Raw genomic sequence first — 72,089 nt, 5'->3', positions numbered from 1 at the left:
CATCGAGGATGAGTACAGGGCCCCTTTCCATGCGCGACATGGCACTACAAACATCCCGATATTTTACAACTGTTGATGGAGCAGCCGCTCTAAGCGCTACCAAAGAGTTAAGGCCCCTATACTTCCAGTCGGAAACAGCAGCCAGAAACTGTCAATCCGGTACCCTTAACCCATCAAGGGAAGGTCAACCCAATCTAATTGCTCATGCATATATGGTACTGAAACACTCTCAAGTGCCCTGTGTCGGGAGTGGGGAAAACGGTGTTCGTTGCCCTAGACAAGAAACAAGATCTACCACTGAGTGTTTCTGTCGAATCACTGTGATAGCATCTCTGCGCCTTACAAAAAGTCAAAGAAGGAGTATGGAAGCCGGGTGATAGACAGAACCTATCTACTCCTTAAGCAGTTTAGGTTTGCAAGCCGGTGATTTGTTTGAGTCACCAGCTCTAGGAAGTTTGTCATCCAAGACTGAAGATGCCTCACTCCCCTTTTGCTTTAGTTTCAGAGTTTTCCTTCTCCTAGACGGGTTATCTGGGAAGATCTACTAGGCCTGTCAGCACTGAGAGGGTTTGCTCCGCGCCTGGGTTCTAATCCAGGTATTTCTGCGACCCCGCAGATAACATTTATTTTCACTGAACGTTTTGAATTTAGATCACACCAGTAGAAAATGTGACTGAAGATCGTACTGCACGCCAATACATATAAAATGGTTGCTTTAGAAGACTATTAAACATCCCTGACGATGATTTCACTCGTTATGCAAATAAATGTTCATAGAAAATACGAGAATAAAACCAGCAAGGTACACGTCAATTATCTGTTTGCTAAAGATGAAAACATAAAGATTACATCGATATCATATGCATCGATGTTTACGCGGTATCGGTAAAATGCGTGAAAAGAAATGTAGAGCAGTATCAACTAAGGAATAAGGATTGAGAATATCTTCAAAATGCTGTCGGAGTCATTGGATATTAAGTTTGGGAGTCTATGGTTCACTCTAGTGGCTATGATAGAAGCAGTAGTTTGTATATCGGATAAGAAGGATTTCTTTGATTTTCTTTTTTTACTAGACCTTCTATCTTCTTATGTGGTATCTAGAGTTACGTCTATAATGGAGCACGCCAGTAAAGTTTCTGAACAATATTACATAGAATGTAGGGTCCGGATTCAATATGAACTTATCCTATGATAAAAGGAGCCAATGGGATAGATAATGTATTAAACTATTGTAATCGAAAGCTCACGAAAGAATGCTGTTGTGGTACACAACCATGCATCACTATATAGTCTTCCAAATTATAGATAGACCAAGTCGTATCGACTCCCGGTGTGGCCTGTGTACTGTCGTGGCACGCCATTTTTGCGGTATCTACTACGACTGTTATTTTCAGTATGTTATGTTTTGTTCCAACACAAATTTCTTTTTCTAGCCCGAATTTTCTCAATGCCCATTCCGCTTCAAAACAACATGAGGAAAAGCAACTCAGATGATAAAAGTATACTAATATAAACTTAGCTTCGAAAACTACTAATTATTCTATAAAAATGCAAGAGAACCCATTTCAACTAACAGCAAACACAAACGAAAATTTCTCAAAAGTATACTGAAAGATTTATCTATTTTTATTTCAAAAAAGACTTTCTTTCAACTATTTTTACTCAGAAAGAAGTACACATTTTAACTGTGCAGTTGTAAACCGTGATTAGTAATATAGAGCATTTTTCTCTCCTAATTAAATGTTACTCTTGTAAAAAGAAGTCAACAAAGTAGATGACTTTAGAAAAATGATTCTAACGATTGCCTAACAACACCAACAATTTCAGACCCAACAAATGTTATAGCAACACTAACTTCAGAAACAACTGATGTTACAACAATAATCCCCCCAAAATACCATAGAAAACTGAAGGAAAAATGAATTCAGCTATTTATAAATGCAAAACGTATACATAAATTATGAATTACGTCTCAAAAGTTAAACCAATTGGCAGTAACACTGTGATCTCGGAAAAACGATATGGCACAACATTGAGATGTTTATCTACGTTCCTGTTCAAGACCACACATTGATGCATTCTTTCATAGGCATGAACGCCTGTTGAACGTCGATCGCTAAAGTTGGCCTGATGTGGGAATAGTTGTTTAGCTATTAGGGAAGATAGAAACTTCGGAACACAGTAGGTCCGTAGACTACATTCTATGCAAAAAAAATATTGACCTAAAGTGAGCGGAAATCATTAATTTGCTATGAGAACTCTCCGGTCCTAATACATCAATTCTCCATAAAAGATGGTGATGTTTTTATTGAGTCTGTTGGACAATGAGGATGATCTAACGTTCACGTGATTCATAAACAATCAAAATCGCATAAGACTACGTAAGTACCCCAAATATGATTTACATCCGAAGAATAAAAGTGTGATTAGAAATTTGTAAACAACACTTCTTTTTCAGAAATTAGCTACGAACAGCTAAAGTGTTGTGGATACAGTTTATCATACCACATCCGAAACTCATTAACCCCAACAAAACCATTAAAATGTGTTATCTAGAGGACACTAGAGACGGATTACTCGTAGAGGAAAAGCCGGTCGACGTCAATTTTCGATCTTGACCCAATCTAACAAACCTTGGAATAGCTAAGGTCGGGCAAAAAGAGAAAGTTCACCGACCCACTTACTATCGACCGAATACTGAAAGATATAAACAAGCTTTTACTGGTGTAAAATAGCTTAGTTTTTGCGCTGTACAAGATATTAACTCTTCTGAACTGTATGAACAGACCGAATTCTATTCATTTTGGTTAAAAAATAAAAGTATTGTTTACTAACACCTTACTAAATCTCAATTTAATAGATACGTATTAGCATTAGTTTATACTTAATTTAACGTTGATAGTATCTTTATATTTCTTTATCGTAAATTGGCTAAAGTAAGTAGTGGTGTTTGTCTTTAAGCATTTTATACTATGCTTATTCACAAGTATTTAATCGGTAACAAAACATATTTATTTCCTGAATCTAATATATATTGCCCTTTAATTTACACAATATACTCATAGTTAGCCTCTCCGCTTTTCCATTCATACAGTTTTAATAATCGCTACTTTAAATCTTATCTCAATTTTATTTGTTTAGTAAGGTAACATTTAAGCAGACACTAATTATATTTAGTACAAATTCATTCATCCTAACTACGAGTATAGGAGCGTTGAAATACACCGATTTGAAACCAGGAGCGAGGGCTAGTATTTTCGGTGTTGATAGACAGATAGATCTCGTTTGGTCATCCATTTAGAAGAGGCGAAACTCTGATGAAACCTGTGCCATTGACTTCATATGTCGTGGCAACAAACAAATAGTGGAAGGAAGTTTTTTCTAATGATGGTCGATAACCTCTTTAGTGGAAATGACTCAAACAAATTACTGGTTTGCAAAACTAAACTGTTTAAGGAATATATAGGTACTGCCTATCACTCCATTTCCACTCTTTTTTCCTATTAGCAGATGTACGATACAAAAGGACGTATTAGAAACACGCAGTGTTTTACCTGACTACTGTAATGAACGCCGTCTCCGCATTATTTTCATTCTATTTACCTAATACTAGCAATCTTGGGGGGGATTATTTGCCATGCGTGGCCACTCGATTAGACAGGGCCAGTCTTGCCTGACAGGATTAAGGGTATCAGTTTGATAGTTGGGTTGCCTGTTCTATTCCGACTAACATAACAGGATCCCTAACTCTTGAGTAACGCTTAGCGCAGATGCTCCATCGTCAGCTGTATTATATCCGGATGTTTGTAATGTGAGGCTACGCTTGAGAATAGAGTCTGAACTCACCTCTTCTAGGTAATTCCGAAGTCACATTTCTGTGAATGAGGATTCGGCTGATTTTTTACTTGTATTGCGTGTTGGGGCTATAAACATAACCTTTGTCTAGCACCTTATACTTTAATACTGAGTCACATGAAAATATAATTTAAAACAAAACGATCAAACCAGTCGCCCACACAAACAAGAATTCATCTTTTCCTTGAGCCTTGCATTCACAAATACGCGTTGACTTAGAACTAAATTAGCCGATGTAAAATAATTTCTCCTCTCAAACTCATTAGATATATTAGTATTAAGTGAGACTAACTTACTCTCCTCTACCCCGTCTAATCACTTTTATATGACTGGTAATCGCCCACCTTGTATGCATTCAGACGGATTCATGCACGAACTTGAAAATGGAATCGATACGTGAATGAGACGACTAGATATTTATATGCTTAAGATTACCTTGACAACATAGGGTTAGTGATTTATATTTTCCGTAATGTTCTCCCGAGACAAATTGTTTTATCTTAATCACGTCTCTGCTAACAGATGCAGACCCATCCGTACATACAGCGACACTATCTGTATTTGATATCTTTTATATCCATCCCAGCAATTAGTTGGTTTCTCTAGTTACACAGGCACAGCTGGTAGCATCACACATGATATTTCTATATCCCATTACCTTACACAGACAGTAACGTTCTAGATTCGTTTCTAGACTTACTTTTGAAAACAGTTCTCGGGGATTTTGTATAAGGATTATGCTGAGATAATGGTAGACACACCTATACACTCTTTACTCCAAGTTGAAATGACATTTTCTCAAGAATAAAAGACAGGGTGAGGCAGAGCACCTTCCTTATTCTAATTCGGCGCCCTAAAGAGATGGTTGCTCCAGAAATAGTAAGGATGGACGTATTTGAGAGGTTGGGGCGTGCGTTATCTATGTTTTCTTTATTCTTCAGGAACGCCAGTAAGCATCATGGAATGGAGGAAGTTAAAACGCGGTTTCGCTGTTGAGACATTTTTTAGGCAGTCGCTCAATCGTCGCAACGCAACGTGTATTCCCTATACCTTTCAATATTGCTGTAGTAGGGTTGCTAGCCGGCAGTCGACTGATTCATGGGTAAACAACTTCAGGGAAACGGATGATGTAAAGAAAAAGAAACCTGGCCTCCCACAATCAGCAATGTCACCCCAGAACATTGGCGCGATACACAGGGACTATAACTCTTCTAAATGTGTTTATTCTGACATTTTTAAGGTGGTATTGTCTTCCATTGTGGCAAACACCTTATACCTCGTAACAACACTCATGAGAACTTTTGCTTTGGATGTTTTACAACTGAGTGTTACTAGTGTGGTTGTATTCATATATACGCATGAGCTATAACTGAAGTGTGAAGCCATTTATTTATTCATTTACATAGGAGCGTGACATGCAGGGAGTTGTTTTCTGCTTTAAACAACACCTTCACACTGTGGCACCAGTTCTATGAGAACGTGACCTATTTGAAAAGTGTCTCCCTAAGTCTATTCTTAAAATATTTTGAATATATTTAATACTATGATAATAAAACAATCCAATGATGGGGTATAATAAAACTCTTAAAATATAATTTAATGGATGAAAACGTGTATAGTTTAATTATAATCACGGTGGATTTTGTAAACGTGTTCTCACTGTAAAGGAAGCAGGAAAATCCAATTGTTTAATGGAATTTGCACTTAATGAAGCCAAAGACATTTACAGAATTTTTAAGATAATAAGTATTAAGATAATAATTATAGTGATACAAACATACAGTTTTACTTAAATAAATCTGAAAATATCTTAATGTAAAATATTACAGATATTCGCAGAGAAGCACAGGGCAGTAAAAGCCACAACAATATTAATACCGAAAGAATCGCAGATTTAATAAAATTAAGACTCTAAAACAAACAAAAGAAACTAACAGTGATGCTCTGCCCAAAATTAATAGACTCAACGCATCCATGGAGAAAGATATTATGAGGCTTCAGAAAGCTTAAAATGCAACACTCTACCACCTAAGTTGATGGGCTTAGAATGCAGTATATTCTTTATTAATGATTAGAATATATTTTAAAGGCTTTACATCATCATTGTTGGAGTATAGTTTTCAACAAATTTTGATTTAAATATAATTGGATTCTGTGGTGTATGCCATCCGATACTGTAGACGATATCACCGATGTCAGTAATATTATTGTTTTGGTGGAACTATCTTTGTTACGTACGAATGAAATAATCCATATACAATAGGGAAAAACGAGGGTCATTATCCAATAGAATTGTCGAGGTTGATCCTCTTGACTACGGGGGACTCACTTTTTTTGCTGGTGTTAATACATTTTGCGACTCTATGCCTCTGATCATTTTCCTTGCTAACAATTTAAACAGGTCTATCACCATGGCGACCGACGAACTCACGTAATTTTCCTGCGTTTATAAAACACTGGCAAAAGCATCAGTTGAGGATTCATTATAGCTATTCGAGTTACTGACAAACGATCGATTAAATAATTCACAAATGACCAACTAAGTGTTTAAATCACTGACGCAAAAACAACAAAAAATACATCGTATTCCAGCTACTAAGTACAACCGCGGCGGGAAACAAAATCTATGCTTTTGTAAAATACTGAAGACAAAACCAATGCAGCGTCTTTAACAATAATGAAATAAAAACCCAAAGAAACATAAAAAAGTGAATAATATCTTTTATTTTTAATTTCCTTTTCAATGTTTGTCAATTAAGTAAATTGTCATTAAGTTTGAACTAAAATGAAAAACATTCGTCTTTTTTTATTCGCTGTTAAAGAATTTAGAACAATTCTGGCAGCGAATATTTTCCTCATATTAAAAAAAAAAGAAATACGGATTTTTAAATCTTTTATTTCGCTCTTAATGTTACAGGATAAGGGCTGCCCTCTTTTCATGTAAGTATAAAAATAGAGAGATTTAGTTAAAATGAAAATGAAATAGAATAGACGAAATTCGAACCTCGTAAATTAGGTTTAGAAATAGATTACGAGAGAGAATTAGAAAATGGAATGTAAAACAAATCATTGTTTAGCTTAGAGATAAAATAGTTTCAAGAAAAGAATGTCCGTTGTCAATCCTGTTATGAAAAATTCAATTGAGGAATGCAACTTTACAAGATAATTTAATAAACATGTTTTTAACATATTGGAAAAATAGGTCATTGGGAAATCAGAATGTTCGGAAACGTGCAGGTCGCGCATGTTGATGGCACGTGAATTGTGGTCACGTTGGCCGGACATGCATGGATTTCTCAATATAGGAATTGAGAGTTAGTAAGTTAGAAGAAGTCAGAAGAGGGAGTCAGAGAGAGACATACTATAGTCTGGGTCCAGATATGGGAGTCGAACGTCTAGAAGCGAGACGGTACTTTTGAAACATTAGAATGTGAACCTTTGAATTCCTGAATGCAAAGCCATTGACCGGTCAAGGGAAGAATAAATGCTCATCATGTTTTTTATAACTGCCGTCTCCTGTGTCCATCATTACATGAAAAATGTATTGTCAATTTATATATATATAAGAACTATCCGAAATTCATCATCTAAAAAATATATGTTTAGAAAGTATATGTCGTTCTATTTATGTTATATAAACACTCCCGTTCATACGAACTGTCAAAGCATAAATGCCAACCTGTCAATCCATCGGCATAAATGCCAACCTATCGGTCTGTCTATCTAGATATGAAAACACCTTCTCAAAATGTATTTATATGCAATCTCTCTCATTTATAAACTCTCACTCTCTCTTTATATACACCTGTTAATGTCTCCATATCTCGCAACATGATCACACACATGAACCTCAAAGATCTCTTAATTCTATGAACACTCTTAAGACTCTTATCTTTAATAATAATACTAATAATAATAATAATAATAATAATAATAATAATAATAATAATAATAATAATAATAATAATTGCAAAATATAACATTAATTATTTCTTAAGAATGCGCTTCTGCGATTATATTTTTGATCTTCTGTCTAAAAAAGTTATTTTCCTTAAACGGAAATATTTTCCTAGTGATTATAAATTAAAATAATAAAACTGTACGGCGAAGTACAATAGTGTTTTAGTGGGAGGCAAAGCTAGTGCGGAATGTAATAATATTTCCCATCTCGGTTGTTCTTAAAGTGTTTACTGGAACATGGGTGAAAATGAGTTTGGATAGTCATTCTTCTTCTCAACCATCAAAGATGGACGTGCTTAAGGCAGCCGTTGAACCATTATCGAAATTATAAATTTAACAACAGCATAAACAACTTCAACAACGACAAAGTCCAAATTTTACCAAGACAACAATAACAGCAGCAGCAACAACAACAACAACAACAGCAACAACAACAACCAGTAAAGCATAAACACCAGCAACACATAAAGAAATGCCTTTATACGTCGTAATAACTAATGCGTGCGCATTAATAATTAATGCCAGTAATGCCGGATTTTCACAATAGCCAACATAAACACGATTGGCAATTTCTGATATGCACTAGAAGAATGAAAGTAATTTAGTATATGCTGTCCGCAGTGCTCGAACGAAAAATATTCGTCCGCTTATGCTAAATTAACAACTGCTGAGGTAATAATCTTGGCACATAAAACATCGGAACTATCTTTAGCCGATAAGGTGAACAATCCTACACATCTTTTAAGCCAGAGAAAACGATAAAAATGACTTTGCAACTCATGCGGTGACGGTGACGTATTTAAAGTATCAGATCTCAGTGTGGACAATTTAAACCTAGTCTTTGCGCAAGGATAGGCATCAAGGTGAGTGGCTGAAATCGGAAAAAATATTCTAACAAAATTAGAAAACCAACATAGTTTAATCCTATAAAAAATAACAGAAGATTATCGGAAGATAGTAATTATTGAACTGGACTCACACGCCATGGAATCCGGCGTAACAAACATAAAAAGTGTTTCCAACTTAACGAATAATAAATTGCATATACATGTGTTAAGTTAGTGTATGGCTGGATAATTTCATTCTCAGTCCCTTCAATTTGATGTATCTTTTCTTCCATGCGGTATTTCTTTTGTGGTTTTGGCTCTTCCACATATTTTACTTCAGTAGGGTCTTGTTTCCATCGTCCCTGTAGGAAAAAATTTAAAAACCAAGAAAAAACTCTCACCATTAAAGCGTTCGCGCGTGTGTGCACCATGTGGAATCAAGCTGTCGAGGGAAAAGAAAAAAATCAAGATAGCGGCGCACAAAAGTTTTATATCTAAGCGGTCTCGCACAGTGAAGCAGGATCACGTGGATCGGTTGCAAGTCAAGTTGCTCAATTGAATAAAAGGAGGCTGCAAATAGAACTGAAACGTATGATTACAAGAATCCTTGGAGACAATTGTACTAGTATCTTTGCAGAGGGTTAGATCGGAGTCCTTGGAGATGATGATATAAGCATTCTTAGAGACGCTGTATAAGTGTCCTTGCAAACGGGTTTACGAGAATCCTTGGAGATATTTTATGATAATCCTTGGAGACAATTATACAATACTCCTTAGAAAAGGTTGTATGAGTATCCTTAAAAGGTTTTATTTATCCTTAAAGACGGTTGAACGAGCATTATTGGAGTATTCTTTAGAATCCTTGAGCAAACTTGTAAGAGAATCCTTGGAGACAATTGTATAAGACTCTTTTGAGACAGGTGTATAAGAATTCCTCGACCTTTGTAAAAGAACTCTTGGAGAGAGTTGTAAGAGAATCCTCGGATACAGCTGTACGAAAATCCATGAAATGGGTTGTACGAGAATTGTTGGAGACAGTTGTACGGAATTCCATGGAGACGGCTCAATAAAAACTTTTCCAGACAGTTGTATGTATAAAAACCTTACAGACCGTTACAGGAGTAGCCTAGTAGAGTGTTGCATTAGAATTCTAGAAGATGGTGGTACAAAAAGATTTGGAAACGGTGTACGACAATCCTTAGAGACGGTTGTGCACAAATACTGTGAGAGAGTTGTACGAAAATCATTAAAGGTCTGGTAAAAGAACCTTTTAAAATGGTTATATAAGACATAACAAATCAGTGGAGACGGTTACGAGTATCCTCTGAGATAGTTGTACTTGAACGGTGCGAGACGATTACGAGATCATTTAGAGACAGTTGTACGAGAATACGTAAAGACGGTTGTACCGAAGATCTTTACAAATTGTTGTATGAAAATCCTGTAAGATATTTACACGAGAATCCTTGAAGATGTGTACAAAAATCCTTGGAAACGCTTGTAGACGGTCGTCCAAGGATGATTGGAAACGGTTGTGCGAGAATCCTTGAAGAGCATAATACAATAATCCTTAGAGACGGTTGTATGAGAATCCTTTAGGGGGGTTCTTTAAGAATCTACAGAGCCTTTTGTAAGAAACCCCTTAAAAAAGGTTACGAGTATTTTTAGAGATAGATTTATGAGAATCCTTGGAAGTGGTAGTAAAAGAATCCTTAAAGACCGTTACGAGTATTCCTGAAGACGGATGTACAAGGATCTTCGCAGACGGTTGTTCGAGGACCCTTGGAGTCAGATGAATGAGACCTTTTCAGAGACGGTTGTACGATAATCCTTGGTAACGGTTGTACAAGTATCCTTGTACGAGAATCTTTAGAGACAGTTATATAAGAATCATCGAAAACCATTGTATAAGAATCCGTTGAGACGGTTTTACGAAAATCCTAGGATATGTTGGTACGAGGATTCTTGACGACAGCTGCACGTTAATCATTGTTTACGGTTCTATAAATATGCTCAGAGACGGTTGTACAAGAATACTTTGAGACGGTTGTATGGGAATTATTAGAGACTTGTATTAAGATCATTGAAGAAGGTTATAGGAGAAGTCTTGAGGGGGGTTGCACAGGAATTATTGTAGGCCAGTTGTACGAGAATATTTGGAGACTGCTATATGAGATTTGTAGAGAGCGTTGGATGAAAATATTTGTAGTCGGTTGTGTGAGAATCTTTAAAGATTGTTCTATGAGAATGCTTGGAGACACTTGTGTAGACAAATTTGGATACGATAATGAGAATCATTGAAACGGTTCTTCGAGAATTCTTGTGATACAGTTATACAAGAATCTTTGGAGACGGTTGTATGGGAATCCTTAGCAAGAGTATTATAAGAATCATTTGAGACAATTGTATGAGAATCCATGAAGACGGTTTTGGGAATCCCTGAGGACGGTTTTACAATCATCCATAGTAAAGGTTGTACCATAGAAACAGTTATCCAAGAATCCTTTTTAACGGTTATACGACAATGCTTGGAGATGTTTGTTGGAGTACTATTTGAAACGAATGTGTGAGTCGTTTTGGAGACCGTTTTACGATAATACATGGAGATTTTTGTACGAGAGAGGGTAATATGAATTCTTTCAAACGGTTGTACGAGAATTCTTTGAGACGCTTGTACGAGAATGCTAAGAGACGGTTACGAGAATACTGAAAGGTGGTTGTATGAGAATCTGCGGTTACGGTTGCACGAAAATTCTTTAATGACGTTTTGTACAATAATTCTTTGATTCGGTTGTACAAAAATCCTTGACTACAGTCTGATGAGAATCTTTGGAGAGGGTTCTCGGAGGAAGTTTGGAGACGGTTATACGAACATCCTCTGGTAAAGATTGTATGAGAATCCTAGACGTTTGTACATGTATGTTTCTAGACAGTTGTTTGAGAATCCTGTGAAACGGCTGAACGAGAATCCTGTTAAACTGTTGTACTAGAATCTGCAGAAACGGAGAATACAAGAATCCCTAGTTCGATCGTACGAAAATCTTTGAAGACAATTGTATGATAAAAATTTTGAGACGATGTTATGAAAATCTTTGGAGAAGGTTGTACGGAAATCCTCTGAGATGGTTTTACGAGAAGCCCTGAGGAATGTTGTACAGGGATCTCTTAAAGACAGTTTTACGAGAATACTTAGAGACGGTTTTATGGGAATCTTAGCTGAAGCTTGTACCAGAATGTTCGTAGATGGTTGTCTAAGAATCCGTGGAGACGGTTCTATGAGAATCATTGGATACGGTCGTACGAAAACCATTAGATACAGTTGTACGAGAATCCTAGAAGACGCTTTTACAAAATACTTTTGGCGACAGTTGTATGGGAATCCTTTAAGACGGTTGTATTAGAATTATTTGAGATGTTTGTATGTGAATCTCTTGAGACGGTTGTACGAGAACCTTTGAAGAGTGTTGAACTAGAATTCTTGGAGAGGCTTGTACACGAATCTTATGGAGACGGTTTTACGAGAATTATTTGGGACGGTATTACGAGAATTCTTGAAGACGCATATATGAGAATCCTAGGAGATGCTTGTACGAGAGTGTTCGTAGAGGGATGTCTGAGAATCCTTGAACGCGATTTTATAAGAGTCATCGGTAATGCTTGTGCGAGAATCTTTGGAGGCAGTTGAACCAGAGTCCTTGGGACGGTTTTACGAGGATCTTGAGAGACATTTGTATGGGAATTCTTGGACACGGTTTTATTAGAATCTTTAGGGGCGTTTGTATGATAAATCTTAGAGAAAGTTTTACGAAAATATTTTAAGATGGTTGTATTAAAATTATTGGAGAAGCTTACGAAAAACCGATTGGAGATGATTATACTAGAATCTTTTTAGACGGTTCTACTACAGTCTTTGGGAGCTGCTATTGCGTTTTTTGAATCAATTTTTTGCCTTGCCAGTTTTAGTACTTATTTCCTGTTGGTGTTTCAGTGTCCGCTCGTTCTGTTTTATTTTTCCGTTATTTACATTTTGATAAAATTAAATGTCATTGTTTTTATAAGTCCTGTTTTGCATGCACTGTTTCTGTTTGTATCTGCACTCGCTTCTTTTGCAGCTATATTCTTGCTTAGACTTTCCATTATTCTCAATATTCTCCTATTCAATTTTGTCTTGCATATCGCCGTGACATCTTTTTAACTGTGATCATCTGGGTCCCCATCCTCGATTTCCATTCAGCTTTTCTCGATCCATTTACTTTCCCGGTTGTTTTTTCTATTTTTGCTTCATACTTATTGTTTTGACACTTGCGTAAATTAAATTAAGTCTGTATTTATTAGGGTGTATGGGAAGAGCCCGTTTACTTTATTATTTCTGGTTCTAAGTGGGAGATTTTGTTCTTTCTTTGTTCATAAATTACCACCCTGATAAGATTGTTTCTGAAAAGAGTATATTTGCTGATGATACCACACAGGCACGAAGGAAAAAAATTAACACATATCTAAGGAAATGGCAGGCATACTAGAGGATGCCCTCCAATCGGTCGTGGAATGGGGGCAAAAATTGATGGTCACATTCAATGCTGCTAAGACTAAGCATGTTTCCTTCAATAATTACAAGAACCTTCACTACCACCAATAGCAATGGCCAAGAACACATTACCCGAAAGTACTTCCTTTAAACTCCTCGGCCTAACGTTTACAGGGAACATGAACTGGAATAGATACATTGAGAGCATTGCCAAGACTGCTGCGAAGAAGCTGAGATCTCTCTACCGTGGTAGAAAACTCCTTACGCCTGAAAGTATCCTGCGTCCATGTATGGAGTACTGTTGTCACATTTTGGCTGGTACATATGCTACTTCTCTCTCACTCCTTGACAGGTTTCAAAAGCTTAAGCCTCTGTCCCATCGACGAAATGTTGCATCCCTCTGCCTGTTCTACAAGTACTTTATTGGTGACTGCTCTGACAAACTGCAGGCACTTGTACCCCCTGGACGTGAATGCCGCCAACAAACCTGATAAGCTGCTAAACTCCACCCCTTTACAGTAGAGATCCCTAGGTGTAAGAGAACAATAGATTCTTCCCTAGAACTGCTAGGCTTTGGAACTCCATTCCGGGATTCTGCCCTCCCAACTGTACTGATATGAAGAAGTTCAAGTGTAATGTGAACAGACATCTTGCTACTCATCTCTCTTCATAATACCCCTGCAACTTATTTCTCCGATAGTAGCCCCTACTTCAAAGTGGCACTGTCCCTTCTTTGGGGTGAAAATGTAATATTTTTTTAAGTGCTAAAATCTCAAATTTGGAAGAACTTTGGAAAAAAATAAAAGAAAAGTGGAATGCCCTTTCCCCGCAGTATTGTTGCAGTCGTATTCAATGAATTCTCTAAGATGTCTAGCTGCCAAAGTGCATCATATCTCTGCTACTAAATATTAACTAGTTCGTTGTGTTCCTGTTGTATTTGTGTTGCATTTATGTCCTAAACTTACATTTACATAATTATTTTCCATCGTGCGGACTTTCTTTTTCCTGCTAAATTTGGAGTTATTTTTTTATTGACGTGATCACTAGAATATTTCAATTAAATGTCAAATATAAACAAGTTAAATTATAGAAAAATAAAAGGGAATATAAATGAGGTATAGTTTGTTTAATTTTGCAATTTAAAAAAAAAACACGGACTTTCTTTTCGTCGCCTGTGTATAAACATATATATATATATATATATATATATATATATATATATAATTATTTTTACTATAATAATTAAACACCTACAGACACTAGTGTTTATCCTTTCGGCATTCTTCAGTGCAGGGTGTCACGATTAACACCACCCGAACAATTCGAACCCCGCACCACGAGACATCTCTGGCTCGATTAGCGGATACCGTACCCATTCGGTCATTCCATTATATCACCTTCCCCCAAGCTAAATTCTTCCCTAGAAACCAAAACCTTCAGCTGTTTTCCTTCTCCTTTCACAATTTGCATTTTTGAATTCTTGCATTTTGGAGGGGCGTATTTTTTGTAGTTACTGATACTTCGCTTGGTATTTTCCTGTTGTTTGGAGATCACTTTAGAAAGTGTCGTACAATACTTGCATTGGTAGCGCCAGGTTTTCGACGGTTTCCATATATCTTGGTCACAGTTAGTCTATATGTATTTTATGGGAAAATGTACGTCCCTTTATTATATACACCATTTTCCCAATTCTTTTTGAGATTATTCTATCTTACCTAAAATTCTTTTCTGTTCTATAGCTTTTACAGAAAATTTTATCCCCATCTGTATACGCCCTTTACTTTGCACTTTTAGTATTTTTTTAATCTTTTATTATCGGGACCAATCTGTAAAACAGAAAACGTACTTTCCTGGAAAGCATTATTTCAGCTGGTAATACATTTCCCTCATACTCTGATTTTAATATTCTTTTCTTCGGTATCGATGTTGTAATTCTTTTGCAATCCTCATTTGAAGGTAGCGACAAACCTTTCTGTTTGCTCGTTAGATCGAGATTTATATGTAAGCATTGTTATATATTCCATAGCCAGTGACTAACAGTATCTACAATCCACGATTATCAAATAATACTACCTTTTCATGTGTAATCTATATGGATGCTTGTCCAGGCTACATCTGTTTTAGACCGAGGTTGCGTCCATACGGATAGAGCTTACGCTGCTAGCCGATAACCGTCGCATGATTTGATCACTTTTTCTATGCTCTCGTCCATTTTAGGCCAGTATATATATCCGCTCATTAGAGTTTTCATTATGGAGATACCGGGATGTCCCACATGAACTCTTGCGGTATTAACTCTCTATCACTATAGATTAGCGTTTCGTTACATATCGACAACTTTTAATTCTTTTTTCTTTTTTTTTTTCGTTTTGCCACATTTGGTTTTTTATGTATTCTTCCACTTTCTTTCCATTTTTATTTATTTCTTCGAGTGTTACAAGTAGTTCTCAAACAATATTTATTTGTATGTCTGTTAGTTATTTTTTTCTTTTAGTGCTGCAATAACCGTTGTTTCCAGCGATTCCGTTTTACTTGGAATCAATCTGAACAGTCCATTTGCATATGCAATTTTGTGGGATGGTACGTGTTGCATTTTAAAATTGTTGTTGAGCAAAATAAGGCTACATCGCTGTAATCTGTTCGCGGTATGCATATTAACACCGTTTTGGGAACAGAAAATCGACAGTAATGGTTTATGGTCCATTTTCAAGCTCTGGTCAATAATAAAGATGAAACTTTATGAAAGAGACGTTCAATTTTCGTCGAAGTATGAAATTGGGAGAAATATTTTGCCAGTTGAATATAGTGTCACATCATCTCAATTCCAACTATTAACATCATCAGTTGACGAGAGGATATTCAAAGTGATTTTGAAGAATGTGAGTTATGTTTGAAGATAAATAATTCCTTAAACAAATAATGTGAAATTCGTTCTTATTTTTGGTTAATATTGTTACTGGATATGTAATGTATTTCATATAAATAGAAATATGAAGTTAGAATATTGAGTTTACTGAGAATATATATTTTACACGTTTGCAATAAAGTGGTTCACACTTTAAATTACCAGAAAGTCTAAGATTAAACATAACTTCCCAAATATTTGTGCGAATTCTACAAAAAGCAGGGAAATAAGGAACCTTAATATGCTCTTTTAGTGTACCAAATGTCACTTCTCTGTGTTATATAGCAATTTCAAAATTTAAAAAAATAATGACCTGCAATAAAGCGATACACCGGGTGTGTTTGTTATCACGTTCACCTAGCTAAACATGTATAAATAAAAAAAATGTAGGTTTGTTTTTGTTTTTTTTTGTTTCGAAGGTGGTTGCAAATTCTAGGCTTAAAGGTAATTTTTAAAAAGCTTACTCTCGTCTGACTGATAAGCACTCCCAGATTTAGGATTAGTAGTAACGTATGCCCTTTTTCCGTACTATCTTTTAAACTTAAAATTAGTGACTATTTCCGAAAGAATTGATCGCAAACTTCGATTGACTCGGTCAAAATGCAAGTAACAAAATATATTTTGAAATAACAAAACTTACAAACATTCAATCTATACAAATAAGTTATAAAGACAATTTTTAATGCGTTTGGTAATATTTGCTTTATATTTTGTTGTCCCATCCCAATTTATGGTCTGTTAGCTCTACAGTACGGTTACAAACAATACCTATTCAATATAACTGATAAGCAGTTTGTAACTGAATGGATTTGATCGCCAACTTTATTAGTAGGCGGTGTGCAAAGCGTCGTGATGTTATTTATTTGTCCAATTCCACATTCCCAACCGTGTCACACACATACATTAGGAACATTTATAAAATGTTCCTAATGTATGTGTGTGACACGGTTTTTCTCAGCCTACAGGCAACCCACCCAGGCAGGTAAGGTAGCGAAATGACGCTTATGACCCAGCGGATGTTTTAGTGATATTTATATCCATGTTTGGTGTATGGAAATGCAAAGAAAATGCAAAAAACAACGTTTTATTTACTGGATATTTTTTCCGGTATTCACCAGAGGTTATTATCTCCCTTAGTAAGTTCGATTTACTGTGTGTGTGTGTTTGTGTGACGCAGTTTATCTCAACCTACAGGCAATCCACCCAGGCAAGTAAGGTACCGAAATGAAGTTTATGGCCAAGCGGATGTGTTAATTATATTTATATCCATGTTTGATGTAGGAAAATGCAATAAAAACAAATGCAAAAAATGCAAATAAATAACGATTTACTAAATTACGTTTTATTTACTGGATATTTTTCCGGTATTCACCGGAACTTATTATCTCCCTTAGTAAGTTCGATTTACTGTCTGTGTGTGTGAGTGTGTGGGTGTGATGCGGTTTATCTCAGCCTACAGGCAACCCACCCAGGCAAGTAAGGTACCGAAATGAAGCTTATGACTCAGCGGATGTTTTATTGTTATTTATATCGATGTTTTGTGTATGGAAATGCAAAGATACATGCAAAAATAACGATTTACTAAACAACGTTTTAATGACTGGATATTTTTCCGGTCGGTACAAGGACTCAAGTTTACCCAGATGGGCAAACTTGTGTTCTTTTATAAAAAAGAAAGTAGATGATATCATTTGCTAATATAATAGGTTATTGAAGGGAGTCCGAGGTTATCAAGTATCGTGAATCAGCTTTTTTGTGTAAATAATACACTCACCATGAGGATGTTTACTTTGCCATCCTGTTTTATTATATATTTCCTTACTGACATTGGTGTTTGCCTTTTCTTTATAGTTCTCTAATGCTGTTGTTGTTGTTGTTGTTGTTGTTGTTAACGCAATCCACTGCGTAGGAATCATATATTTATTGTTGGCATTTGGTTTTCTTGATATCTTCCTTGAAAAATTATTTTATAAAAACACATCGAAAAAGACCACATGAAGTCAGTCAACGTCCCTACGTGAAAGTGTTTCTGTGGAACAAACTAGATTCCAACTTAGCCAACCCAGCTCCTCAGTACATGTGGTTAACCAGAATAATCGTCACTTACCTATTGCTGCTACTTTTCTTCATTTTATCTCACTTGGAGCTGTCTTCTGAATTGGATTTCTTCTTTAATCATGGACCAGAATCTCACATGCTCTTTGACGCATAGTATCAACTCGACTAAAGTCAAGACAGTGCCATTGAAATAATCCCCTGCTTCTTTTTGACATGGACAAGCGATAAACATCAGCTTAACAATGATGCAAGTCAAATTATTTTTTCGTTAATAGCAGTTATGGTTCTGTTAAAGATGTTGAAACTACATTGCTGTTCAGTGACAACCAGTTTTATAATACTAGTTTATACCCGCTCCTTCTGCGTTGTTGGTATATTAGTTATGTCAATTTCAATATTGACCTATTTTTATGAAAGATAAACTATATATAAATATTCATATTTATTTATATATTTATAACTAGTACGAAGAAAATATTTGCCTAAGAGAAATAAGTTAATTAATATTCGCATGGGAGAGTAAGTTACTAAGATAGATATTTTAATATTGTTTTTAATTGCAAAAAAAAACAAAAAAAAACAACAGAAATTATTGTTTTAAGCAAATACGGAATAATGCCAAATGCACTTATTCCTACTTTAGATAGGTTAGTTTTAAACCATGCCTTTTGCCTTTATGTTCATTTCTTTAAATTATAGAACATATTTCCAATTAAAAGGAATCCTTCATATTTATGTGAGATTCGAACTCAGGTATTGTCATCATAAAAACTACTGCCTTAGTAATATGTGCATTGCATGTTTGTACAATATAACCACGTTGACACATCGATTCCTGTTAAATCATCGAAGTTAAGTAACGATGAACCTGGTCAGTACTAAAATAAGTGACGATTTGATAATTCTTGATGCTCTCCCCTCCACTTATCTCGCCAGTTTCCAGATGTTCTGGACGTTTCATTGCCATTGGAAACAAGCAATACCGATCAAAGAGGTAATTGAGCAACCTTCCTTCACAATTAAGTGTGCAGCCACACTTTCCGAGGGTATCCCTTGTCTCTCGAAACTAAACTAAGGCTTATTTTTGTAAACTAAACACATGTTTCTAATTTCGTACGAACAGACAACCAAATTTATTATGAAATGTCTTTTTTAACCCAATAGACCTCGCACTGTCCGATGAGCTCCAAACACGGTCTCTTCCTCGCATTGTTGCATCTAGGATCTAGATTCTTGGTTCGCGCTAATTTTCACAGATCGTGCACTTTAACGCAAATTCTTTTAACGTAAATCGTGGTACAATGGGGAAAACGTGGCTGGTTACTTTTAATGAATCTAAAACCAAGATTTTATCTTTATATCATCAACGCTCTGAACCCCATCTGACATGAATTGAAATAGATGGCTCTCATCTTGGTGAGGCTCCATGTTTTGACAAACTTCTTGACCTTTACTCCTGATAGAAAATGGAACACGTACATCAAATTTGTTGCCAAGGTTGCTGGAAAAATGCTGGTAGATATCTCATTGCTGATGTAATTCTCTGTCTACATAAAAGTTAAGGACGTCCAGGGATGGAGTAATGTTGCCCCATCTTGGCAGGAGCTGCTATAATATACTTACCATGCCTTGACAGAGTTAAAATGTGTAGTTTAGCGTAGGATGATTTTTTCCTTTCTCTGCAGCGTCCTACACACCGAAGAGACGTTGTCTTTCCCTACTGTATAATTATTTTCATGGCAAGTGCTCATCTGAGCTTCTATTTATGATATTTTTTGCCCAACTTTCATTAAAAACACTCGTCTAGTTGAAGCCACTGTCAATAATGTTCCTCATACTTTATCACCTGATTACAATTTAGTAGTCTTCAAGTCCAAAGTAAACGAATTCTTGATGACCCACCTCTTAAGTAATACAATTTACGAAATTTCAACTACTAACGATTACTACGATATTATTCCATTGACTACTGTACACTTAATAACCCTTATCCTCGAGTTCCCTCCAGACCTTGATAAGTGGTGACTCTCATATAAAAAATAGATAAACCATACGACAAGCAGAAAAAATTTACTTTCAGTATAAAGATAACTAGATGCTAAAAGATTTTATACTGTAATAGTTTGTTTTCTGGAGTGGTACCAAGTTTTTGTAACAGCAGAATAATTTTTCAGACCATGACTGATATATTTTAGAAAAAAATATTTTCATATCTTCTAAAATACGCTTAAAAACTCAGGCAGTTTTGTGGTTCATATAAAAATTCTGATAGAGAGTTTGAAATTCCTACATTTTTTTTTTGCTACTTGCCTCATTGTTGCGTTTGCAGGGCGAACTGCATGATTTTTGTGAGTTCAGTTATTTGTTCATATATTAAACATTTAAGCACAGAATAAAACAACAACAAAAAATAAGTGTACAAAAGAAAAGTGCTGAATAAATTTAATGAATTTGTTTAAAAATGAGTAAGCCGCTGGAATCCATATTAAATAGAGAAGTAGTCAATCACCTCAGCAGAAATAACCTTCTTAGTGACATGCAATATGGTTTCCGTTCTACTAGATCTACAGTGGATGTGCTAACAGTTATACAACAGGATTAGTGAATCTTTCGACAAAGGCTTCCTTTCTTGGGCAATCGCTCTTGACATATGAAAGGCCTTCGATAAGGTATGGCATAAACGCCTCTTTCACAAGTTTTCCAGCTACGGTATCACTGGAAATATTTTCTCAATTATAACATCATTTCCCTCTGATAGGCTCATAAGAGTAGTGGTTTATGGGCAGAAATCTGAGATCCATATTATTAATGTTGGGTCCCTCAGGGGTCCATCCTGGGACCAACTCTCTTCCTGATCTACATCAATCTTCCAAAACACATACTTAAATCATTCTATTTTGATGACATGACCATCTATGGCAACTCATCAAAGGCCGTAAATGACAAATTTCTCTCCGATTTTCTCTCTTCTGATCTTGAGCGCGTGGTACCGTGGGGGAAGAGATTGCTGGTTACTTTTAATGCATCTAAAACCAAGCTCCAATCTTTACATCATCAACGCTCTGATCCCCATCTGGCATCAATTGAACTGGATGGCTCTCGTCTTCGGGAGGCTCAACGTTTTGACAAACTTCTGGGTTTGACGTTTACTCCTGATCTGAAATAGAATACGTACATCAGGTATGTTGCAAAGGTAGCTGGGAAAATGGTGGGATGCTTCTACCGCTCCAGAAAATATCTCACCCCTGATGCAATTCTATATCTATATAAAATTTAAGTACGCCCAAGGATGGTGTACTGCTGCCACATCTGGGCAGGAGCTGCTAAAAACAGCCTATCCTTCCTTAACAGAGTACAAATAGACTTCGTGGTTTAGTGGGGGGGTACTTTTTTCATTTCCCTCCAACCTTTATTCCACAGAATTCCTGTCAGACTATGGCTACCAACACCCTAACTAGGTTCTTTTATATTGTGCTTTAACGTATGTTCTATGTCTTGTCTCGGTACTGATAATTTTCCCAGACTTAGACCGTTGGAGTGTTGCGTAGTTGTTGTGTTCTGTTTCTAGGAGAACTGGCCAATCGTTTCTTTAAGGATTTTTAGGGCCTGCACAACGAATGTCTAAGATGTCGAAATAACCGAATATTAATAATTTTTGAACTTTTTCGCGAGCTGCGGAAAGCACAAAAGTAAATATACTTTTGAAGGTATTATTTAATTGCTCCACTTATATCATGTACCACTCTGTTGGATCCCGTCAGTACATGTGTGAAAAGGGCCTTGCGTTTTGTATCGTCGAGCTTATCTCGGAAATATATTTGCACTACAATCTTCTTAAAATCGTTGAATTATTTAATTAAATGGACCGATATTACTCAACATAAACTTTTGCCTCGATGAAGACTTGCTCCCTATCTTCAAGGTAGCATGGTGCTGCTAACAATGTTTTGCCCTTTGTTTTTCAAAAGTATTTTTATTATATTTCTGTGGCATATGTGCGTCTTCTATCTAAGCTAAGGGGTATTATAAATTTAATTTGCTTGAACTAATTTTGTTTCGCAACCGTATATGCTCCTTAGTACTTTACTTTGAACAGCTGTCCCGTCAAGAGTATGAATAATACATTTTCCTTACATTCCTTGCATTATCTTTTTACCGCTTTCTGATCTTATCCAGCTTGCATAGTTTTGTACCTATTTCCTGAGTGCTGAACAACTCCTGCGCTTCGGATAAAGTTCGTCGAATTTTAATAACATATTGTTTGCCACTAACCAAACTTTTTTAAAAAGTAATTTATGGGCCTCCATAAGATATATCTAAACACTAGTGTGAAATTTCTGAATACTAATAATTCTTAAACTGCTTCGCGAGCTGCGAAAAACACAAAAGAAATCCTTCAGTCCCGTCCATTCTTACGTAAGCATGGTTTTCAAGGTTTTGATAAATCGCTACATCGCTTCCTTGAACTAACAGTGCTATGCACATGATGTTATATGTTGTATCTTTAACTCTAAACTGTCCTATTACTAGTTTGAAAATCATTGATATAAAGTTTGAACCCTGGTCGCTCTGTATTATCCTTGGAAGCACCGCATCAGTAAAATAAAATTCAAGGGCGTCAGCTCCTTTTTTCCTAGAGATATTACATAAAAGAATCGCTACCGGAAATCTCGTAGATCAATGCATCGTTGTCCCCTGATTTAATTTTTCATAAAAATAACACATTATCGACGATCACGCGACTGAACTGTTTCTCTCCTGCAGTTATTGTTAAGAAAAGTCTTGGGTAATAGTCTTGTTGAACTTTTCAGTTTCCTGACATATTCGTAGGATTTACAGAACTATTTAACTTTGCCCATGATTTCTGGCCGGTAAAATTTGGCTTAGCTTCCTGTGTGTCGTATTTATTCTACGTGGCCTTAAATTAATGCATTGATTTGCATATGAATGAATCTTCGCCCGTCCAAAAAACGTAATAATGACTAGACGAGATAGCACTCGAGTTCCTGGAACCGAACTGAACAAGTCGCAATGTAGAAAATCGTACAAATGCTGGGGATATAATTTTTATTACAAGCTATTTCGGCATAAGTTATAAATTTGATATGGTTGGGAGAGACGTGGGACGTGTGAACATTGAAAGCCTCGAGAAATGAAAAGATTAAAATGATTCGCGTCGAACATTGTGTTTGTTTACACAGTGGTCACCACTTATCAAGGCCCGGAAGCGACTCAGGGATAAGTGTTATTGCAAGTACATTACGTTAGTGTGGAGATTTGATGAAGTATTTACTAAAGGGGGCGGTTCATTAGGAATTTGTTTACGTGTGACTTGAACACATCCAAGTTGTAGTCCGGTGGGAAGCAGGCAGACGGAACAGAGTTCCACAGGCGTGCTGTTCTAAGAAAGAAGCTTTGTTCATGGAATCAACATTTTGATTTAGGCACAAATAAAGAGTGGGGGAAATTTTTCACAGTGGATTCGGCTAGACGGGTGTTTTTCGTGAAAGATTGGCGAGGGGGCCCAGAGATTGGAGTTCAGACGAGCATCTGCCATGGAAATAACGATTAAACAAGGATAGACTCGCAACGTCTCTTCTGTGGGAGAGGGGTTGCAGGGTAGAGAAAAGGGCATCCCCACTAAGCCACGAAATCTATTTTGTACTCTGTCAAGGCAGGATAGGCTGTTTTTAGCAGCCGCTGCCCAGATATGGCAGCAGTAATCCATCCTTGGACGTACTTGGCTTTTATATTGATAGAGAATTGCATCAGTAGTGAGATATCTTCTGGAGCGGTAGAAGGATCCCACCATCTTTCTAGCGACCTTGGCAACAGACTGGATATATGTGTTCCATTTCAGATCAGGAGTAAAGGTCAAACCCAGAAGCTTGTCAAAACACTGGGCCTCTCCCAGACGAGAACCATCCATTCCAATTGATGCCAGATGGGGATCAGAGCATTGATGATGTAAGGATAGGAGTTTGGTTTTAGATGCATTAAAGGTAACCAGCCAGGTCTTCCCCCACTGAACCACGCGCTCGGGATCTGAGGAGAGAGAATCAGAGAGAACTTTGTCATTTACAGCCTTTGATGTGTTGCCATAGATGGTCGTGTCATCAGCATAGATGTCAACAAATGATTTAAGTATGTGTTTAGGGAGGTCATTGATGTAGATCAGGAAGAGAGTTAGGCCCAGGATTGACCACTGAGGGACTCCAGCATTAAAACTGCAGGCCTCCGATTTCTGTCCATCTACCACTACTCTTATGAGCCTATCGGAGAGAAATGATTTAATGATTGAGTAAACATGTCCAATTATACCGTAGCTGGAAATCTTGTGAAGTAGACCCTTGTGCCATACCTTGTCGAAGGCCTTTGATATGTCAAGAGTAATTGCCCTAGAAAATAAGCCTTTGTCAAGAGATTCACTAATCCTGTGAGATATAACCGTCAGCACATCTGCGGTAGATCTTGCAGAACGGAAACCATATTGTGTGTCACTAAGAAGGTTGTGTCTGCTGAGGTGGTTGACTATTTCTGTATGTAATATGGATTCCAGCAACTTACTCAGGACACACAGGAGACTTATTGGTCTGTACTGAGAGGGATATGATTTATCACCTGAATTCTTAAGTACAGGGCAAACTGATGAGGTCTTCCAGGGAGTCGGAAAGCACTTCTCCTTAAGGCAGCGCTTAAACAGTTTCGTAACTATGGAGCAAGTTCTGGTTGAAGCTTTTTTAACACTATAATTGGGATGCCGACAAGGCCAGTTGCTTTACTGGAATCAAGGTTCTTGATTAGCTTGGCGACCTTATGCACGGATATTTGCATGTTACCTAGCGTGTTCTGTGTTATAGGAGGAAATATGGGGAGTTGATAGCATTCGTCCCATAGGGTAGAATTAGCTGCAAAGTTCTTTGCAAATAGTTTGGCCTTGTCTGATGCTGACGAGATGACCTCTGGTCCATTGATAATGGTTGGGATAGAATGAACACTTCTGTTCAGGATCCTATTTGTTATTCGCCAAAATTGGTGGGAACCAAGCCGCTGATCAGCTACCTTGGATGTAAAAGACTGGGCATATAGCTCTCTTGCATTTTTTTATTACTCTTTTACGGTGGTTGCTGGCGTTCCTGAAAGCAGCTTTAGTCTCAGTGCATCTATTATACTGATAGCTATGGAAAAAGTGATTTCTGTGCGCGATAGCAGCAGCACATTCTGGGGAGAACCATGGCTGGCTGTTAGGTTTTGGTTGTAATTTTTTAGATGGTATGAATTGGTCTATACCTACAATAAACCATTCAGTAAGATCTGATACTGTAGAGGACACATCCTTTTTACACATGGAGTGCAGATGTAAATCAGAGGTGTCAAATTGAAAGCGTTCAGAAATAGAAATATTGATATCGTAGAGAAAAGACAGGATTAGAATGCGTCCTCTCGACGTTTCTGAAAATTGAAAACGTCGTTAGATAGAAAGATTGAAATATGATTCGAATTGTTGTCGTATAATGTGCAAGTTGACTCGGCTGATTTGTTTGTGTTTTAGAGGCTATTAAAACCTAACGTTGGACTTTACTTGACTTCCCAAACTGTGGCGTGTTTAGCACGAAAGAGGAGACGTGGTTATTACGAAAGTGGAGACTTGGTTAGCGATGTAGTGTCTAGCGGCGTCCGAGTGTCTAGTAGTGTCTAGTGGTGTTCGAAGGTCTAGTGTTTACAAGCGGTGTTCGAAAGGCTAATAGTGTCTAGCGGTGCTTGAAATTGATGTAAGTGCCGATCTGGTCACGGAGTTATTAGATGTAGTTTGATATGCATTGCTTTGCATATCAATGAAACTTCGCCCCCCTCTGTAATGGAAATAATGGCTTATCGAGCTCTCAACATCCTTTACTATGGATATGTACTAGGCCTGGCAAATGGACGCTCGAGAGTTTTACAGAGAACTATTTATTAACGTATGCGCCTTATCCGCAGTTGTCGCACCGTGGAACAGCTCGTTAAAACTTCTTAGGAACGAAAAATGTGAAACATATTGAGAACTGAATGGAGGTTCATCTCCAAATTGTACATCTCGTATACAAAAAAATCTAACCTTAAATGCTGCTTAGTTAAAACAGAAATCGGCATCTTCTATATTATCATGTAGCAATCCTACTCGATATCTGTTTTTGTTTGCGAACAAAAAGCGGAAAAGCTTAAGCGGGTAAACAATAACTTTTTGGCGTTTCCTGAATTTGCAAATAGATTTGAGACGAGACCGATCATTTACTGAAAAAAATAAGAAAGAAACAGTTAGTGAAAAAAAAGTGAGAATAGAATTATGTCTTACTAAAGTCTACTTTCGAGCACTATATTAACTGCAAAACTGAGGAACACAAAGGAGATTCGAGTGAATAAAAACAAAATGTCACAAGAACTCTGGGAGGTGACTGACGAACAATTGAATGATAAGAAGTTTTAAGCTATGGTGATAGATCTACACGATCTATGTGAAAAACTTATGATAAATGTGGCAGTTTGCAAGGGAACTGATTCATAATTTACAGTTCAGAGGGTTTATATCCCTAAAACTTTACAGATAGATTACTCATATCTTGCTCGCCCATTGTGCTAATAGAATATTTTCTTTTATGAAAGTTATTTCATGGAATAGTGTTGCTAAACGCATGGAGATCTAACTGAGTGGCAATTTCATACCAGTAGAGTGCAAAAGAGATCAGGTTATTAGTAAACTTTACCTATTTGTGTGTCTTCTTTTAATGTATTATTGAAAGGGTTCCATATAAGGTTTTAACAGAACTGATGGTAGAAACTGGACAAAAGTTGAAGACACCGTGCAGGTGTTATAATTGTTATATTCACGGAAAGGTATTGGTTAAAAAGACCCAATAATGACTGTCAAACAGGTATAGTCTTGGTTTTGCTTTTGAAGAGATTTTTTTTTTCCAAAATGTAGATTTTTGCAATATGACATAATTCTTAATGGGACATCTCCATTATTGCAGAAAAATGTTATATAATTCAAGCTGTAAAGGGAAAAAAATAATTGACCCCGTTACAAAAAGTGTGTTTTTTTCATTCGATTCATCCCAGAATAATATCAAACCACAATTGCTTAACAAACCGTGACGCTGCTGCTGCTTATGATCTGTGACCACACAAACAGATTGCAATGCCAATAGAATATTACAAACATCGTATTCTACTCCATCTGATATTAATAGTAAGTAATTTTTATCAATGTTTACACCTTATTTATTCTGACATTTTACATATAAATTCATGTTTAGAATTGTAATTTGTGAATTATAATTCTTTTAATATATTTATATGCATACATGTATATATATATATATATATATATATATATATATATATAAATATATATAAATGTGCATGCTAAACAAACAGAATGCATTCTATAGTTGCACAAAATAATAAAAAACCGCATTAGTCTTTTTGTCCAATACAGCCATTTGCATGTTCCTGAGTCATTTTTCTCTTTTATCTTTTTTTCCAAATTCTTAAATACACACACAGACTTAAACACACACAGTCACACACACAAATATATATATGTATATATATGTATACATACATATGTGTGTACGTAAGTGTGTGTAAATATACACACACACACATATATATATATATATATATATATATATATGAGAAACAAAATTACAACTGTACGTTGAACTTTACAATCAAAATTTATTGTTCGACTGCACACTCAAAAAAAAAAACAATTTACAAAATCCTTATTCCGCGAAGTTTCAAAGAATGCTATTCTCATTATTCTTCTCATCAGAGGACATAAAGAAATCAGCAAATTATATTAATAACATTGCTAGACTTTGCTAGTTAAGGCATTAAGTGAAACCGCAATTTATTGTAGGTATATATTGCCAAATACAAACCTGAAAAAATATTGGATATGTAAAAAAACTAATATAAAATAAACCGTGCATAATAATTCAGATTGAATGAAATCCCTCTCGATTTGATCCAAAATGCAAAATAGTTCGTTATATATAATATATTCCAAAATGTGTACAGCGTGACGATGCATATAATCCGATTTGAAAAATTTCAAAACAACTGAAATAATGAAAATTGTTTTTCTTTTCCGGGCAGTGCCGTAGTCTTAAGAGAAGTATGTCCCTAGTCAAAAGGGACCTAATAGTAAAAAGCGAGACATCCAATTTCTTAATTAGAAAAAAAGTGATTTCAAGCGGGGAAAAAATCCGTTAAAGCTCGTGACCGAAAATTGTGACCGGAAATTGTCTAGACAGAATGAAACAGATATTTCTATGAATGATGATAAAGATGTAAAAAAAAAAAAAAAAAAAATAATAATAATAATAATAATAATAATAATAATAATTCTAAAATTAGTAAATCAATGATCATGGGTAATAATAATAATAATAATAATAATAATAATAATAATAATAATAATAATAAAAAAAATAATAATAATAATTGTAACAGATTTAGTAATAAGTATAAAAAATTAGTAATAATAAAACTAATAAACATGTCCGTAATAATAATATTTATAATAGCAGCAACAGAGATTATGATACGAATGAGTATGTCAATCATATAGCGATATTGATAAAAGTAAATATACACATATACACACATATATATATGTATGATGATTGCAACGTCTTGTCAGACGAGTGCCACTCCCTCAGACATTTAAAATCCATGAGGCCAAATACCTCAGGGAGTATCTATACAAAAATGATGTTACAGAGTCTTAGCTTTGTACGACAGCTAAGTCTCTCGCTCTGTTCAAAATGTTGAGATCCAGCAACAAGCAAGAGCAAGATAGCCAGCAACAAATTAAACTGCAGACCAGAATAATGCGGATACTGGTCTCCCGCTTTATTGTTTTTTAAATCAGAGATTTGCTTCTCCTAGAAAGGTTGCCTTCACCACGGCTTACGGGGCCCCTCTCCACACCAATACACATATACACACACACAAATATACACGGTGCTAATTGGCCGTTGACCCAGAAAAAGAGTTCATTCGCCCTTTGGAAGGTCTTGTTTTTAATCCTTCAGGGAGACTAGCCGCCTTCCTCACCAAACAAGTCTGGTGGGGGAACCAGTTTAGTCGCCGGTGACCCGACCATGAGGCAGGTAGTACTGGGTTACATGGTACCAGTAGCATATGACATGACCTGACAGAAAATGTGTATGTATATATATATATATATATATATATATATATATATATATATATATATATATACACATACACATACTCAAACATATATACATACATATACATATACACATAACAGACGCAAATACTTACCCGCATTTATATATACATAAGTACACCCATAAACATACAAGTACATAATTTAAAAATTGCAATACATATTTCTATTTTGTTTCATTAACATATTGTCTCAACAAATTAACGCATTTATATTTATACATATGCATCTATCTACCTATCTATCGATCTATCTATCTATCTATATATATATATATATATATATATATATATATATATGTCTGTATGTATGTGTGTTTGTGTGTTTCTGTGTTTGAGTGTGTTTGTGTGTATTTATTCCATGAATATTAGTTCCACTTAAAATAAAAAAAATAAAACATCGGTGGCAGTTTTAAAAATAATTTTTGTTTCAGAAAACTGGAAAATAATAAAAAAAAGAGAAAAAATGACTCATGAACATGGAAAAAAGCCTAATGTCGGTTTTATATTATTTATGGAACGGTGGAATGAATTCTGTATTTTTTTTGTAATAATTAGTACATTAATAATTGTATTTATTTTGTTTCTTTGTCTTTTATTTTACGAGTGTGGTTATAATGATGGCAGAAAATGATGAGCGTTTCCAAAACACACACACACACACACACACACACACACACACACACACATATATATATATATATATATGCCTGAGAGTCCGGCGTTGTCCGGGTGTTTGAAAGTTTATGTTGAGTAAAGAAAATGTGGTCAATCTTTTTAATTGACCACTATTATGCCGCCTTAACATTTATTCTTTTGGCTCAAACTAAGTTATTAATTATATCCATGCACAAAGGAACTTATATGTAAAATTTAAAGTGTTTAGACACAAAATTGTCGGAGAAATATGGTACAGTTCTCAAAGGTCAAATCGTTGAACTGTGACCCTTAACAGCCAATTTCTGCTCGAAACTCGATAAAAAAAATTACCCAAATCTCAGTGCTCTGTATATCAAATTTCGAGTCTGTACTTTAAATTTATAGATACTAACATGAGTGCCCGACCGTGCCCAGGTATTTGGAGGTGTGTGTTGAGCAAAAGAAATGTGGTAGTAGGAAGACAGGATCAGACCCGTACCGCAAAGGAGGAATAGAACGGGAAAAACGTGACGTCTTTGCTGGTCCGACCACAGTCAAACCGGAAGAGACGCAGGTTTAAATTAAGGCTAGATCATCGAAAAGAGGGGATGACTTTCGAAAATATCGGCGAAAAAAAGCGACCCCTCCCTGTAATAAGTGCCCAGTTAAGGGTAAGGAATTAATGTTTTTAGCGAAGTATTCGGTATTTGTCGTCTGAACGGTCGTGTTTCAAAACGATACTTATCTTGTAAAAATTCGTTGCCTCTGTCGAAAATTTTAGAAGGACATGCAAATATACATGTATACATTTATATATTGCAGCTCACACTTTCGACGCAAATAGATTAACAAGGTTACCCTATCTCTGAATACCCTTTATGTAAAATTTCAAATATTTAGACCAGAAATTGTTTGAGTAATTTTGTAGTGACCGCATGGGTCAATTTATTTTAAAGTTTGACCCATATTATTACCCCTTAACATTTATTGTTTTGGGCTCAAATTAAGTTATTAAGTTAGATCCATGTCCAAGGAACCTATAGATAAAATTTCAAGTGTTTATACCTAAAATTGGCGGAGGAGTTTGGTAGAGTTCGTTGAACTTTGACCCTTAACAGCCAAATTTCTGGCCGAAAACAGATTCCAAAGATCCAAATCTCAGTACCCTGTATATCAAATTTCAAGTTGTAGACTTAAAATTGACAGAGTTATTGTGTAGGGAAATGAACACAGACAGACACACAGACAGACACTTTAACTTCGAACCCATACCGCGAAGGACGAAAAGAACGGGGAAAACGTGACATATTTGCTGTTACGACCACCGTCAAACCGGATGTGACTTATGTTTAAATTAAGGCTAGACAATCAAAAGGAGAGGGTGACTTTCATAAATCTGGGCGAAAAAGCGACCCCTTTATAGAAAAGTACCCAGTTGAAGGTGAATATATTAATGTTTTTAGCCAATTTTCCGATATGTGTCGTCTGAAAGGTCGAACTTTAAAACGAAAGTTTTAGAAAGGCATGCAAACATAAATACATACATACATTTATATATTGGTAACTAATAATTTTCGATCCAAACCGATTAAAAGGCTTGGCCTATCTCTGAATACCCTTTGTGTAAAGTTTCAAATGTTTAGACCAGAAATTGTCTGAGTAATTTGGTAGAGACAGCAGAGGTCAATTTTTTTAAACTTTGCCTTTTATCATAACCCCTTCAGATTTATTATTTTGCGCTGAAATAAAGTTATTAAGTTAGATCAATGTTCAAGGAACCTATATCTAAAATTTCAAGTATTTATACCCAAAATTGTCGGAGGAGTTTGGGAGAGTTCTCAAAGGTCAAATCGTTGAACTTTGACTTCTTACCAGCTAAATTTCTGGCCGTATATAGATCACAAAGAGTTTCCCAAATCTCAGTACCCTGCATATCTGTAGATTGAAAATTGACAGAGTTGTTGCGTAGGGAAATGTACACAGACACACACAGACACACAGACACACAGATACTCAGCCACGTTCACCTTTGTATATATGCTAGCATTTCACTCCGGCGTTGCCCGAGTGTTTGGATCTGTGTGTTGAGCAAAAAAAAAAAAAAGATTATAGTGCTTCGAAGTAGTTTATATCGCTAAAATGCCAATAAAAAAATCATAACTTTATTCGATAAAAAAATGGGAATTGGTGGTCCGCGCATCTATTAAGTATCCGAATGGAGATACTGATGTTATGAGTTCGACCCTGACTTGTGCTGACGTAGGCAAAAACAAGAAACATGCGTGTCTAGGCTATACTTTTATGCACGTAAAAATATTTAGTAATAATAATAATAATAATAATAATAATATATACATACAAATATATATATATATATATATATATATATATATATATATATATATATATATATATATATATATAAAGAGCGTTGCTTACTTGCCGGACAATGGCAGGAAAAGATCGAAAATATAGCATAAAAACAATATAGAATAGTGCAAAACCAGTTGTAAATCGTATCGTAAATGAAAGATGACATCAATCTACGTTTCTATCGAAGAATTGAGATCATGAAACAACGGGAGAAATAGTATATATTCTCTATTGCAATTTCTAAAGCACAAATCATAATACAATAGAAGAAAAGTATAAACATTAGTGAACAGTAGTTCCAATCCACAGTAAAATATTTCCTTTCTTGTTTCATAATCTCAATTCAGAATTGTGTGTATAGAATATATCCGATATTTTTTTTCTGCGTTGTCCCTGATTTATGCAACACATCTAACGAAGTCTGATTGATGGAAATTTAGAATTGTAGAGGGAAAACAAAACAATGGAAGTTGTTTGCTTCCTAAATTGTAAAAAACGCTTATTTTCTTTATTGTTTCATTGCGAAGTGTGCTCTTTCATTTTTATACATTTAAATTATGCAAATGCTTAGGTAATTGTTATACCGGCCTTCCTTGGACAGAAGAATTTACACCGATTAGCACTATAAATAGTAATTCCAACAACAGTGAGATGCGACTTCACTTCAAATGTTACTATATTTGTGCATGATTGTTAATACACTTATTCCTTAACCGAACCTCGACTTGATTGTTCTTATTTTCACTGTTGTTCCACGGCACAGCGGATTGGCGACAAGGAATTGAACTACCGTCACTGCAGAGAATCAACAGAAGTGATTGAAATAAAGATTAGTAAAGTCTTTATGGGAGAACACCTTCGTAATTTCAACAGATATTTGGATACGCAAGGATTAACAGCGAATTAATTACTACAATAGTAATTTGGCGACGAGAAAAATACTTGCTACCAAAACCTGCAGCGAAAATCGCGAATGTTGTTATTTATTTAATAATTGAACACACTTACCAGTTGGTTTAGAAAGGAAAAAAGGTTCATTTTCTCTTCACAATAAGCCATTTTTCCTACGGTAAGAATGTTCTGCAAAGTAAAATGTCCAAAACCAACTAGCAAATACAGTGTAAGCTTAACGTTATTTCGATAACATCTGGGATTTGAAAAAAAAATGCTTGACTTTGTCAAGAGAAAAAGAGACAGACCGTGAAATATAATTATTCGCGTACGTCATTTGTGTTTAGCAAACACGTTTAAAATCAAGGCATTTTTTGCAAAAGGCAAAGGAGGTAAAAAAAAAAAACCCTAAAAGTTTCGCATACGAATTCCTCGGATATTTAAAGCGACAGATTTTATTTTTGCTACGTAAAAACGCGTGCAAGTAAAAAAAAAAAATGTTAAACAAATGATATTTCGCTGGATTGTTTCTAGTAAGACTAGAAATATAGCGTTCCATAAATTAAGTTACAAAAGGACTGCTAAACTGTTGTTCTTCAAACAAAAGAATTGGGAAAAAGAACTTGGTTTATTTATTTATTTATTTATTTATTTTTTTACTAAGGAATAGTTCTTTAATACAAGCGTAAATTGTAAACTGAATTCGTATTATGTATGCGAAATTCAAAGATTCACTTTTAGAATTGTTCCAATTCCAGGCAGCGCAATATCTCACGTTGCAAAAGCAGCACATTTAACAAGTAGAAAGAGAAGAAATATTTAAACAATCATTTGAAGAAAAAATGCTTCAACAGAAACACATCGAGGAAATATTAAACACAGGAGGAACGAATAAAAATTCTGGAGGCGACACAGTTCCCTAAAGTGGACGATAATCATAACGCATTCTCTCAAACAGCTGTGTGGGCCGCTATTGAAAATTACAATTTTAATCCTATTAATTAATTACTATGTCACTTTCGTCCAGATCTATAGACGATATGAGGATATTTTTATATCGGATTGTGGTACCTGGTCAGAGGCGAAAAAAAATTAGACTTTTGCTAAGGAAATTGGAAACAGCCGAGCATACAAAGTTCGTGAATTTTATTCTCCCCCCAAAAAACAGTGAGTTGAGCTTCCAAGAAACAATTACGCTACTTACACAACTGTTTTCTGCAAAAACTTCTCTTTTCCATAGGCGATAGAAATGTTTTAATTTTACTAGAATAGTGGAAGACGACTACATTACTTATGAAAGTATAGTGAACAAGCATTGCGACGATTTTAAACTGTAGGAATTATCATCAGATAATTAAAATGTTTCATATTTGTGCAAGGGCTGGTCTTAAGTAAAGACGCTGAAATCAGGCGTCGTGTTTTAAATAAACTCGAAAACGAACCGAATTTAAAACTACAAGTCTTAGCGGGAGACTGTAAACCGTTTATTGCGGTGAAACAAGACGGTTGTGACATAGAGGAAAGCGGAGTGTCGCATATAAAAAGGTCCATCAAAATTAAAACTTCGACTTCAAAAAATAACCAGAGAAATAAACATGTTGGACCATGTTGGTGTTGAAATAAACATTGGTACAATGAGTGTCCCTACAAGTTCAAACGATGTGTAAACTGGCACCAGAAAGGGCATAAAGCATCGCATTGTAGAAAAAAATCTGGTAGAAAGACACCCATTAAACTTACGAAAATTGAACCTGAGGAACAAAATATCCGAAATATGTACATGCAAAAATGTTTAAAAAGAAAATGAGGCTACAGCTTGATAGTGGGTCTGACATTTCTATTATTAATGTACAGCCATGTTAGAGGCTTGGGAGTCCCACTATGATTAACTCACATAAAACGGGCGAGAAGCGTCAGTGGCGAAACAATTACCTTCGAAGGAGAATTATTGACGAATATTTTTTTCCAGAACAGGGCCGAAAAAGCAAGAATTTTTGTCATGCGAAAATCAAACAACCTCTTTGGAACTGATCTGTTCGAAAGGTTTTGTATCTGCCTTTAAGCTCATTTTGCCAAAAAGTTCAGGATTCGAATGTGGAGGCAGACGGGTTATCGAGATTAATACCTAAGCAGACAGAACCATTAGAGGATATGGTCATAGCAGCCATTCAAGCGGAAGTTGAAGTAAAAAATACGTTATGTGACACAATTAGAGAACTTCCAGTAACGCTTGATGAGATTAAGAGTAAGGTAGAGGAGGGCGAATTTATTATACGCACGAAAGAAGGAATCAACAATAATGAAGAAATGTATTTAATTTGCGGTAACATCCTGTTATATAGCGGCAGTGTCGTAATTCCTGCGGCATTACAGTAAAAAATGCTCAAGTAATTCCATGTAGGGCATCCAGGTATATCAAGAATGAAAAGCCTTAGGCGCTCTTTCTTTTATTGACCAAACATGGATAAGGATATAGACAGAAACATCAGGGAGTGTAGAGGATGCGCATTAGCTATGAAAGCTCCTCCTACTCAATTTGGATCGTGGGCAAAACCGGGCCGATCTTGGTCTAGGATTTCTTTAGATTTTGCAGGACCACTAGATGGGTCTTACTATCTCATTGTTGTAGACAGCCTATCTAAATGACCGGAAGTATTAAAATGTAAGAATCCCACATCCGAGGTAACTATCACTTCCTGTATTAACTAATCGCTGGGTTTGGAGTAGTATACTGCATTGTTACAGACAAGAGAACGTAATTTACGTCTACCGAATTTAAACATTTTTGCGGGGATCATCTAATCGTGCATATAAGCTTTCCGCAATACCACCCAAAAAGTAATGGAGAAGCAGAGATATTTGTTGACACATTCAAGAGAGCTCTGAAAAAAGCTAGTGGGTCGCCGAAGGATTAGTCAATCAAACAGTTTATACAAGTCTACAGAGTCACTTTTAATGCATACATCGAAATGTCGAAAACACCTGCTGAGGTTATGTTTGGACGGAAGGTTAGATCGATTTTTCAGGAGTTGTTACCAAACCAGGGTAGGCCAAAGCTCAATAAGCCGATTACAAAAAGACAGTAGAAAGTTGAAAGAGCCTTCTACAAAATTAACAAAAATAATAAGACTTACTGGGAGTCCGGCATTGTTGAGAAACAAATAGGCAACATGGTCTACATGATTAAGGGTCTAGACTTCGTGCACAAATGTCACACAAACTAAATTCGGAAAAGATACTCGAACAGTGAGGTGACCAGACAACGCGAGGAGGACCTCATGGACACAGTGTTTGATACTTTTCAGGTTCCCATACCAGAGACAGCTCCGGAAAACAGAAGATCAAATGGAAAACGGAAATCAACAGAATTGATTAGGGTGAACCCAAAACAAAAACGTTATTAATCTCAGACGGGATATTTTCAAAGGGGATGTTATACCGGCCTTCCTTGAACAGAGAAATTTACACCGATTAGCACTATAAATGGCGCTAGTAATTCCAACACCGGTGAGAGAGATGCGACTGCAGTTCAACTGTTAGCCGAGTGCCCAGCAAATATACACGCTTTCTTATCTTTGTACTTTATTTTTAATACACTTGTTTCTTAACCGAACCTGAACTTGATTGTTCTTATTTTCACTGTTTTCCCACGAAACACCAGTAATCATTCCTACATTTTTAAACTGTAATAAGTACGATACAGTGAATCAGTGAAATAATCGGAAGTTGTTGACATCTGGGAGTATAAACACGTTATTGATTAACACCAAATAGAGATAAAGATTCGCTTTCAAATAAAATACACACCAAAATATTTTTCTAATGAGAAAACAATACTTGATCACTTATTTTAACGAGTTTTTCTTATAAATAATTGTAGTTAAACGCCGACGAATCAAATAGACTGATTAAACCACAATATGCACCTATAATCGTATTCAAGACTATAATGCGTTACTACTTAGATTGATGGGTTTTATTTTAAATTGTTTTCTTATAAATAAACGTACTTTTACACTTTCGAATTAAATAGACTGATTTAAACATAATAAACGATTGGTAACTATTACCAAAACCCAAAAATAAATTAATTTATATACGTACAGATCATATATTGTGGTTTAATTCATTTTAACATGTTTTCATATTAATAGCTGTAATTTAGCCCATTGAGTTAAGGAAACTGATTTACATATAAATATACAACAGATAATCCAAAACCAAAAGCAAGAATGAATTACTATTCTACTTAGACGGATTCGACTTTGTGTTTTTACTTATTTTAACGTGTTTTTTACAACTGCGTGTAATTTAACCCATCGAGTTAAAAATAATGATTTCAAAATAAATATACAATATACAAAAATAGTTAAAGGTGAGAATATATTACTTTTCTATAACTACACTCATATTATAGCCATATTTAGTGCTTTTAGTTGTACTCCTGAAGCCTTTTGACTTCTCTTTTCACTGTTCACTTAAAATATTTTTCTCTTCTAGGGAGGATAAGGCACATGGTTTTAATATTACTATTAGATACCTACTCACATTTAATTAATCCATGCAGTAGTGCTCCGGGGGTCTGATGAATTTTATTTTTACACTCATAAGTTACAAAATATCTTATGACAAAAAATGACAATATTATCTAAAAATCAATTTTCATTTATAACAGTTTTCTCTAGAGTTAAGGAGCCAACCGCTAATCTAGTATATATATATATATATATATATATATATATATATATATATATATATATATATATAATTTCGTATATGTGTATACGCATATATATATATATATACTTAAACAAACGTTGTTAAATACAACAGAGAGCTTCCGTTTAATTAAACTTTTTATGTTTTCATTTTTTCTGATGATCCTTTTAGTGTGTCGATGAAAAGAATGAATATAAGTCCCTTGTATTGATAAATTTGGCTGCAGTGGTATTTTTTGTTTTTCCAAGTAGACATCGTCACAATTAAAAACAGATAAAAGGAATATAATTCTAGTACTCAATTAACAATACTAGCACAAATACACTTCAAATCATTCTCGACGGCCGCACAAAATAAGAAATAAATCAAGAACAACAATCACGAACATATTTAGGACATAATCAACACATCCATCATTGTCATTAATGCCACTTTCGGTAATTATCACCGCCCCCAAATTATAGAAGAGTATAAACCTGGATATTTATTCGAAACTGGCAATATACATAGAATTTATGACTAATTATACTACAAGGTATGATCGCAATGTATTCCCTTACTGACTCAGTAAATACAGCCTCAAATCCTTTCGTCAATACTAATAGAAATCATAAAAGCAAAACACACTGATGAAAAAAAAAATCATCGCCTGCGTCGACGGCGAAAATCTCTTCACAAGCATACCTGTAAAATAAATCATAGATATAATCTTTAACACTATATGCAAGTACCTTCGACGTTCACAAAACATAACATGTTATTCATAGTTTGTATTACCGAGTTACCTTTTTTAAGATTAGAATGCTACTGTCTAAACCGATACACATAGTTTTCGGACCAGCTTTCATTGAATTCTCCATGAGTGACATCGAAAACTTGACATTAAATAACTGTAGTAAACATCTATATATGTACGGTATATCGACGATATACTAATTCTATCTGATAACAAAGAGCAAATATTAACACTTAAGGACCGTAACAATATAGCCATCATAAGAACCGTTCTTAACTTAGGAGTATTGGTAGCAGAAAGCTTGATATGGATTCCTTAATAATCAGGTTTGAAACCGAGGGTACCGATGCCTTTTCTAAATTTCTGTAGGCTAAACATAAATAATACGCTCTTATTTTCGGATTTTCCTTATAATAGAGCACTCTGCTGGAATCTTTTTTCGAAAAAAAAAATTGTATATATACACGTACATATATATATATATATATATATATATATATATATATTGTATATATATATACTTCAGAATAAAATTATATCACAATCAACTGATATGGAAACCTGTGATTATAATTTTTACAAAATATTATAGCCAGTAATATTATATAAGTAGTATCCCACCTAAATAAAAAAATTGCTCGATATACAAGTTAGATTTATATATATATATATATATATATATATATATATATATATATATATATATATATATATATAAAGTTTATTTAAGTATTATTATTAGTAGTATTATGATATTTTTCAGTAAATTATTATCATTAGTATTATAATGTTTATAACACGTGTTATTAGTACGCCTAGATTTAGTTTTGCACATTACTTCCAAAGAGTTATAGTTCTAAATTTTCAGTTTAATATTGAAATATGAATATTATCAATACATATAAATTTAGCAAGAATAGTAATGTATATATTAGATAAGATTATTTTGAGTTGACTTGATTTAAATTAATGTAAGCGGTAATTTCTATTTGACATGCGTTATATTTGATTTGCTTTCTTTTTCTTTCCTGTATATATCTAGACTTACTTTTGCGTTCTGACCTATTTTTGCAACCTGTCACTTTATTTTATACAGGTTTATTGACTTCATCTTCTTAGTTCATCTTCCTCGCCCCCTCTTTTTCTCCACCCTCTATTTCATCATTATTACTTTCTATTTTCTATCGCTCCTTATTCCTAGATCAACTTCCTTCACTTCCTTTTTATTTATCTCATCTTCTCTTATATTCGCTGTTTTATTACGCGTAAGCATTTCTTTTCTTTTATATTCTTTGTTTTACTTTATTTTATTGTATTATTTTATTTATTTATTTTATCCTTTTCATTTTTCATTTTAATTTTATTCTTAATTTTAATTTTTTATTTTTTACATTTTTAAATTTAAAATTTTTCTTTTTTTCTTTTCTTGGTTTTTCTTTTTCCATTTTTTTCATTTTACCTATCAGTTCAGTTTTCATTATTTTGTGTGGCATGTCTACTGAAAGCGGTTTTATTTTTATTTTATTAACAATTTGAAGTTATTTTGGAGTTGAATTTGAAGCTAACTTTCTATAACTATAAACATATTGAATATATCAAATTATATGTTCAATAACAAACCGATCCACCGGACCTATATAATTTTTTTTACCGAGCCCATTATATAAACAAAGAAAATTCCTCCAGGGAATGCCTACTTCGTGCCATTATTTGTGATATGGCTTACTCAAAATACAGCTTGGATAATCTTACCACACTGCTATCAAAGGCATTCGCTTCGGATTTTACCATGCAACTTGAATGTAATTTTTATATCCTTTCCATTAAATTATCTTACTCTATGACATTTAAATATTTAAACAGCTTTTAATTGTGATTTTCCATGTTTCACTGACTTTAGCTAATAAGGTGTAAACCATTATTACTATTTGCTAATATTTTCTCCTCTGAAGAGATGATAGACATCAAAATCCTATAGGATAAGGGGTTATAATATTTACAAATGTATTGTTTGTCTTACATAGAATAATAAAAAAATCTTTTGATTAGAAATTTAAACATTTCACGTCATGAATTTTTAAGTATGTTGAATGACTAAATTAGTTTATATATCTGTATTTCACTAACCAAATAAGTCATAATTTTAGAGTACACATTTTTTAAAGAAATTATTTATGTCGCCGAATACTTATATTTTCCTTCATCTTACGAACATTTTTCACCAAATAAACAAAATTATAATTATATGTTTTCCCGGTTCATTTTTCAGAAAACTTTGTTTCATTATAAAAAGATAAACGCATTGATATAAACAAAAAAATTGGAAAAGGATTAAAACACGTATAAAATTAGAGGCAGAACTTATGGTAAATTCGATAAACTACGACTACGTTGCGCCCTGTCTCTAGCCTAACGTGCTCTGATAAACAAATTGCACTTGTGTCCTCTCGGCGTTAAAAATCTACGTATCTAGGATTCTTCCTAGTTTAAATCCATATATCTTGGAAAGCTTTATACTCAATAGATTTCTCCTTTGCCAACTAGACATTTGTATTCTTTCTTTTTTTTTCTTCCATGCCTGTATTAATTTTCCATAGATTAACTGCATTGTTAACAGATATCTCGCTACTCAAGTGTCCAGATTTGTCTATTAAACAGAGTTCGAAATAGCAGCTCCTACGCGCAAGTTTTTATATACCTGTCCAGGCATAACGTTGATCGATTTTCCAGCTGCAATTTGGAACCAACAATAGATCGTCTTGTCTTAAGTCACAGCTAAAAGCAAAGTTAAAACGTTTCAGTTGATGAAGTATGTTAATCTTTACTTACGGTGTATTGAAATTTGTTTTGAATACGTTATAGAATTTTTTTAAAGTATAAATATATATATATATATATATATATATATATATATATATATATATATATATATATATATATATATATATATAACGGAGGAACATAGACACCAATAGAAACGGTTTATTTTAATAAACATATAATTTATAGGACAAACTAACAAATAAATTGTCACACATTTAATTACTAAAACTTGTTTAACATTCCCTTTGCTGTTTGAAATACCATGCCCTTTCTAGGCATTGACCAGTTGACGAATATCGTTTAGAGGAATGTCTTGCTATGTCTGACGCAATAATACTTAAAAGTGCAGGCTTAGTAAATGACTTCCTTCTCCTTTTGTGAAGGTTTCGGTATATTATGCCCAAAAGGTTTTCAATTGGGTTACCATCCGGGTTCTTACTTGGTCGTGGAAGTTTCGTAATCCCATGTTGTCTCAACCAATGATGCAGCGTGGCAAAGAGCGCCATCTTTTATTAATAGGCAGTTAACTTGGTCTATTTTACAACTTTAGAATATTGGTAATATTGAAACATAATTCGCAAAATTAATGTTACCCTCGCATTCCACCCCGCCTTAGCGACCATCACACCAAATTGTACCGTATACCATAACCGAGAAACCTCCATCTTTCAGCCTTGGTTGCAGTCTGTTTAAGTCAAACTCTTGCTAAGGGACCTTCCATACTCATACCTTTCCACTGTTGAGTAATAATGCAAATCGTTATTCATCAGAGAAAATGGTCTGTTCGCTATCTCAGGGTCCCAATCTTTCCTGCGTTTGATATTCGAAGGACAAAGAAAAAACATTCCTTCTCGGAGCACTACTATTGTAGCATAGCTTGTGAAGATACCTGACCCCTGATCTCAGAATGACATCACATTTTGTTTCAATATCAGAGACTCCTCTTCAACATTTCTCTTATCAAGATGCAAGGTTATTATTACGTCCCGGTCCGAGCTGGGTGAGGTTTTGTGCACTTTTAGCCTTCTCTTTTGAATTGTACAATTTTATTAACAGTAGAATAGGCATTGAAAGATGCCCTGCTATTTTGCGCTGATTATGACCGCCTTCATGTGTACGTACGATTTACCCTCACAGCCACGGTGATAGGTCTGATAATCCTTTGATTCATGTCCTGCTTCAATGTTGTTAGATGCAATTTTAATTAGATACTCTAAGTAATTTCAGCACCAAATATATCGGTAATTATAAATAAGCAAGCATTAATCCTAGGAAACTATGAATCTTAGTACCTAATCTTCTTTGTCATGCTTGTGTATATATATTCGTATATTTTATTGTTAATTCATTGTACATAAGCTGTTTTTCTACTTTTCTACAAGCATTTTTGGCCAATATTCGTATTCATACACTTTATTTTATTGATATTTGTTTTTTTGTAATTGACATTTTTATAATGCTTCCAATATTTTAAGATCAAGTTTGTTTATAGTGCATTCCAGAATAGACGTGTCGTCTGTAATGTTTTTCTAAATTGATCCAGGGAGACGAATCAGATGTTTAACAATAGGACTATCCTCACAAGAATGCATAGTTAACCTCATTTCTAAAGTATTGGTAAAAAAACGACCTTTAATCCTGATCTGAAATGGAACACGTACATCAAATCTGTTGCCAATGTCGCTGAAAAATGTTTGGATCCTTCTGTAGATCCAGTAGATATCTCACTGCTGATGCAAGTCTCTATCTATATAAGAGCCGAGTACGTCCAAGGATGGTGTACTGTTGCCACATCTTGGCAGGAGCTGCTAGAAAGGACCTGTTCTGCCTTGATAGAGTTCAAAAAAGACTTCGTAGCTTCGTAGGAGCTGTGATCTTCTCTTCCCTACAACCTCTAGCTTAGGGAAGAGATGTTGTGAGTTTGTCTCTGCTTTATCATTATTTTCATGTCAAGTGCTCGACTGAGCTGCAATCTATTGTTCCCCAATCGCCAAACTTTCACGAGATAAACTAGTCTAGCTGAAAACACTATCAAACCCCCTCACTCTTTATCTGTGCCTAAACCTAAACGTAGATTCCATGAACTAAGCTTCTTTCTTAGAAGTGCACGCCTGTGGAATTGTCTTCCGTTTTCCTGCTTTCCAGCTTACTACAATCTAATTGTCTTCAATCCTACGTAAACAATCCTTGATGAGCCGTTCCACTTAAGTTAACAAATTTACGGAATTTCTATTACAAACGATTACTACATTGTACAATTGACTACTGTACTCTCATAACCCTTATCCTCGATTGGCGTCTTGGCCTTGATAAGTGATGATGTCCATGTAAAAAAATATGTATCTCCTCTCACTTTCACAGACTCAGTATTCCGATGTTTATTTGAATTGATATACCAATGCTTCTATGAAACGACTCAGTGAGTTATAAGTGATGAGATTCGAGGTTTTAACTTTATTGTAGATAATGATTCGTTTCATTATTTATTGGAGTCCATAGTTTAATTAATACTATTTTTAATAACTTTTCCGTATTCCGTTTCCGATAAAAAAATAAGGCTAAATTCGTTTTCCTAGGACATTCTTTTGAATTCTGCACACAGTGATTAGTCGCTGCAAAATAGATCTATGTTTATTATGCTGTAGTGATCGTTGTACTAGGATGAATTGTCATGAAGAAATAGCACTTTTTCCTATTCATTCATTGTTTTGCGGGTTCTTCGGTTCCTCGCGAGTTATTTTGTGTAGAATTATCACAATGGGTCTGTTGAGACGCTGATGTTTTAAAAGCAAATATCTCTTCAACAGTTTGCATTTTGGAGACGGAATTCTTTTCGATATAATCGCTGCTATATTAATTTTAGTAGTTCTCTTTTAGATTCAAATTTTAATAACTACATTTTATATCAGTATTTAATTTGTATTTTTATTTTTTGATTGTTTTATATAACAATTAGCGTTTCTTGTCCATAATGTTGTTTATTATATTTATCAAGTTGATCTTAAATAAAGCATATACTCAACCAATATGTTTTCTTTACAGAACCCCCGTTCTTTCTCGCAATTCCTTAAAACGTCACTAGCTGACTTTCGGACCCCCCTGCTTTTTATATCGCAATTTCTTAAAACGTCATTAGCTGAAGTTCAGAATATAATCACACGTTTCTTTTAATGGTTAATTTAAAAACAGCTTTCATTTTGGAAACGGAAATTCTTTCGAGATAAGTCGCTGCTATATTAATTTTACTTTTCATCTTTTTAGATTCAAATGTTAATAACTACATTTTATATCAGTATTTAATTTATATTTTTATTTTCTGATTGTTTTATTTAATAATTAACGTTTCTCATCATAAATGGTTATTTTACCTACCTTCTAAATTGCATTAATAGATTAGGCAAGTGTATGCATTTTCAGTTCGTGAGAGGGGAATCTATCACCATACTTTCCCTTAAACTCGCCAATTGGACTATTATCAAGTATAATACTTAATAGAATATTTTTCTTTTTACTTTTTTCCTTTTTCTTTTTTTTAATGAAGAGAAGCGAACGCTTTGTGGATGCGTTATCGGCAGGTCCCGTTACTCGCGCTTCTCTTTATTTATTCCTCAGTCCTCATTTTTCAATGAGTGATTTTTCTGACAAAGGGAGAAGAAAAAGCTGTATTCTAGGTTGGCAGTATTTTGCGCAAACAGTTGCCAGAGATGTGGAAAATTTTCTGTTTCTCTGTCTACCCTTGTAGCCATACCATTAGTAATGGTGCTGGAGGTAAACATTTTATCTGGGCTTACGTTATCCGCCTGATAGTTAGGGACCCGAACCTTAGATTAACCACTAAGAAGGCTGCCCTCTCAGCAGGTGCAAAGTACTGGAGCTGCTATATGGCCATTTGGTGAATGGAATCTGGACCATACAGTAGTTTCTGGTAGGGCCTCTCGATGCCATACTAGTGGGTAATTGTTACGGCGTTACCTTATCATGCTCTACAAAAAAACAACTTCGTTTCTTTTTCTCTCTTAGTCTCTCTTAGTTTCCCTCTTTGTCCTGCTCTAAGCAAGTCTGGCGACCGAATCCACACATTCCTTATCCCCATCATGACAAGTTTCAAGAAACAATATACGATTAAACAAGGATCTCCAACTTCCAACGGAGATATTTACTATCATGTTCCCTTCTCCAACATCAGGGGTGTACGTTCTATCCTTCCAGAGGTTGAAACCAAATTACTGGAGAATAAACCAGAGCTATTATTTCTAAACGAAACTGGCACTGGACAGACTATTCCCCTAGATGAGTTCGTAATTAAAGGATACTTTAACTTAACTTCCAAATCTGACCCCAGGATCGCCATGTGCATGAAATATATGCCTATATTAAAGTTGGCTCTCCATGTGGTAGGGTAATTTCTAGAGAAGGTCCTAACTTACCCTATATGTGCGTCCGAGCTGCACTTGCTCACACTACTGCATTTATATTTACTCTCTATTGCTCCCACAACAGCGGAGTTACTATCTTTAAAAGCATATCTGAGAAAATTGATCACATCCTATCTGCTTATCCTTAAGCTAACATTCACGCATGTGGAGACTTCAATGTTCACAATGTGGAATCATTGACCCACTCAAACCAGACCAATGATGGGACGGTTCTATCATGATTTCTCCATCGCTTATGAGCTCACTCAGATTGTACACGAACCCACCCGTGTGCCCGTCACTGACAGCCAGTATGCGAGTCTCATAGACCTTTTTCTCACAGCTTTTTCCGACCACTCAATTGTATCAGTTAAGATAAAAATCAAATGTAATAAGTCCTTAGCCGTACCTCTCCACCGTACAGTATATCGATACACTATGACTGACTGGGATAGCTTCCGTACATTTATATCGGATCTACCTCTGCGTTCCATGTTTAAAAAAGGATTTGTCCTCTATAGTATCAGACCTGACGGAATGGTTAATTGTAGGTATAGAACATTTCATACTCTCGAAAAAGTTCTAGCAAAAGCCTAACAGCTAGCCATCGTTCTCTCCAGAATATTCTGTGCAGTTGCGCACAGAAATCACTTTTTCCATTGCTTCCAACGTATATGTATGGAGACTAAAGCCGCTTTCAGGACTGCCAGCAACCATTGTAAGAAAGTGATAAAGAACGCTAGAGAGGTGTATACTCAGTCCGTCAAGTCAAAAGTAGCTGAGCATCGGCTTGGTTCTCACCAGTTTTGACAAATAGCAGACAGAATCCTGACCAAAATCGTGTGCTCTATCCCAACTATAATCAATGGACCTGAGGTAATCTCGTCAGCATAAGACAATGTCAAACTCTTTGCCAAGAACTTTTCAACTAATTCTACCCTTGGCGACCTTGATCCAGTAAGGCAACTGACCCTGACGGTATTTCTATTATAGTACTCAAGAATCTTCAACCAGAACACGCGCCCATAGTTACAAAACTGTTTAACCGTTGTCTTAAGGAGAATTGCTTCCCATCACCCTGGAAAATCTCATCAATATGCCCCGTATTTAAAAATTCAGGTGGTCGCTTATCCCCCTTTCAGTTTCCTGCGCATCATTAGTAAGTTGCAAGAATCTGTATTATATAGAGATGTAACAACAGGATCAGCAAAAATAACCTTCTTAGTGACACACTATGGTTTCCATTCTGCTAGATCTCAGCTGATGTGTTCCCAGTTATATCTCATAGGATTAGAGAATCTCTCGACGGAGGCAACCTTTCTAGGGCAATTGCTCTTGCCATATCAAAGGCCTTTGGTAGGATATAGCAGAAAGGTTTACTTCACAAGACCTCCAGCTATGGTATAGCTGGAAATCTCTTCTCAATTATTAAATCATTTCTCTCTTATAGGTTTATAAAAGTAGTAGTAGACAAAAATCAGACGCTCTTAGTATTAATGCTGGAGCCCATTAGAGGTCCATCCTGGGCCCAACTCTCTTCCTGATCTACATTAATGATCTTCCAAATCACATCCTTACATCATTCGTAGACATTTATCCTGATGACACTGCCATCTATGGTAGCACATCTAAGACCGTAAAGGAACAAGTTCTTTCCGATTCTCTCTCCTCTGATCTAAAGCACGTGGTACAATGGGAAAAGGAGTACCTGGTTACGTTTAATGCATCTAAAACCAAGCTCCTATCTTTACATGATCAACGACCTGATCCCCATCTGGCATGAATTGAAATGAACGGCTCTCGTCTTGGAGAGCCCTCATGTTTTGACAAGCTTCTGGGCTTGATCTGTACTCCTTATCTGAAATGGAACAAGTACATCAAACCTGTTACCAAGGCTGCTGGAAGAATGGTTGGATCCTTCTATTGATCCAGTAGATATCTCACTGCTGATGCAATTCTCTCTCTATAAAAAGAGCCAGGTACGTCCAGGGATTGCGTAATGTTGCCACCTGGGCAGGAGCTGCTAGAAAGGACTTATCCTGTCTTGATAGAGTTCAAAGTAGATTCGTAGCCTCGTGGGAGATGTCCTTTTCTGTTCCCTGCAACCTCTATCTCACAGAAGAGAGGTTGCGATTTGATCTCTGCTTTATCGTTATTTTCATGGCAAAATAGACTGAGTTTCAGTCTATATTCCCCACTCGCCAAACTTTCACAAGAAACACTCGTCTAGCTGAAAACACTAATTCCCCCACTATTAATCTGTGCCTAAATCTAAACGTAGATTCCATGAACAAAGCTTCTTTCTTAGAAGTGCACGCTTATGAAATTGTCTTCCGTTTTCCTGCTTTCCAGCTTACTACAATATGGTTGTGTTCAAGTCCAACGTAAATAAGTTCTTGATGAGCCGTTCCACTTAAGTTAACAAATTTACTGAATTTCCATTACTAACTATTAATATATTGTCCAATTGACTACTGTACACTCTTAACCCTTCTCCTCGAGAGGTCTCTGGTCTTGATAAGTGGTTATGTCTATGTAAAAAAGATGTATCGCAATAACATTTCCAAACGTCTTCGACTATTTTAAATGTCTGCACAAAAACTTATTGAAGTCATATCGTATATTTCGCATCCAATATACGATGGGCAAAACACTGCTAATGTTTGCCTTGCTTTGGACATTATTTATTTGATACTGATTTGGACACAACGTCAAGTGGTTGCTTTGTATTTTATCGTTTCTTACATATTAATGGAGAACTTTCTTTTTGTTGCGTTGAAACATATATAAACATTTTTTAAAATTGTTTAGATATTGTTTTATTGACTGTATGCCAGTGTTGTTCACAGTTTAAACACATGTAGGTGGCAAAGCTACACTGCCTTCTGATATTTTAAATATTTCTATTGTGAAATGAATTTAGGTGACCTTAGCGTTCAGCATCATTTATTTTGAAACGTGAGCGTGTTACCTTCACTGCCTTGCTTTTTTTTCTTTTTTTTTTGTAATTCTTATGATGTTATCCCATTTCCTTAACAGTATCTAAGAAATGCTTGTCACAACAGGAAAATTTGGTGTTTCCATTGTTTGGAACACATGCAATAATCGCCACAGTTAAATAACTTTTGACATTTCTAAATTTATAATCTGGTTGGACTCAAATGTGTATCATTTTCATGTTATTACCCCGTCAAAATCATATAAATTTTGTAATAATGGCGGCGTCTTTATGTCAGTTCCGGGGTCTTATGCGTAACTTTGTATTGCCTTACGGTAATACTTTTGGAACACTAATGCAAAGCGTAAGATGATATAATATTAAGTAAATGTCGTTTAATTCAACATTTTGTACTGTCTCATGTTACGTGCCTTCAATAAGTTTCCAGATTTTTTTGTATGGGCACATTCACTGATAGCACACACATAAAACTATGGGTCCCTACGAAGACATCTCCTCCAGCTGCAATGCACTTAATATGCCGTGCTAGGAATTCCGGAAGACATCATGAAAGTTCTTTTTCTTTGAACGTATCAATGACGCCCGCCAGCACCTCTTTCATCTCCTTACTTTCCTCATAACGACACCCTCTAATGTTTTCTTTGAGCTTTGAGCTTAACCAAAAGGTACAGGGTCAATGTCTGGAATGAAGGGAGAGTGAGAAACTGTCTTTATGCTTATCATGGCAATGTCTTTCTTTCTGGACTTCTCTGAGCATGCTTGGGATAAATTTCGCTCAAATCCTCCGTATCTCCTCCCGAATAATTGTGTGTTCAGTTATCAAATTCACATCCATTCGAGAAATTCTTTATTTGGTCAAACAATGCTGATGTTCTTCTTTTCTTGTCTCTTTCCACACCTATCATCGTATCTTACAAAGTTCCTGACTTCCTTGAATCTTTTATATCACTCAAAAACTTATGTTCTATTCAGGCATGGTCTAGAAGCAGTCTGAAGCATCCCATGCGTTTGTGTGGCATTTTTTCCAAGTTTAAAACAGAATTGTTTTTCATACTTTTCTTCTAAAATATTCTCACGAGCAGTTTGCATTTTTGACATTCACCAGCTGTTGCCCTAAGGCTTTAATAGGCTGTATTCAAATTCCTCCTTTAGCTGTTCCTTTGAACCTGGAATTATAAAATTATTCAGTCATCTTATAAGATGTATAGCATACTGAATACATACTGAATTTTCAACAGTCTAGGTCCATTTTGTATGCCTGTAAAAAAATATGTAAACTTATTGAAGATATCTCGTAACTGATCATTATAAATCTGGAACACAGCGTAAGAAGTTATATGTGGTATATAAAGTTAATGAAGTTTCATGTATATTAACTTCAAGGTTAAAAATATAGTAGTCGTCTGTGAAGCCCTGATATTTGTTATATTCTAACAACATGGATTATACATCAATTAACACATATTTTTAAAAATTCTAATTTCCTTACAGGTTCATGAGCCATTATATTGGCACAGATTTTTCGTTTTTCAAAGGAATATGCAAATTAATTAACATTTATATCTTTGTCAGAGCGTGGAAAACATGCAACTCTACTAATTTGTATACTGTTACAAAATCCTTCATGATAAAGAAACTATGCTTAAAATAATTCAGCGTAATAGTTAATTAAACTAATCATTTAATAAAAACCAAACAAAAATTTAGTCATTAATCAATATATTATGAACATAAGTTATCCATCCTGTAGTGCCTAGCTTATTAATAACTGAGTATACTAAGAAATAATGTTTTACTGTTTAATAGTTCGAGTAAAAACTGGAGTTTATAGGTATATAGACAGCGAAGCCTTGTAGTGTTTTCAGTTATATTTTAGATCTTTCAATTGACGTTTGCTAGTTATTATTTCAGTCGTTCTTATGGTTCTACATTTCTTATTATTTCTGTAATAGTTCTGGGTGTTTGTTATTTATTGAAACGTATGGTATGATCGATTATATGTTGTGATTTACGTTGTTTTCTACGTAATCGCGATCTCTTACCGTTAATTCAAACACATGCGTATTGGCTTCGTAGTTATTTACGTTTTTATATTTTAAGCAGTTGCCGTTTTTTCTTAATTACTGATATATATCGATAACTTTACTGCTAATTTTCCGAGCAAGGAGGAGACTTTTATTTTAGACATATTTGTTAATAGTACCGAAGTGTGATATATTCAATGGTGTTCGTGATTTTTGTCATATATATATATATATATATATATATATATATATATATATATATATATATATATATATATATATATATACGTGTGTGGCATTTTCATTTTAATCTTGTCTCAGGAAATATATACACGTTTGATTTATATATATTTTATTCTTTATATTTTCAGAGATAATTCCGAAGCTCGGAACTTTTCCCACCAGCAGGTGGATTGCCACTAATCTACAATGACGAAGATTCTGACATATTTGTTTATAAATCTCTATTTTATTACTCTCACAGCAGCTCTCAACCGTTCATGTTCCTCCAATGATACTTTAAAAGATATGATTGTAAAAAAATGCAAAATACACATACCCGATTTAAAGTTGAGCAGAGATCTAAAAGATTATGCAAGAAGCCATAATATCAAACTTTTGAAAATTTTTCTCAAATTCTCGCCGGATATTAGAAGCGCAATCATCGCCAAGAGTGAGAAGTCTCTACGAAAATCTCAAAATAAAAGTAGCTACTTCTATACACCTTTTGATTGGTTCATTACCACAAGCCGACTCGGACAAAGGCTTATTAATCTGAAACCAAATTACGAAACACTCTCTTTAACCACGCTCGCATTAAAAACAGAAGTTTTATATATCGGAATGCAAGACGATCCTATGGGCTGTTTAAAAAATCTGTCACTGTCAAAATATTTGTTTCTGGTAAAGGAGTTTCTTCAGAAGTACTTAAAGGAACCAACCAATTCAATCCTTATTAACAACAAAGTGTGTACGTCAGTAATGAAAGTGGTTCTCGGATACGCTTCGTTTTCATCGATTTGTTACGATAGAAAACATAATACTACTTGTGTGTATTTAGAAAGTGACCAATGGTCAGTCACCTTACAAGTATTTATTCAATTCATAAAATTTCTCGCTATAATGTTTTGCCCATTATTGATACCTAAAACACTGTACGGACTAAAATCCAAACAAAACTATTGCACATTGAAGATAAGAGAAAATGTCTCATTTAAAGTGAAATTATCGAACGATAAACATGTCGTAAAAGACAGCGGATGGGTCATCAGTATGCCTTTGTCATATTTTCAGGAATGGACGAAATTTAAACCTATTCGACTTCGCAGGGAAGTCGACTACATCGTTGATTTGAAAGAACTGTATTTAAGTATTGAGGATAGCAGACTTGTATCAATCCGATATATCCCTACAGGTTTTATTTTTATCAACTCGCTCTTGAGAAACGTATATTACTGCGAACTTCACGAGTTCAGTGGTTTTAAATCCTGTTGCTCTAGTTCAGTATTTTCAGATTGTGTACAATCAAAATGTTGTCATTCGTCTTGCAGAATATCCTGGTTTCGCTGTTGTCGGTTCTCCATGAAGATTCTAGTCTTTCTATTCTTACCTACACCCTGGAGTTTACGATTACTTATTTATAATGGGTATGAAAAAGAGGAGTTTATCCTTCGGCAATCTGCAGCGAATACTAATGGAGTCCGGATACCATTCGAAGGTTTTCTTCTTGGCTATATTTCCCCACTCCATTGGATATTTCTATTTATGTATACCATCTACGGCGTTGATTTGTTGGCTTTCGGTTATTTTGCACACAAAATTATACGTAGAATACAGATTATGATCAAACATTGTATCCGAGACATGCATTATGCCCTGACATTCAAAGTAGTGAACTGGTCATTAAATTTATTTCTCGTACCGTTTACCGTATTTGGAATATTCGGATTTATTTTAGCACCATTTCTTTGGATTTTTATCATTCCTATAATCTGTCTGGCGATGTGTTACTTTTATATTCCACTAGTGAATCTTTTAATTCGTTTTCTTTTACACATAATTTGGTTTTGTATTCCAAATTGTGTCATTAATAGCAAAACCCCATTCTTCCTTGAGGCGATCTCACTTAGGCTAAAGAAATGTTTGCATCTAATCGATATGCGTTCTTTATACCCTGGTCCTATAATCGTTAACCGAAATAATCGCTCTTCGTCTTATTGTTATCGGCTATTTCAACTGTTTATGGCGCTGCTGTGTCTATTCACGTTGGTAGCCGTTGCAATTCTTCTAACTGAATGTGTCGGTTATGTCATTGAGATTATCTCGTTTACTCTCATTGGTGCTATTCTCCACAGCGATTTGGTTTTACCTGTTTTTTCATTGGGGTTTTTAATCATCATTTATTTGGTTCGATCAATTAACAAAGTCCGACTAAGATACATGAATTTCAATAGCATGATTGTAAACGAAATAATCAAGTCCGTAGGAGAATATGATTCTAAAAGGTGTGCCAATACCGCGTACTTTGCATCAAACGGTCATTTAGATGATTTCAGATTCAGCAAAAGAAGCGGGCTTCTTTGTCAAGCATTCTCCTTGCTTTTATTTTTTGATGTCAATGAGAGGCCTCTTATACCATTGGATTTCTTTTATAAAGCGTGTGAAATGGAGATTCCCAATTTACCTGGCCCGCTTTCAAAGAACTTTTTTAAATCCTTCCTTAATTTCTTCTTCATTTTATTGTTTCTTATCTTCGTAACTATAGTTGTGATGACGTTTGGCGAAATCTACAATGTTTCCTCGGCGAATCAAATGTTGGCAACTCTGGCGGGGGGGATTTTTCCGTGGTTTCTGGAGAAGATGTTGAACATAGAAGGCGAATCTAATGAAATAAATACAGAGTCTCTAAACTTCGAAAACACTTTCCATAAAGCAATTTGCGAGTTTGCCCAGAGATGGAAAATCTTGGATATTGTTGGCGATTTGAGACGTTTGAATGAAAGTAAGGACGAGGAGTGCATTGATGAGAATAATACTGAAAATGTGACTATTAATATGTTGGACTGCGAGGAAATTGATCATATCGAAAAACAGAGAGTTCCGAATCTTTACGTTCACATTTCCAAGTCGTTCGTTCGAGACATTCCACGTTCCTACTCAGATAATACGAGTTTCAAAGAAGGTTCAAGCGAAATAAGTTGTGATTAAGAAGATGAACACTACAAATTATATGACGTATAATATGCTTAATTATATTGTGATTTTCAACCATAGAATATTTAGTTTGTTGTGAGGATTAAGCTATCATCTATTTCGAGAAAGTTTCGATGAAGATTATAATCTCTACAATTATATAAAAGTCACGTGATGTGCTTGTGATTTCCTGAATAGTTTATTAAGGCTCCATACACTAAGCTGAAGTTCCGTGCAGTTTTACTGAACATATATCACGAGTTGTGCATTATTAATTACTCTTTCTGTATTTAAACTTACGAAGAGTTCACTCGGTGAAAAATAAAACATTGTGCATAGTTTATATCTGTAAAAACTAAATGTTTGGTCGGCAATACTTAGAAGAGGCTTGCCATCAGTAGAATATAAGGTGAGGATTCAACTAGCTAACTTATACACTATTTTCTATTTCACATTTTTGCCACATATAAAATAAAACAACAGGGTAGAACGATAAAATTGTCGCCATAGAACATGATTTTTACCAAAGTTAACACTAAACCTTTAAGTGCATTTTAGAACTTTTAACACCGAATAATAGACTTGTTCAATGTACGCAATCCGCAGTTATTTGATATGATCGATTTGCGTTCAAAATGAATGTTTCTGTTTAAGGCCTAATTGACATATGATACTTGACTTTGATTTTTTAACTTTAATTCAAACCATTATATTAAAATAGTTTTATAAAGTCAACCTTAATTTTTCTACAGTGCAATATAAATTACAATATACTGTGGGCTAAGCCATATTTGAATATTCTCTTGTGTTTATTATAGCAGGTCCTTAACGAGAGCAAGCAATCAGTCGATTTGAGTTAACGGAGTTCGCTGAAAATAAAAAGCCTTGTGGGACATAATAAGGCTACAGCAGGGTAGACTATGTATTCGTGGGCAAAAGAAAAAAATAACATCGAAGAGACACTATTTGGTCGGCGATAAACCTAGGGGACTATTTTCAGAAAAACAGGATATAACTACTGCTGCCATTATCATTTACGTTTTTATTATGCATTGCTGGTCGGCTGAAATTCTCCAGAACAACGGGTGAGAAAATATAGTGGTTTTGGCCTGCTGAAAATCCTAGCCAGACGAAATTATTTTAAATGAGAAACTGATATTAAACTAGTGTCAAGGATGATCTATGCTGACCCCAATGTCTCTCTTGTGTTTGGATTTTCCCAATTATATATTGTACCAAAATATTGTGACGTCGACAAGAAGAAAGGGAACACGAACAGAAATGAAAAAAGTTATAAAATCTTGTGTTGACAAGAAATAAAAAGAAAGTATGCTTCTTTGCAAAAACAGTCTCATTTTGCGGGGCGTATATGTAAAATTTGTCCTGTTGATGATGTATGTTGTCTGTGCGGTTTTGACCGTGCTGAAGAAAAAAAAAGGAGTATTGAGTTTTCCTCTGTTGCAGTTGCTCTCGAAACTCTCCACACATGCCTGGTATTGAATGGCGGAGAGAGTTGACACGTGTTGTACTTGAGGCCCGATTAGTAAAAGAGGAAGAGAATTTGTAAAAACCGCTTTCGTGGTGTTGGTGAGGATCTAAAACGAAAGGATGTGATTGACTGTTTTCATACAATCACAATGCATCCTGTCAGTGATTCATTAACTATTTCAATACCTATCGTTAGAATCGAATAATCGCGCCGCTCGAGTGTACACACCTCTCTGATTGAGATTAGTTAAAATCTGAGGTCCAACAGATGAGGTAGAATTTACTGATTGGTCTTGCTTATAGGGGAAAACCGCCCAAACCATCCCAGTAACCTGAGTTTAAAAGGTGCTAAACAGCTTAGCGTAGAGAGAGAGAGAGAGAGAGAGAGAGAGAGAGAGAGAGAGAGAGAGAGAGCGAAACCAAGACCGCGGTTCGACGAGAGCAGCACAGCACGTCAGAATATCCCAACCAAGAAATTAATCCCCGTTGAAATCGAGTCCTGATTTGTGAATCAGAGAAGAATAATTTTTTTTTTTTAATTCCGGCGACTACTAAAGTGAATTGGAGCCGACGCCCGAAACACAGGCTGAAATTGCATGCACGCGAATATTACTGCCTTCCTCTCCCCATCCCTCTTGCTAACGACAAGTAGCGACTAATACAAGTACTCCTGCCCACCATCGACAACAAAGAAAGGAGGAAGAAAGGATATTATTTTATGCCCGACGATTTACACACGAATTCATATATTATAGAATTTTTTCTGTGATAAACAACTTGTATTCGTCGATTAGAGTTTCCTGCAATATATGTATTTTGTGGAAATGAACCTCTCGTCGATTTGTTTTTAATTCTATTAGAACATTTAAATGGCACAGAAACATATCTAGAATAGCATAAACAGCATCAAATTTTTTTAATGCATTCAACTAAATAAAAATTATACTCAGAGTGGAGAAACGAAAATAGGACATAGATTTCCTAACGAACGGAAGCTAATTAAAACACCTCACGTACTAGAAATCTGTTTATCTAATACACAACCAGGAAAAACTCTTCGGACAATAAACAATATTAAGTTCGGCGCATCCAAACTATTATTCGATTAATTAATAATGAAAAAAATAGTTATAATTTTAAAAGATACAATGCAGTTTTCTACGATGTTTAGACACAATACGATCCAAAAATGTTACATTTATCAATAGAATAATATTAAGAAAATGTCCAGGAAGAGATATGACTAATATAATACATTATTGCGAAGGGCCTGGTTAAAATGAGTTAAGTGAGGGCTTCCAATACATAATAGACAACACCCCAAATCTAAGCATCCTAGTTCAGGAAATAACGACGGAAGCAAATATTTAGGAAATTGCAGTACCGATATGAAGGCAAATAAGAAAAAAAAAGAGCAATTACTGGGAATCTTGCGAAGATATTACTTATTGATCGGTTAGGAATATTTGATGCTTCGTGCAAGCATCATTGAAATTATAACATTCGGAAAAGATTTATTAAATATTTTCCACCAAGAAAATAAATGCGTACATATTCAGCGTTAACCAAATGTAGGAACAACTTACACCCTTTCGAGCATAAAGGAAAGAACAGTGAATTTCGGAAGCATGTGGTGCCAGGATCAAGGCGCATTTTCGGTCGGTGGTTGTACAGGCAAATGTGTAATATTTACTGACGATGTCTGCTTCTATTAACTTAATATAGACCAAGAAAAATGGATACGTATGGTTTCCTCACTAGAATCAACATCAACAGCCAGAATTAGAGACTAAAGCGAGAAACAACACACACGCAAGTAGAATCCTGGATCATAATACTCAACAACGTTTAAAAGTGTGGTTGCTGTATTACAGTGTAATATTATGACAGTTAACCTATGGAACAACTAAAATACTAGGGAAAAACAATTTACAAAAGCGTGGTGTGTGATTTAGTACACGTACATAAAATAGTGAAAAAAACAAAAAAAATATAATATTAAATACATACATGACGATAAACACTATCAATAAATGAAATATTCAATCAAAACTTAAATTATGTAAAGCCCAATAAAACAAGAAGACATAAGTCTATGACGTATAACACCAACACGAACAAAGAAAACAACGAATATTACACGAGATTACCATAAAATACACGTTCTCTGGCAGAAAAAAAACAAAATTCGAAGACCTCATAGCAAACACAACCGACGAAGACAACCAGTATTTTATCTGAACCACCATGCCAATCAAAATATATACCTAGACCTATGGGATCAGAACATACAATAGAAACGGTTAACAGACAAACTACTTCGAGCAAAAGACAAAACAACAACCTGTAAACATTCATTTATAACCTAGGAAACACATCTTACATTAATGAAAAACACTCCCAGTTCGATACGACGTTATTAAGTACAAGTAATTGGGAAAAACACACTACGTCTTCCCAAGACGTAAGATCTACATAGATAAGATCCCAGGTCGAAACACCATCACAAAATTACAATCAACAAATACAAACAACAAGAAAACGCACCGCCACTAGTCATGATTAATGACACAGACTCTGAACTATAAAATGAAAAATAATCTAATATTAAACCGCCGTTCATTTTTATCGGCGACACGTCTTTTTGCTTATAGAAATAAAAATTAAGCATCGCAAATTACTACTGCACATTATTCTTCATTACTAACTTATACTTATGTATATGAATACTTTTATATATATATATATATATGTGTGTGTGTGTGTGTGTGTGTGTGTGTGTTTGTGTGTTTGTGCTTGTACGTATGTGTGTGTATTTAGAATCATATTTAAGGAAAATAAAGTTTACTTTTCTGAAAATGAAATTATCTTTACTTCAGTGAGAAAAATCGAAAGAAAAAATTAACATTAATAAAAAACCAAAAAAAAAAAAACGTTTTAAATTCATTGCTTTTCACAGAAAATTACTAATAAGAATTCTCATTAATCATTATTTTTGTTTGGAATTAATTAATAATGAAAAAATACTTTACTACAGGATACTTTTATGATGTCATCTTCAATATATAAAGTTGTGTCAGGCGGATTTGGGCATTTCAGCCTTAATAGCATCTAATTTGGCACATCGATATTGAATTCTACGTAAGATTTTGGCCTTTTTTTCAAACAGGTTATTTACAATACCAAAATCCCTTCAATTTCTTTTAATTATTCCACCTAAGAATATTGTAACAAAAGCGAAATTTTCAATAGTGACTCCAATAAAGAAAGTTACAATCTACCTTATACGTCCCGACATAATATTGGGTTTAAAGAACCTAAGAGAAAATTGTCTGACTACACCACTTATACTATATATATATATATATATATATATATATATATATATATATATATATATACATATATATATATAAAAGGTAATCTGTAATCCATCTTGCGCCTTTTTGCCTTAATTAAAGGTGTAGTGAAAGGGGAACATATCGACATTTGCTCCACAAAAAAGGCTTAGTTAAACTTACATTAAGTAGAATATTTCATTAATGTATTAATACTGCTTTTTAACGACACTTTCGAAACTACTTTTCCCATCCAAATTAATAACAAACAACGAGTCTGCTTTCGATGTTAATACAATAAAATACGATAATGTAATTCTTGTAGGGGAACTGTCGTTTAAATATTTTTTTTATAACTTTAGAATCTAGCAGAACCTTAAGAATGAACGCTAATATCTGAATTCTATATCTGCCTGGATCGATGTTGTATATGGTTATATCTGTTGTGATATCAATTTATCCTACATAAATATTCATTATATTAGTATGTGAAACTATATTACTAGATACGCCTTATATTCCCCCATTTTGGGGACTCAAGGCTAGAACTAAATTAAAATTCTAATATCATGTTAATCTTACTTGAATAGTTAATTTTCCCATTCATATACTACTAATCTAGTAATAATTTTAAACATTCCGGCTTTTAAATTAATATTACTAAACATTATTTTTAATTTATTTTATTTCATTCTATTTTCATATGCCGTGCTCTCTACTCGCTTTAACACTCTATTTTCTCAGGTTTCCTTCTCGTGTGTCATCTTGTTTCAGTTAGCAATATATGTATAAATACAATAGAGGAATTAGAAAGGCGCATCGATTTTGTAGCATTCATCACCCTCTGAAAATGAGTTATTATGCTTTAAAATATATATGAAAAAATTAAAAATTATACCGTTTCAGTAAAATGCAAGATAGGAGTATTAAAACTACCGACATTCTGTTAAAAGCACACCTTTGTCTCTTAAAGCAGACCCTCCCGCCCATTACCGCTTCCAAATAGATTCTAATATTTGCACTCCAATTCATTCCATATGAATACACTGAATTTTTTAGCTAGACCAACATGGCTCGCTTAAAGAACACGAAGTTAAGTAATCTCTCTATCCGTATTATGTGTAACCTCTATATGTAAATCTACCCCTACCATTTCGTTCCTTATTTGTTTTGTATTTTCTTACATATTCCAGTACTTATTATTAATGCTCAATTCATTTATTTAAAAACAAACAAATGACTAAAATAGAGGCAAACCATAATATATATACAATTTATTCTGTATGTTAGAGGGGCATCTATATTCAATCATACGCGTATGTATTTAAAATATATCACAATTTTAATACAAGATACTCAATATCTTCATCCATGCGCGGGCGCAGAAATACCTGGAGTAGAAACAAAGCACATGGTTACCCCTCTGGGTAGTGTTGGACCCGTAAAACTTGTTAAGTCATCCCTCTAGAATAACACCTCTGATATTCAAACTGGGGAAGGGAGGTTTCGTCAGTTATGGTCGACAACCTTCAGATATGGTAACTCGAACAAATTCCCCGATTTGCCAAACTAAATTGTTTAAGGAGTAGATAGGTTCTCACCGGCTTCACAATTCTTCTTTATCTATTAGCCAATAGCAGATGTACAACACCAGAGTGTCATCAGAGCCACCCTGTTCTTTGCCTTTTTCCCTGACTAGGACATTGAACACCGTCCCCCTATTCTCTTATCGCATTTTTTTCTCTTTCTCTCAGAATCTGAGTAAATTAGCTTTGCTTGCATGCCACTTATGCTCACTCAGCTGACTTTCGCTGGTCTTGTCTGAGAAATCGAGGCTACCTGATTGACAGTTTGTCTATCTGCTGTTTCTAACTGACAGTTCAGGCGCACTTACTTTTGTGTAACGCTTAGAGCGACTGCTCTATCATCAGTTGTATAATATCGGGATAGTTGTAGTGCTATTTCGTGCATGGAAGAAAACCCTGCTGTTATCTGGTGGGCTTTCACATAACCACAACTTTCTTTTTTTTACACAGTTTTCACGGCCCGGAAGCCACTCAGGGATAAGGGTTATTGCAAGTATATTACGTTAGTGTGGAGATGTGATTAAGTGTTTACTTAAGGGGGCGGTTCATTAGGAATTTGTTAACGTTGGACTTGAAGACAAGTTGTAGTCAGGTGGGAAGCAGGCAGACGGAACAGAGTTCTACAGGCGTGCAGTTCTTAGAAAGAAGCTTTGTCCTTGGAATCCACGTTTTGATTTAGGCACAGATAAAGAGTGGGGGAAATTTTTCACAGTGGATTCAGCTAGACGGGTGTTTTTCGTGAAAGATTGGCGAGGGGGGACCAGAGATTTCAGTTCAGACGAGCACCTTCCATGGAAATAACGATAAACCAAGGATAGGCTCGCACCGTATCTTCTGTGGGAGAGAGGTTGCAGGGTAGAGAAAAGGGCATCCCCCACTGAGCCACGAAGTCTATTTTGTACTCTGTCAAGGCAGGATAGGCTGTTTTTAGTAGCTCCTGCCCAGATGTGGCAACAGTATTCCATCCTTGAACGTACTTGGCTTTTATATAGATAGATAAGTGCATCAGTACTGAGATATCTTTTTGAGCGGTAGAAGGACCCCACCAACTTTCCAGCGACCTTGGCAACAGACTTGATGTACGTGTTCCATTTCAGATCAGGAGTAAAGGTCACACCCAGAAGCTTGTCAAAACACGGGGCCTCACCCAGACGAGAGCCATCCATCCCAATTGATGTCAGATGGGGATCAGATCGTTGATTTTGAAAGGATAGGAGTTTGGTATTGGATGTATTAAAGGTAACCAGCCGCGTCTTCCCCCACTGAACCACGCGCTCGAGATCAGAGGAGAGAGAATAAGAGAGAACTTTGTCATTTACATCCTTGGATGTGTTGCCGTAAATGGTCGTGTCATCAGCATAGATGTCAACGAATGACTTAAGTGTGTGTTTAGGGAGGTCATTGATGTAGATCAGGAAGAGAGTTGGGCCCAGGATTGACCCCTTAGGGACTCCAGCATTTATATTGCAGGCCTCCGATTTTTGTCCATCTACAACTACTCTTATGAGCCTATCGGTGAGAAATGATTTAATGATTGAGAAAACATTTCCAGTTACACCGTAGCTGGAAATCTTGTGAAGTAGACCCTTATGCCATACTTTGTCGAAGGCCTTTTATATGTCAGGAGCAATTCCCCTAGAAAGGAAACCTTTGTCAAGAGATTCACTAATCCTGTGGGATATAACCGTCAGCACATCTGCGGTAGAACTTGCAGAGCGGAAACCATATTGTGTGTCACTAAAAAGATTGTTCGTGCTGAGGTGGTTGACTATTTCTCTATTTAATATGGGTTCCAGCAACTTACTTATAACACACAGGGGACTTATTGGTCTGTACTGAGAGGGAGATGACTTACCACCTGAATTCTTAAGTACAGGGCAAACTGATGAGGTCTTCCAGGGAGTCGGAAAGCACTTCTCCTTAAGGCAGCGCTAAAAATAGTTTCGTAAGTATGGGAGCGAGTTCTGGTTGAAGCTTTTTTTAACACTATAATTGGGATGGCATCAAGTCAGTTGCTTTACTGGCATCTAGGTTCTTGATTAGCTTGGCGACCTCATGCACGGATATTTGTATGTTACCTAGCTTGTTCTGTGTTATAGAAGGAAATATGGGGAGTTGATGGCATTCGTCGCATAGGGTAGAATAAGCTGCAAAGTTCTTTGCAAATAATTTGGCCTTGTCTGACGCTGACGAGATGACTTCTGGTCCATTGATAATGGTTGGGATAGAACGCACACTTCTGTTCAGGATCCTATTTGTTATTTGCCAAAACTGGTGGGAACCAAGCCACTGATCAGCTACCTTGGATTTAACAGACTGAGCATATAGCTCTCTTGCATTTTTTATTACTCTTTTACAGTGGTTGCTGGCACTCCTGAAAGGAGCTTTAGTCTCAGTGCATCTATTACGTTGGTAGCTATAGAAAAATTGATTTCTCTGAGTGATAGCAGCAACACATTCTGGGGAGAACCATGGCTGGCTGTTAGGTTTTTGTTGGCATTTTTTGGATGGTATGAATTGGTCTATGCCTACAATTAACCAATCGATCAGATCTGATACTATAGAGGACACTTCCTTTTTAAACATGGAGTGAAGAGGTAAATCAGATATGAATATACGGAAGCTATCCCAGTTAGCCATAGAGTATCGGTATACAGTACTAGGCAGGATTTAGTTAAACAATCACTGCGTGTGTATACTTGACGTCAAAACTGGCTTAATTTGTTCAAACCTCTTCCTTTTATCTTTAATTAAAAAGAAATAAAACTTCATGAAATGACAATCCTAATAAATATCACGATCAAACAGGACAACCACCCAAAACAAAACCAATTTGCCTCCGCCATTTACTCTCGCTTTTAAAATACCAATGGACTTAGTAATCTAGATGAGTCTTATCTCTTAATAAACTCCCCGGATATCTTAGCATTACCCTCCTCACTCATCTCTAACTACTTTTACATGACAGGATACCTCCCTCTCCGCCGCAACGACTCGGATAGATATATACATGGGCTTGGAGCCTTTATACATAACACCCTCCCTTAAACTAGAGAGTAACGTCTTGAATCAGATGACCTTGCTTTTACGTGCTTTTGACTAGCCTTTTATCAGTGCGCCATTTACTTATATTTTATCTACCGTTCTCCTTCAAGTCAGGATTGTACCCTCATTGGTCATGTCTCTGATAGTAGAAATGCTGTACTTTCCTTAGATAGTAACGCCCAAATACATGTGTTTCGTGACTTTAATGCCACCATCAAAATTAGTTTGGTTTCTCAGGTTGCACAGATGCAGTTGGACGCTCTAAATATAGCTTCTCTAAAGCCCATTTTCTCTCACATACAGTAATGTTCGAGAAACCCATCACTTCTAAATATTTTCTTCACCACAGTACCCGATTATTGTGTGACTAATGCCAATAATCTACTTGAAAATGCAGACGAACTTTTTGTATCAGCTGACATCACACTTAAATCCCAACCCCAAGGTGAGGAGTCATTGCTCTAATCAACACGATACTAAAAATGGGTTACTAGGAAGCCATTATAGAACATCAGAGATGCCTCATGGACAGATGTCTTCTCTCTTCCTGCTGATCAGTTTGTCCAGTGAGACAAATGAATGGTGCAATGTGGGCATTGAAGCCCAGCTTCCCATACATGACGTATTATAGCAAGTCCCACTCACTCACATGGTTACTACACATTGTGTAGTTGTCATTGCTCAATGACAGCATGCATTCCGCTGGTTTGTACGTCATAAATCAAATATAAATAGGCGAAAATTCATAGATACCAGAAATCATTGTAAGAGAGAAATACTGACAGCCAAAAGAAAGTATGCTGAAATAAGAATAGAATCCCAAAATATAGGAACCCGTGATTTCTGGAAAATCTATAATAGTGTTGTGAGTAAAGGGCAATCAGTGATTTCTCCACTACCTAACAACCAGCAGGTTATATGCACAGCAACTGAGAAGGCGAAACCGCTGTCACAATGATTCAAATCCAACTCAATCTTATTTCTTTATGCAGACTAAAGCCACACTGGATGATGTAAAATATCACGCCTTCTCATGACGCGTGGGCCTGATCTCATGCCTGCTATACTAATTAAGATATACTCAGCTGAGCTTTAATAAATGCTCAGCTGAGCTAGCCCCCATTCTTTCCAAGCTATACAACAAATGCCATTGCTTAATCTTACTTCCTGAAAAGCTTATGTGTCCCTCTGTTGTCTGACCCTCTCGATTATCGCCATATCAATCTCCACTCCCTCTTGGCTAAATTTTTTGAGACCTTAATTAATCAAACGCTAGTCCACAACCTCGTAAAACCAAGTCTCCCTGACAGACATTATGGCTTCAGACAATGTCTTTCTACTGCAGTTATTTCGACAGTCGTCTCTAAACGCATATACCATGTACTCAATAAGGCGGGCGAAGTTAGAACTGTAACATTTGATATATCCAAGGATTTTGACAAAGTCTGGAACGAAGGGATGTTAATGAGCATTGAATTGTACGGTATAACTGGAAGTATACTTTATACCAGAGGTCGGCAACCTACGGCACGCGTGCAACACGTGGCACGCCAAGCAATTTTCAATGGCAAACCAAGCCCCCAGCTCCCAAGCTCCTATATAGCCGAGAATATAGAATTGGATCGCTTATTATCAGAATAATTTAAACAAAATTAATTTCTATGGCCGAGAGCAAAGGGGAGAAGAAAAATTTATTCTACGCGCGCTGTTGGGACCAATGAAACCGTGAAAAAGGAGAACTGGTGTCACACAGGTTTCGATGACGTAGTCATACGAGTTGCAAACTATTGTCGATTCATTCATTGTTGAGCGGCGAAATATGGTGCATCAGCGGCGTGGTGATAATAGGTAAAAACACGTTTTTTTCTTCGTGCTAATTATTAGAGTTCCAAAATTGTTCAGAGGTCAGAATATTAATACAAGTTTTGGTATAATTGCCTTTCAAATTCTTAAAAGTGTACCTTAATTTTCAAGCTTGTAACTGGTATTAGCGAGGAGCAATTTCGATAATCTATACACCAAACAAAATGGTATGATTGGGGGGATATGTAGATGAAATGTCTTTTGAATTATGAATGTTACACACGAATGGGAGCTAATCAAAACCTTTAGACTACTTCTGGGGCACCCTGCATATAATTTTTCTCCACAAAGTTTATTAAAATATATCATGGTTTCCCCACAGCAAGGGTGAGGATAATTTGGTTAGTATTTTATAATTGACGTTTGTGTAATTAAGTCTATTTATATTTTCAGAATACCCCTGGTGTTAGGTATGACCGGAAAGAAAAGAACACTTGATCATCGCCCATTTCAAGATAACTGGACAAAAGAACATGGATTTCGGGAACAAAAAGATTGTTCTCTTTGTTGATTTCAAAACAACTGGAGAAAATAACATGGATTTGTAGAACAAAAAGCTTGTGCTGTTTGTGCTTTCTGCTGTGAAAGTGTTGTGTGTCGCACATCTAGTGTACAAAGGCGCTTTCAAACTAAACATCAATCTAAGTTTAAAATCTCAGAGGAGAAAGATGAAGCCATCAAAAAAGCTATTTCTGGTTTCAAAAAACAAACTGGTATTTTGAGCCAAGCTGTTGGAATGAAGAGTAAACCTACTGTATGTAATTACAAAATAGGCAGTGTGTGGCTTTGAATGGCAAACCTTTTACAGATGGTGAATACATCAAAGAAACTTTTTTGAGTGGTGCTGAAGTTTTGTTTCGTGATTTACAAAATAAAGACATTATACTCTCTCGAATTAGAGAAATGCCACTCTCTGCAAGATCCGTTGAGAGGCGCATATCTGACTATGCTGAAAATGTAACAACTAAACAAACAACTAGATTAAAGCAATCCCACATTATACAGCAATGTTCGCTGACTTAGTTGAGGCAAGGTTTTAGCTAGATTTATTTGTTGTCTTGAGGATATTCGGGCGTTTCTTGATTAAAACAGAAACCATTTCCTCAACTGAATGATGAAAACTGGTTGTGAAAGTTAATGCTTATGACCGACATAAACACACATTTAAATGAACTTAATTTTAAATTACAAGGACAGGGTCAAACAGTCCTTGATCTTTTCAGCTATTGGAAAACATTTACAATGAAACTTGACATTTTTACCCGTGACATCAATATCAAAGCATTTAAGTACTTTCCAAATGTGGAAAATCAAACAAATCAATTTGAAGTGTGCATAGATGAGCTTCAGGAGTACGTTGAGGCATTCAACTCAGAATTTGATAAACGAAGCGAGGACTTCTGCATTCATGAATCCTTATTTTCATATCATATTAACCCTGACATTATTGATTTTTAGCTTGATGGATATTGATGATTTTGAAATGCAACAGGTTGATTTTAGGTCTTCAGAAATATGGACATTAAAATTTGCTGAACTAAGAAAGTCTCTGGAAGATGATAATTTTGACAAATCTGGTACTATTTTGAACTGTGTAACTTCTCTCCAAGCTACTTCATCTGTTTGAGGAAAAATGTTTTTGCTATTCTCTCGGATTTTGGTTCAACTTTTTCTTGTGAGCAAATTTTCTCTCACATAAAGGCAGTGTTGTCTCCACATCGAAGTCGTCTAACGCCTGCACACTCAGAAAAGTGTGTAAAACTCAAAGTTACAAAGTATTTCCCGACACTGAGGAACTGGCAAAAACTATGCAAGGACAAGGGTCCCATTAATAATAAAAACTTTAGATAAACCTTTAAGAAACGGGTTTTGTTCACATTATTTATAAACTTTGATTTATTGTATATTTTATAAAATAAAATACACTGAGAACAGGTATATTGACCTTGATTGCTATAAAATATGAATGTTGGCACACTGAATAATTTGAAACCGTAAGTCGGCACACAGAAAAAGGTTGCTGATCCCTGCTTTATATGATTAGATTCTTCATAGACAATCAGACTATCCAGGTCGTCATTGATGGACGCTTATCAAAGCAGCATAACATTAATGCGGGAGTGTCTCAGGGATCGATCCTTCGACCACAATTATTCCTGATATTCATAAACGACTAATGATAATATTGTGTCTGAGTTGGATATTTTGATGATGATACATTGCCATATTGTATGCATGAGGAAAGGACGGATATATCTAAATCTAAGAAAATGGAAGAATCGTTAGAAAATAATCTCCCGACCGTAGTGAAACTACTCGCAAATGGATAGTAACCTTTATTGCTAGTAAGACTAAGTTGCTTTCCTTAACAATTATTAGACATCTGTTCAACTCCGGTCATCCATGACAAATAACACTTTACCTCAGAATTCTGACTTTAAACTTCTCGGCCCTACATTCACGGGCAATCAGAACTGACACAAATACATTGAGGATATTTTTTTCTATCGAGATAGAAAAATACTTACACCTGAGAGTATCTTGCAAGTCTACAAAGCCACCATTGCACATGCATAGAGTATTGTTGCCACATCTAGGCTGGTGCATCTACCCCTGACTGACTGACCCCTCCTTTTTGAATAGGGTCCGAAAAGAGTTTTTAATCTAATAAGCCCCATATTGTCAACTAAGCTCCCAACCTTGTCCCATCGCCGTAATGCTGCATGTTGATGCCTGTTTTACACATATTTTAATGGAATGTGGTCTGATGAACTCGTTGTACTTGTGTCCCCTTGATGTACATACCCCCGACAAACCCGCTTAACAAAAATTTCATATTTTCACTGTTGAGGTCTCTAAAGGCCATAAAGCTTGTTATTCTAATAGTTTCTACCTTCGAACAGCTAGAATTAGCTTCCTACTACATGATTCTCTTGCTGTAGAAGTAAAAATGTAGCGTTAACCAGCAAATTGTTCATTATTCCAAAGCTAATTCTAAGCACATCCAAGTGGAAATATGCCTTGTAAAAGTGAATAAAAAAAAATGGTGGGAGAAAATAATGAATAAGTATAATAAAAAGAACAACCGCCGCAAAGGGAAAATATACTATTAGTGGCAAAAGCGGCGTCCGTCGATGACCTTCGTTTTACCTCCTGTATTCTATTTTATTCATATTCTTTCTCCAACTAAATAATGAAAAGTGTTGGAGAAATATTGCATCAGATTTGTTCACTTGGTTTATATCAAAATGCGGAAGAAATGTCCAAGGAAGAAGTGTTTCATGAGAGAGATTTAGTAATATTTACGGAGCGACAGATGAGGAAAGAATGGAAAAGGTTCATTCTAACGATATTGAGTTGGCAAAGTTAGATTTCGATTAAACGGTCAGCCCTCTGTAAAAAGGCGAACATGGTTGTTAGAAGCTATGAGAGCCCTAAGAGGCATACATCAGGTTGTTCGGGTCCCAAATGAATCAATAGATGAAAATGAAGCTAGAAATAAGTGGGATGATTAGGATGAATTTTTTTTAACCGACTCCAAGAAAAATAGAAATCGGAGGTCGAGGAAGGGAAGAGTGGTCTGCAAGAGAACATGAACTTCCGAAAGAACGACACAGACCTTAGCAAAAATAAAGAAAAAATAAATAATAAAAAAATAAAAAAGGAAAGGAGTGCGACGCACTCTTTCCAAACTGCTGGGGGACACAAGATCCGGGGTAGATCCTATCAAGGAAAACCTAAGGGGAGCACCTGACAAGACGCGTACGGAATATGCGAAAAGATGTTTGAGTAGAAGAACAAAGAATAAGGTCGGTAGAATCCAGATCGCCTTGCTACCCTGTTGTCTGCGACGCATGTGCATAGATAGTCCTTTTGCATGTGTGGCGTTGGTGGCGATGTGAAAGATGTCGAATGTGTGTGGCTGTGTTACAGAAAAGGGGCTGTTCCCTTTTAATGTAAATAAGAAAATTAGAAAAGTGAAAATGAGATTAGGATAAGCAGAAATTCGAACCTTGTAAGCAAGGGTAAGAAATAGAATGTAAGAAATCGAAATGTTTAAAAGGACAATTGTTAAATTCTATTGGAAATAGTTAGATATTGTTTATATCGTAAAAATTATTTATTGGTCATTCTTTTACAAAACTGAATATTAAAAATGTCAGCTAAAAGGAATGGACAATACAAATTAAAAATATATTGTTAAAAATAGGTAAGGATAAGATTCTTTATTTGCATAAGTATGTTTTGGATAAACATGCATAGCCACGTGAATTGGTCACGTTTGGGAAACACCTTTCTGACGTCATGGAAAAAAGGAGCAAGAGTTAGTCAGATCGGGGCAGAACAGTCAGCAGAGTTGATCGGTCAAGAGTTGACATGGTCAGAGGAGGGCCTCCTTAGAGGAGAAGTGTTAGAAGATTAATCATGTAGAACAAATGTGAATTCCTGACGTCATTAGCATTCGACCTGTCGAATGAATAAAGACTCATCTTTTTGTTTTTGTAAAACGATTGTCATGTGTCATCTTTCAACAACCAAAAGGTAAATATCTTATTATTCTTATTCTTATTCTTCTCATTATTATTGTTAAACATCTTATTATGAATATTACGTAATCCATTAAAAATATGTATCTCCCTCCTATGTGTTAAGAACATGTATACATCTCCAGTATGTATATGAAGTCCCCAAGAAATATAAGAATTGTGCATCTATCACCCTCTCTCCTCGCTAATATATGTTATAAGAAACATCTCAGAAGGGTATAAATGTATCCCTCTCCCCCTCATCATTGTTATATATGTCCCCGTCATATCTCTTTAATATGAAACCCCACTATACAACAGCTGAAACGCTGAAAATTAGGAGGGGTCCCGTTTTTATGAAGACAAGTGAACTCATGGTCGCCAGTTCGAGATGGATTATAACCCTGGTGATAGCTCTGAGATCGTGTGTGAAATTATGGGCGGATTATTGAAATGGAATCATTGAATTTGATCAGCCATATCACGATAGCGGATATTTAAGATGTATAAAATAGTAGAGAAGTATGTGCACACCTTGACTCCCCAAGAATGTGACTCCCAATTATTAAGCTCCCGATGGAGGAGAGTAGGTTAATATCTGAAGAAAGTAAAGTTTTTTTCAAGACCCAAGAGGGCAGTGTTACTTATAGTTAGTAAAAACCTAGGAGTGTTTTTTTTTGCTTAAGACAATGTGGAAATTATCTGAGCTTGTTTAATACGAGTAGAGACAATTAAATTAGATTAATTACAATTCTAACCGGAACACTTGATCGAGGGAGATTTCAACAGTGATCCTAGTAACCTCTGCGTCGGAGGTGCGGTTGTGGTGGTAATGATTCTGTTGATTGTGCTAATAATGCTGGCGGTGCCTGAGAAACTGGAGACGTGTGTCTAGGGTGAAAAAGGAATGACTAGAGATGAACCCATAATTGAAAATATACACGCATGTGACAGGGCATATATTTCAGACATCGAGACGAACGCAATACAATCGCCAGCCAATGAACATTTTGTTTTTGTTCTCTTTTCTTTTTCTTATGGGCTGTTGATTGGAGTATCGTCAATTTGTTTGCTTTCCCATACTCAACGAATTTTATCTCTTACGAAACGCGTTCATGGGTTTTGCCTATAAATTACATAAGACTATTAAATTGATGTAGAATAGATTTGCATTTTTCCTGGCATTGCATAAACTTCAGCATCAAAATCTCTTTTGAATTTTAGACTGCTTCCAGAAATCTTCTTAGATATTTTTCTGTATTTCGTGATTCAGTATTTCGTCAATTGTAGAAATGCCACTTCCTGTATTCAACTGAAAAGTAATATTTCAACCATCAATTTTTAGTTCTACATATTATTATTCCCGTTATTTTCCGTCACTTTTGATAACCCCGCATTTATTGTTTTTAGGTTATATTAATATATTTTACAAAACGATGGCTTATACATCGATTGAGCATATTCGAAACGAACTTTGCTCCTAAAATTATATCTATTTGCAGTATGATTCGACCTCCAACAAGCTTTGCAATGTTTATGCTGACCGGGATGTTACCCCGCTCCGATATGTAAAATAGTTCGTCTGAAGTTGTGTTTATGAGTGGAGGTCTATTCATGAAGGAAAACATTAAATCCTTCTCTTAGAAAATAAAACGAAACGGTTTTTAAATCGCCTCTTTTTGGATAATAACAAATATTTGAATGTTTTTGGTTTTTGTGATTGTTTTTTTTTAATTATTTCATTATATGTATTTCTACTAGTATCTTAATTTTTCATCGCTGTTTTTCTTTCCTAACAATTAAAAGTTCATTTTTATATAATAATTCTGTTGCAATGTGTAAATTTCAAACCTCCAAAGTCCTAGGATAAAAAATAAAAATATATGCTACAAAATTGTTGAAAAAATAACAAATAAGTAAATAACATAAAAAGTGAATTCATTGACAATAGGTGCATCCCAACAAATTTATTTGGTTCCACTCTCTCTCTCTCTCTTTATCTCTCTCTCTCTCTCTCTCTCTCTCTCTCTCTCTCTCCACAGGAAGTCCGCCATATATAATGGAAAATAAACAAATAACGCTGTTTCATGTCATTTTG

General features: G+C 35.4%; 1 protein-coding gene across 1 annotated transcript; it reads left to right on the top strand.

The window, feature by feature from the left end:
• The first annotated feature begins 27,295 nt into the window (after window positions 1-27,295).
• LOC145253026 (uncharacterized) lies at window positions 27,296-54,929 on the top strand. The gene is made up of 2 exons (XM_080112899.1): window positions 27,296-27,359; window positions 51,325-54,929. Exon 2 carries the CDS (start codon window positions 51,383-51,385, stop codon window positions 54,158-54,160), a length of 2,778 nt encoding a protein of 925 aa, XP_079969025.1. The 5' UTR covers window positions 27,296-27,359; window positions 51,325-51,382; the 3' UTR covers window positions 54,161-54,929.
• The last annotated feature ends 17,160 nt before the right edge of the window (window positions 54,930-72,089 follow it).

The sequence above is a fragment of the Euprymna scolopes genome, chromosome 3 (genome assembly GCF_053919585.1).
Source record: "Euprymna scolopes isolate OS-2025 chromosome 3, ASM5391958v1, whole genome shotgun sequence".
Lineage (NCBI taxonomy): Eukaryota > Metazoa > Mollusca > Cephalopoda > Sepiida > Sepiolidae > Euprymna > Euprymna scolopes.
The sequence above is the reverse complement of the archived record's forward strand: the minus strand, read 5'-3'. Positions and strand labels throughout refer to the sequence as shown.

Bases quoted from the DNA above. Each gene is read 5' to 3' on its own strand.
- LOC145253026 (XM_080112899.1), top strand. From the start codon at position 51,383: ATGACGAAGATTCTGACATATTTGTTTATAAATCTCTATTTTATTACT.